General features: G+C 44.5%; 1 protein-coding gene across 1 annotated transcript; it reads left to right on the forward strand.

The window, feature by feature from the left end:
• Positions 1 to 14,272: 14,272 nt before the first annotated feature.
• LOC146194808 (short transient receptor potential channel 3-like) lies at positions 14,273 to 50,109 on the forward strand. The gene is made up of 12 exons (XM_084596129.1): positions 14,273 to 14,429; positions 14,738 to 15,000; positions 18,480 to 18,676; positions 21,658 to 21,791; positions 29,101 to 29,297; positions 33,313 to 33,486; positions 39,638 to 40,172; positions 43,395 to 43,650; positions 44,938 to 45,169; positions 46,609 to 46,791; positions 48,517 to 48,585; positions 49,757 to 50,109. Exons 2-12 carry the CDS (start codon positions 14,839 to 14,841, stop codon positions 49,946 to 49,948), a joined length of 2,331 nt encoding a protein of 776 aa, XP_084452255.1. The 5' UTR covers positions 14,273 to 14,429; positions 14,738 to 14,838; the 3' UTR covers positions 49,949 to 50,109.
• Positions 50,110 to 72,089: the final 21,980 nt, after the last annotated feature.

Below are 72,089 nucleotides of genomic sequence, written 5' to 3' on the forward strand. Positions count from 1 at the left end.
AGGGAGGGGGAAGGGTTCTACTGCTCCTTTAAGCGGGGAACTTGGTAGCCTACAAACTCTTAGCTATGAAGTGCAGCTTTGCAAATCGGATTCCGTGTTCATTCTTGTTTATTCGAATAAAAGTTAATTCCAGCCATTCTGTTGACCCCGGCAGGTAAGTTTTTGCAAAAGGCTTCTGTTAAAGGCCCACAGTTAGTGCCGAATAAAGCGGAGTACATACAAGGCTATGTTAGTGTATTGAATTTCTAGTACTCATTCTCCTATTCAGGTTTTGTTCGGCATATACAGCATGGTGTAACAATGGGTTGTTTTGTAATCGAAGATGTATTGCTATAAGCGGCAAGCGCAAAAGTACTTTTCTGAATGTTTTACGAAAACGAATTCACCGAAACCTTATATAAGTAATATTGCATTGCTAAACCATCTTATTCTATATCTCAATGTAATGCAATATTCAAGTTTCTTCCATCCTCTCTTAACAAGGAAAATAGGGGAAAGCGCTGAAAGCTGTGAAAACAACCTGATATTATTCTATCCCCCTTGAACTGTTGCCACAGAAGCAAAAAAAAAAAGAAAAAAATTCGGTCACATGTTCATAGCTATGTACGTGTATACATAAAAAAAATGGGGAAACCTGTGTAGAATTTTCTAGACTATTCTGTACTGAGAAATATACGTCATGCAATACAGGTCACAAAATGCAAAGATAAACGGAAGAAAATACTGCTGAAATGTATAAAACTCGCAAACAAAGAAGCAAAAAGGAGCTGCATATAAATGGTTTCTAATTATTAGCTTTTCCACAAGTTTGCACACTTACAAGTAAGTGAACATGATTTCAGAGAGGATATGGAGCAACGTTACGTGTAAATATGACCAGCAGGAAAGTTTGCCCAACGAGGTTTTAAAAGCGCATTTTTGTGTTTGGTATATTCAAGAAGATTGCCTATTTGGAGGTTTTTAAATATGGGTTCGCCTTCCATGTTGACAGCGTGAAACTGAATAATTTCCTCTTCGGCTTTAAACAAAACAAAAAAATAAATATGCAACAATGATATCGGCTGAGCTATAAATTTTTATTTGCGCTCTTACACACATGTAACGTGTGGCTTGCTGAACAATCTACCTAGAATGAACGCTACGATGTATTCTTATACATATTAAAATCATCTACAATTATACAGAAAATTGCACGTTAACAGAAAAGCACAAAACCGATATTGACCAATGCGAAATAAATTTTAGCGCATCAGGATGCCATTTTGGGGTTCCCCAAGTCTGTCAACGGCGGCCCAGTGATAACCAGAGGGTGAGCGCTGCGAAGACGAAATGGTTATTTAGCGAGATTATAGTTTCCGCTAATGATTGTACCTTTCAGAAATCGCCGAAAACATTTGCTTTTTGCACACACACACACACACACACACACACACACACACACACACACACACACACACACACACACACACACACACACACACACACACACACACACACACACACACACACACACACACACACACACACACACACACACACACACACACACACACACACACACACACACACACACACACACACACACACACACACACACACACACACACACACACACACACACACACACACACACACACACACACACACACACACACACACACACACACACACACACACACACACACACACACACACACACACACACACACACACACACACACACACACACACACACACACACACACACACACACACACACACACACACACACACACACACACACACACACACACACACACGCACACACGCACGCACACACGCACACACACACACACGCACACACGCACACACACACACACAGACACACACACACACACACACACAGAGACACACACACACACGCACGCACGCACGCACGCACACACACACACACACACACACACACACACACACACACACACACACACACACACACACACACACACACACACACACACACACACACACACACACACACACACACACACACACACACACACACACACACACACACACACACACACACACTGTATATGCCGAACAAAACACAAATAGGAGAATGAGTACTAGAAATAAAATACACTAACATAGCCTTATATTTACTCCACCCTACTGGGTGGAGTAGCGCTAGCAAGTTCCCCTATCAGCGAGGCAGTAGAACCCCCCCCCCCCTTCGCATACTTTCGGATTCAGCCAGACGATTTAAATCACTCGGTTGACTAAGTAGAGCGAGCACGACATACCCCTATTACCTTACCTTTCATGTCCTGTGATTCCTGGTTGATGGTTACGGATTGTCGCAACACTGTATATCATTCTAGATCTTTTAATATACATTTTACGTCAAAGATATTGCATTAAGCCCAAGTTATTAACATTGAGGGAATTGAGAACATTACGCTTTTGAAAACAAACAACCAGTATGCATTGCCATTGTTCCCCTACAGATTGCACATGTAGCATCTCTTCATTAAATACATACTGCACTTGATAAAGCTCATTATTTTCGCATCTAGTCATAAAACTACAATAAACTCCTAGAATATTTCTGAACAATGCAAAATTCTGCGTAGAACGACTGGGCTAGGCGACACTACCGGGTTGCGGCTCACTCAGGATTTCTTTTCTTTCATCACGCTGTGTCCGGTCCTTCTCCTGCTTTACGCCACGGCTAGGAGTACAGGCAGACTAAGGTATTTCGAATGGAGCGAGGGATGAACGACAAAGTTTTTCACGTCCCGAATCCCATCTTCCTCCCTCGACAAAAATTCCCACTCAGCAGAGGCACGCTGCGAAGCGTTATGGTTGTCTCAGCAAACAATAACACCACCGCTAGACGGGCCAATGTGCACAGTGGGACTGGGCAGCTGGACGCGCTCCTGCCCTCATCGTTCGCCGCGGAGTGTACCCCCCCCCCCCCTCTTTCTGCGAAGGCCCGGTTGCCGAAGCGCCGGCTCGAACTGACGTGGATGAAAGGGGGCGTAGCCGGTTACGAGGCCGACGCGAAACACAGGAACGGGCGCCAAAGAGCTGCTCTTTTTAGCACCTTAGGTACGTTGTAGACAGCAATTAAAATGCGAATCGAACAAATCCGAAGCGAAGAAATTCTTATTTTACTTTAGAGCGACATATTATGAATTTACTTTAAAAGTAGCTCTCAGGACTGGAAAACGAAAAACACACGTTTCAAAACATTTTAGCAAGATCCTCAAGATACCGAGAGTAAAATGACATTTCTTAGGCTGCCTTTTCCACATTACAAATAAATCATTGTACTATTCCTTATGGACGCGAAGAAAGAAAACTTTTCTTCATGTCGTACTGTGCATGAACTTCACTAGTAATTCCTTGCAATCGATGTCCACCAACGCCCAACGTGGTAGAGTCAGCTAAGGACATTTACCTTTTCAATCAATGTTTTTTTATTAGCCGCTTGAAAGCAGCACGTTCTTATGGGTAAAAAAAAAGAAGATTACTTAAACTCGCCTGCAATTGCGTGCACAAGTCCAATATCTCGAGATACAATGCCGCTCTTCGCAAAAAAATATTGCTGGCAGCTTTAAAATAAACTTGCATTTTACTTCGAGTGCCTTAAATTTTGCAATTTAACTTTCCACCCAAAAAAAAAAAAGAAATAATAGATTTTAATTAGTGTAGTTATTCATGATGTTATTTATTTATTTCTTGCCAGCGGCAAAACGCCCCTGCGGAAGCGAAACCAGAATATGCTTCAAGGATTTCATAATTAAAGTTTGAATCGAATAATTTAAAACAGCAATGCATTCAAAGTGAATTTCGTTGTCTTTGGGATTTGTAATATTGGCCATCTGCATAAAATACGGTGTCCCATCGACAGCTATTCGGCCCCACAGGTGTTAACTGCTGGAATTTGCGGACTTCATATCCAAACTTAGCTCTCTCTCACAGCCACCCTTGGAAGTCTGGTTATGCCATCAAAATGCATATAAATAAACTTCCTATACGCTTGCCTATACTCTTTCTATACTATTTACAATGTTCGCAAAGCAATGCGATAGCGCTGATAGTTAAGAAAGGCTTCACTGTTCGAGATTAAAGCCGCGACACATTGGTACAACTCCTGTAAGAAAACCAGCTCTCATAAAAAGTAAACATTTCTGCGCTAGCTTTTACGGCAAGTGAATCTTTGTGAATCTTTTAAGCATACTGAAAAATATAAAAAAAAGATCAGAATTTCTTACGACCACGACTTTGGGGAGAAGCTAAACTTGTAACTGAGCCACAAGGATTCACAATTTTCGTCGAGCTATATTTCCTGCAAGTCTGAAAAGGTACCGAGTCTGAAGCTGATTTTGCTGCGGTGTGGTCAGCTGCACCGTGGGTGACGCTAGCATTCAAAGCACGGTTGCTTGATATGCCGTTCAGCAAGCCGTCAATTTTTTTTTTCACTGGCTATCAGTTTTGCTCCCAGTACATCAATTATGTATTTCCTCTCGTCTTTCGCCGCATTTTTCGATACCGTGAGCGAAACGGACACTTACCCACTGTCCCAAAGTTTACTTTACTGGTTTCTTTTGCGCAGATTTAAGACGTACTAGTTTCGTGGGTGGCTGTTCCCTGAGACATTTCAACCGCACTAAAAGTTTTGATAAAATATACGGAAGCGGCAACATGATTATAGCTTAAACCGGGAGTTAATACTGAAGCTGAAGCGAGCACAGCCGCGTCAGTGGTAACTTTCCAGCCATAAGCGCCAAGCGACAACCTTGCCATTGAAAAATGGAGCATATGACCGAGGGCAGTGATTGCTTTGGACGAGCACAGCCATTCGTTCATATCCTCATCACTCCAAAGAATGAAGTAATTTTTCAATGGCGCGCCCCACCCTTTGAGGTCTATTGTTGAAGCTTCCGGTATATAGTATACAGTCGGTCGCAAGGCCAGAGAAACAAACTTGATTTTTTCATAATCAAAATAAGGTCATTTGTCTATTCAAATACAAAAGCAGCATCGATTGGCTGCAAAGGTCACTGGCCCTGCCGGGACTCAAATATCCCCTCTCGTCTCTCCGTCGAGCCCTGCTGCTATCACTGGCTGCGGTTAGGTGACTGGCGCCCCCACGGAAGTCGCCGGACCACTCATGCGTTCGACTGACATACGCGCGACGAAGCCGTTTAGAAGCCGCTAATTAAAGGCGCGGATGCGCGCTGTTGCGGCCGACCGCGGTTGGCGGTTGATTCGCGCGGCGCATATTTAGGTCAGTGCTCAAGCTCTGTACTGTATGTGTACGCTCTCTTTGCTACGCACTGGGATCCGCCTTGCCGTGATGCTGTCGATGGCAGCACATGTTGCAAAGCAGCAGCCGTGCTGATGACACGAGTCCTTCGGCGGCATCGATCGACAAGGTTGCGCACTGTCACAAGTTAGGTGAGTGTCCGCGCTGCCTTGAAAATATTGGTGGTGACGCGTAGAATGCAGTGATATTTCAATGCCTTGTGTATTGTAAACCTCTCACACGATCACTTTTAGCTGTGACTGCTCTGTGAGTAGTAGTCTGGAGAGAAGATGCCTGGGACATAACCTGTTGTAAGCGGAAATTTGGATGATAAACTTTGAACGTTCACCCAAACGGACTTAAAGAAGAAAGGCTGCCTCAGCTGACAGGCACTGTTTTTAACAAGTGTGTCAATATTTGTTGTGACATTCAAACTGGCATGCACCTTGAGTATTTGGAGTACAAGTATGATTGAACTTTAGTGGTTACGAGCTAAAACAACACTTTCGAAGAAAGAAAAATTGTTGCGTCTCATACTATCGTGTATCCGGTATAAAGTGACATGAGCCATTCATCTCGAGCATACGCAAGAATGTAAGGATGCAAAATCAAAAATTTCACACTGCACTAACATTGATAGAAAAAAAAAATACCTGCTATTAATGGAAATTTGAAAAATACTACAGAAGCAGAAAGGACATATTGGTTTTAATGTATATGAACGGATATAAGTGTCACGATTGGATACAAGTTTCGAGATAGGTAAATATTTGCACGCCCCAAAAAATGTCGGGAAAGCACGACTCAAAAGATAAGGCGTGAACTACGATCCACTAAATACTATGGCTTTAGTTTGTACAAACGATATGAATATAGTATGCCAAATATTGTTCACTGTTGACTGACGAGCCGTGTTGCTCATTGGTTTGGGGGGGTTAACGCGAAGAGTCCCTACTTCATAATAACGGCTTGAGAGGCTAGTTGGTGCATCATCGTATTCAGATATGTGGCGCAAACAAAGACAAACACAGGACTGTCTCCACAGGGTGTTGTGGATCTTCTCCTGTGTTTGTATTTGTTTGCGCCACATATCCCTACTTCATATTTTCATTCCACCCTTACTGCAGATATGTCGTGGTCGTTTTTAAGACAATTATATTGCAGTTTTAAACAATAGCTTCATCCCTCTAATGTACATGTTACAGATGCCAATTTACGTCTAATTGCTTAAGGAGTCTTCAGACACTCACGGTGCGCTGAGACGCTTGTATTTCTGAAGCTAGAGCTTTCTTTGCGAACCTAAGAGTCTGTTAATTGATTCATTCTTCGTTTCACAGAGAGATAACTGCGAATGTTTGTTCTGATTTTCGGATCTAGAAATCCAGTACGAAATGGTCGCTAAGAAATATCGCACCGCCGGATCGTCACTATTTTCTATAAGCGTAATTTATCTGTAAATATCGTTTGAAAACTATCCCTTGCACTACAACGCTACTATATTTAATAATTTAATTACATAACAATTTGAAGCACAGGTAAGCCGTTTTTCAGTATTGGCTAAACAACAACGATAAGGAAGAAAGCTAAATAATATAAATTGGTTGCTTTGCAAAGAAAACTATTACGAAATGAATTATTATAATTTCTGCTCTTGAAGGCCGAAATGATATAACTTTGAAGGAAAACGGCACAAGCTTTATAGCACCGGGTTTTGATATTTTGTTGGTGCTTTGTGTGTTTCGATTCGATTGTGTCACCTTTTCTGCAACGGACGAGAATGGTTTGCATCATTCTTTATATAAAAATATATCCGCATATTGGGGGCCTCTAGTAGATTAGGAAGTTTTGTGGGACGCAAACGAGAGCGGGTGAGAGCTGGGCTCTAAGAGAACGCACAATGCGACAGAGGAAACCCAAGTTCGGACTGGCTGACGATAATTCGTTTTCAGTGTTTGCGTCATAACGTAGAGTTGATGCTTAGTGCACTGCCATAAGCTGTTACTTTCAGTTCAGCTTTAGACAGCAAGAACGTTGGAGTGGTAGAATCCGTGCGTATGCATTTATAAGTATTTCTCTCTCAGTCTTCCGCGCAACACAGATGAATTTTATATCCAGGTCTTCTCAATGCATCTACCACCCTGATGCACTTTTCAAAGCCTATACGTTAAGCGGCCATCTGAAAAAAAAAAGGCTTTTCGTTGTGAGCAACCTTGAAGGCACGTTATTAAGAGAAAGAAATGTTAAGGGCTCCACTACACTTTCTTGAATAACGCCCGAGTGAAGCGCGAGAAATGCAGTTTTGAGTTTTCTAGAAAACAGAAATATTTTCCGAATAGGATAATTCTTCGCGCAAAATGTTTCATCGCCGATCATGACAATACGAGTGCGCAAAATGATTCACACATAGCAAACGGCACATTTCCGCGGCTTGCTGTCCTCAGCATCAGCCAAGAAACGAATAGTGATACCTCTACACCAACTGAACGGCTTCACACTTGTAGCATCCCTAGTCTCAAAATGTTCAAATTATGTTGGAGCTCTGTGTAGGTGGCCTGTTCGCGTATCATCGGAGTCCCTCCCTATATTTTCTCGAAGAATACCGTCAGACAGCATCGGATCCGGGTAGACTACGCTACAGCTTTCACGGCCGGAGATCCTACTTGTTTATTTATTGCTTCCAAAGCAGCTCTACTACTGCAGATTAGAGACAGCGCAACCAGATGCGACAGCTCCGCGCAGCAGGTGTCGCGTGTATCCTGGCTCCCTGATTGCACGCTTTGACTGCGAAATGCTACAAGAGCGAATCGCACTCGGCGCAAACCTTCCGTTCGCTTATTTTACCCGACTAACACTGACGCACACTTTTTAAAGGAAATAAACGTGCCAAGCAATGACAGAAGAGAAAACGAAAGGGGGGGGGGGGGGGGGGCTTAAGGAAGCTTTATCGGATAATTACAAAACTTGACTGCAAATATTTAAATCAACTGCTACTATATCTCGCTCGCAGGTGAAAGAGACCTAGTACCTTTATGGAATAAATTTCTATTGCTTGTATCTCTGTGGCTCTATGGATGATTTTTCGGCAGCTAAAGAGGCATAAATTACTCAGAAACGGGGACCCCGGGATGGAGTATTTCTGCCGCTAGCTTCAAACTGTTGCGGCGTCATCAACTATCGCTGGCTTCGATTAGACCACGGCGGGGTCAGGCTTTCCCTATAATCATGAAATTACAGTCCCAAACTTGTAGTCTGCTTTTTATGACGGGCAGAAGAAAGAATTTATCGTTTTGTAATTTTCTGATTTATGTAAAGTAAGTTTTGTATTAAACTTGCCTCCTGCTATAGAAACAATGTGATACAATGTGATCAGTCGTTATGGAGCAGCTTGACTTTAACATCGGTGCCGATTTAATATCGACATTAACTGTTAAAGTGATAGTCAAGACAAGTGTTTCGTAAGCTCTACCCTCCGATGCAGAGTTAACACAAGCTACAGAAACCGAGCTCACTACTTACGCAGAAAGAGAAAAAAAACACTATTTACTGCCTAAGCGTATCAGATCGGTATGTGAAGAATAAAGAAGGTGTCGTTCAATTAATGAAAAAAAAAAGTTTTTGTGATTTTATCAAGACCTGGAGTGAGCGACGATGTGGTCCCTATGTCCAGGTAATATATGAAGAAGGAGCGCATGTGGCGTATTTATAAGGTATTGAAACGTTTCTTTAAAGTGCCGTTGTAGAATGAGAGAAAGAAGATAGCTGCACGGCATCAAAGATCACTGAACTAGGGTAAAGAGGGGGGCCTCAATTCGCAAGTCCGACCAAAGTTTCCGCAAGAGGGGTTCTCTTCGTCTCCGGCTGAACGATTATCAGTGCAGGGGTTTAAGTACGCTTTTGCTTCCGGAAAAGCTAAAAAGAAGGGGGAGGGGGGGGAATAAAGTAGGTCCAGGAGTGAAAAAAAAAAGAATGTTTCTTGGGTATGCATTACGCAGACTTGAACAAGTGATCCTGTAGCCTGAAAAGGATAATAAAAAGCGGCAGTAGCAGGAAAAACTACAATGCAGTGCGGATGATGAGTCAGCGCCTAAAGCAGGTTCGATGCTGAGGCGCCTTTCTTCAAAGGGGACAGGCATTCAAAAAGAAAAAAAGATCCTGATAAAGAACACATCTGCAGGGGGACAGTTCTCAAACGCTTTTTACAAGGAGGGTAGCAGAACAAAGAAACAGAATAACAGATCAAGTGTGAACCCTACATTCCACGTCCAGAAAGAAAGGCCAGTTTCCGGGTGCTGAAGACCCTTAAAAGAACGCACGGACTGAAATCCCTGCCCAGCATGGGTGAGAGGAAGAGGAAGGTTGCAGTGGTACCGTATGTCCACAGAATTTCGCATGGCCTCAAAAATGTAGGCAAGAGGTATGGTGCTGACGTCGCATTGACCGCCCACTCAAGATGAAGAGGATCTGCCCGGCTATTCAAAGGGAAAGAGAAGCGAAGAAGCAAGAATGTGGGGTGAAACAAAGAAACCCATATGTTGGATGCACGACAGGTGTTGCGTACAGGCTTCCACTCTCTTGTGGAGCCAGTTATATAGAACAAACAGGACGGTGTATTAATAAGAGACTACAGGAACACCGGAACAACTTGGAAAGTGCAAAGGACAAAACGTTTCTGGTATCACATTGCCATTCATGTGAAATAATGAAGAAGGAGAAGAAGTGCATTCCTAAGTTTGACAAGGTTAGGATTTTGTATCGCCACAAAGAGAAGATGACGATAGAGATAGTGGAATCACATTTTATTTCAACGGACAATAAGTGTGTCAGCAAGACTTCTCTTGCTCTTTCAAGCAAAGAGGTGTCATTTTAAGTGATTTTTTGTGCAGCAGGTCAACCCAGGGGTTGTTTCACGTGACTGTTTCGTTTTCTTCATGTTTGTTTTTTCTGGGCCTTGGAGTAAATGGCTTAGGCTTAGTTGTGAGTCAGCGCTTGTACTGTGGCTTTCTTTTATCTTGTCCTTTGTCTTCGTGTTCGCGCTGTTTATATTAATAATGAATGAGTACCAACTCGCCCAACGGAGTATCTTGGTGTCTGTAGTAAACAATGCTTCACAGAGGAAACCTTGTGAATCTTGGGCAGTAGGTAAAATCAACCTGCATGACTGTTCCGTGGTTAAAAAAATTTGTAATCAATGTTGGTAATTAGTTCCAATAGAAATAGATCTCCTATTTTATTGGGAATGACTTCATTTAAGTGCTCTTTTGGATCAGTATTGCACTTTCTTAGTGGCAAGAGTTAAGCTGTCAATAGGCCTCGTTTTTGTAATTTTCAACAGCGAGAATGACTATGCTGCTACATTTGTCTGCAGGCTGGATAATTAAATCAGTTCTAGAAGCAAGGCTGTCAAGAGTGGCTTTTTCGCTTTTAGAAAGGTTTTTGGGCTGTCGAGCTAGCTTTCTTTTTTTAATAAATAAAATGTCGTGAAAAATGGTCCAATGTGGTCTGCTGAAGCGTCTTGGACTGCATTGAATGCATAGCGTCTGTTGCTGTAGGCATCTGAAAACTATTCGTGATAATGTACTATGCATTAATATGAGGTTTTTCGTTTTAGGGCACAACGTTGTTTTTTCGCCGAACGCGAGTTTCATAAGGTCATGATAAAAGTACGCCTATTTACCAATTTTGAAAGCCCCACACCCAACTCATGCTCTTCTTCACCTGTAGCATCCCACGAACGTGATCTTGCGTATCCTTTCAGAAGCAAAATAAAGTTGCCTTCCTCAGGTTTCCGGTTGCGAAAGGATAAAGGCCTGTAATCTCGTTCCTAACGTCAACAAGTCAGCTGTATTAGTATAAATTTCTCTGCGCGTGGTCACGGTTCTGTAGCGCAGCGTATTACCTATATACAGCAGGACGTATAAGACGAATAAATTATGTGCTTGAAAGGGTCAGCTTTTGTCCACAGATTGACAAATTCTAACCGGCGTTGGTGATAGTAAGGACGCTGTTTGATCCAGAGAAATTATCTTTATTTCTACTGCGCTCGTATCACTGTCATGGTGAGCGAATTCGCGTGCCTCACAGCAGTGAGGCACATGTGTTCCTTATACGCTTAAGAAAGGGAAAAAATCCAGAGAAAAACTCTTTATGTGGCGCGACTAGCGCACACGAATTTGACTTGGGAAGCGAGTACAGAACCTTGTATCCGGCCGCGCCACGGTAGAATAAGGATTAGTCTCGTTTGCGTGTGTTAGTGAATGTTAAAAAGACTATATCATACCATGGGAGGGTCATATGACGTCTCAACGAAATGATAAAATAAGCCTGCTTGGATAAGATGATGCACAATACATCGGTCAAGTGTTAGCAAATGTGGGAGAAGTCACAGCAGCACTGACGGCGAATTGTTCCATGCTGTCAGCGCTGGGAATGGAGTACATAAGAGGGCGCAGGCATGTCGCGGAGGGGTACCAATTGCTCGCTTATATAAAGGCTTTGCGTGCATTTCCATGAATGAAAAAAAAAAGGTTTTCGCAAGGGGTAAGAAAAGTTGTTTGCAGTAGTATAATTTATGTTCAAGATGGTCTTAATTGTGGTAAATTGCTTTCTGGTGCATTGTTAACTTTTTTTTTGTATGCGAATGCACTGTAATTTGTTTTTAAAATCTGAACCTGCTCGTCCAGCAACCATTGCGGTCATAGCCTTTCTTGCGAATCTTGCATGTACGTGTCAATATCGGCTGATTTCATTCGTAGAATTTTGCTTTCAACTCCGCGAAGCACATATCAGGTAAAATTAAAACCTTCTGACTAGATACAATTGTCAGTTCATTCTAGCCCCTATAAATGGTGTAAAACGAACAAACTTTTCAGCTGTTATTGACATCGCTCCCAGGAAGAAATAAACATGCTCACAGGTCCACACACTGATGTAACCATTTGTACATACCTCTTTGAAGCATCTTTAATGGTTTTGATGATATAAAAGAAGAATTATTTGTAGATATATATAAGTACTACACCAAGCAGTGTATCAGTAAAAAGTTATCAACGCGCACTAGGCCGAGGTTAAAGGGTCGCGCCGAGCGCCTGATAAAGTAACTAAGGATTGCCAACAGTAATCTGCGAGAAATGTGTTAAAAGTTTGTGTCTATTCTATCAACAATCAGTAAAACAGTCTGTGCGGCGAACCAATTGCATTATATTTTCCTGCAGACATTCCCTGATGTGATGGAGTTGTGGCGTAACTTTTATTGTATACTTTTATGGCTCACTTCTGCTTGGTCTCTTGTATTCTACAATAGTGTTAATAAGTAAATAAATAAATAAATGGATAAATATATATATATATATATATATATATATATATATATATATATATATATATATATATATATATATATATATATATATATATATATATATATATATATATATATATATATATATATGTACAGTGCTAGCTTCGTGTACCTGAATGACAGGCCTATAAGAGGGTGGAAGCATCATCGTCTATCCGCTTGACGCTGCTATTTGCCTGAAAGCGAGGGCATTTCTTCTCGAGGTGAACAACACAGACGCTGTTCATATAACCGCGGATCATGTGCCCATCGTTATGCAATGTGATATTTGCAATTCAGCGGCTAAGGCGAATCCACATGTAGATCCAACATGCGAACTCAGTGATCTAAAGGCATTGTAATGGACATACTTAAGCTGCTCCAAACACCGCAGGTGATTGTCCCGCATTAGATATTGCCACTTAGGTTCACTTTAGTCGTATTAGCCAACGGAATCCTGCATCACTCGCCTAGCTACAGTAACGCCAAACCCTTTCTGGGGCATCCCCTGAAACACGTATTAAACATCTGTGCATTACACTTTTCATCTGCTTGACATGACGGTATCTGTCCTGCAGTTATGCACCTTGTCCAAATATTAATCGCTTTCTCAATTGCTGATGAACCCTAAGGACTTAAAGAAAAGCAAAAATGCTTGAAAGCTTAAGCACGTATCCCAAGAAAACTTGTTATCGATGCACACTGTGCCGCCGTCTGTAATGTATGATTTGTCGGGAGCCTTTCATATTTACCAAACAATGACAAGGACATCGTTTGATAAAGATAACCAGGAAAGCGCTGCCCACTAGTGCGCGGTCAGATAATGGAGAAATTGTCGGCCACTTTAAAGTTTTTCGAAAGTTCTTGAACGGCGCGTTCTAAGTAGAACAAAGAAATGTTGTGAAATAGTTATAAATTTTTGAGTTTTAGAAATACAGATAGAATTAGTTTGAATATCATTCTTCATAGGATTGCTGTGCCTCAGATTAAGTTACAATAGAACATTGAAAAAGTTTTTGGTGCAATTCCGCGATCCAGCATACATTCCTCACCACACTTAAAAGCACCTAATAGAGCCATCAACCACTCCCGAATTTGTGACGTAACTGCAGTTTTCCAGAATGGGTTTGAGATAAATGCCTCTGAGCGCAGATATATTGTTTCTTAGCATTGCTTTCATGTGCACTCTCATTTTGATTCACATGAAATCTCATAAAAAGTTTAAAAATAAAACAATTGTAAGTGACCCAGGTTCTCACGTGTGGTCACCTGTTGGGCCTCCGAACGGGATATAAATTGAACAGGACCAGCCGAAACTAACCTGTGGAAACGGCAGCCATGACTCCAGTCGTGCCGCCCTGGGAAGGGATATCCACGATGACGCGTGCACAGCACACATGTGGCAAGCACCCGAGCCATATGCTCTCTTCCGCCAAGTGTTCGCGAACAGCTTTCACACAATCACCCGGGACGCGGTTGCCTCGCATGACTTGTCTCCATGCGACATCAAGAAGCGCTTCGCTTGATTCTACTTAATCGTTTACAAGAGCCAGGTATTTCACAAATTTATTTACACGTTCTCAACGAACAGTGATACATTGTTGTGCCGCAGGTCAATATGCGCAACTAAGAAGAAGCTGCCATATGCGGCGATGAATGACAGCTGTTCATGAGAGGGTCTACATGTGCTCCAGGCGCTCTAGACAGGAAGGTGTTAATATATTTGGTTTGATTTGCAGGTTCTCCTGGAGGCGGCGAAACCCCAAGTTGGTGTCACAGTGTCAGCTCTTCAGCATAGAGGTGAGAAAAAAGCGTTCCAGAATTTTCGCTACAGTTCTTGCCTTTATTTTTTCGCACAGTGTGACCATTCCTGACTCTATCGGTGAAAGCTGACCACCTTAAGAGAGCTCGCGTTCTCTGCAGCTCCGAATATTTATGGAATCAATTAAGGCACCAACTAGCTGCGAAAGGCACTGAAATTTTATAACGTTCAAAATATTGCTTAAACTATCATTATGCAGTAAAAATCATTCATAGGGTGGTCTCTCGACTATATCTTCACAGCGATGACTACTGTTGTATTCATCGTCTCTTGCTTTTATATCAAGTCTTCTTCTCGAAGAGGACCTACAGGGAACGAGGGCGGAAGTAATCGGAAGTCCAGCTGTCCTCTCCCGGAAGGCGGCTTGGACAGGGCAGACAAATAAGCATGGACAATGCTGCGTTCGAAGGGGGCGGTGCGCCTCTACATGAGCCCGTGGTGAGACGTCGAGCCTTGATTCAAAGGAGCCTGCGTCTTCAACCGGAAGAGCAGCGTTTTCTGGACGCCGTAAGGGATGGTGACATCCTTGGACTCAGGGCCGTACTTCAGGTAAAGTGTCGTTGTTAAACTGTGCCGCCACGAAATTACGGGCAATTTCGTTTTTCTAAAGGTCTCCGGCCAATTTTTCTAGTGCAGATGGCTACTTATGTTTGCGTACCATGCACTCACAGCCCCGGGCACAATTCCGTCTCTGATGCTTTCCATCACCTCCTTCGCGGCTACGCATGTAATTCAAGGACATGATTGAGCACGTTACTTTTCATATAGAGGTTTGCCTAACCAAGTGCACTTAGTCGGCATTAACTATCGGGAACACGATTTTGCAGGACTATTTCGTAACACCAGACCCGTTTTGTTCACTTAAGGATAGCTTAATTAGAGTGGTCTAAGTAAAACGCTTCAGAGTAACTCTTTGTATTTCGTACAAAGTAGGTTCTCATCGAAGAGTATATTAGAAAAACGGTCATTTGCAGTTGTTTAAAGGCATTGTACTTGACCTTCCATGGAAACTATAGTGTCAAAATACGATGATAAAGTGAATTCATTGCCTAGAGCGGAATACTGATTCTTCTACATTTTCTTCTACAGCTGAACTACACGTTTTTAGCTCTAACGGTTGGACGTCTTATTGCCGTTCGCGGAAATTTGTGCCACATGCTGGTGGAAGAGGTCAATGTGCCAGAGTTTCATGACGGGAAAAAAGGCACGTGAAAATAAAATGGTTTCATTTTTATGGCCTGATGAAGCTGTGAATTCAGCAACTGTTGTTTTTCCGATACAGTTGATAAAAACATTGAGCGAAGCGTGGCAGAAACGACGCATCCTAATTGGACCAGCTGTATCGAAAAGTATGTGGAAGAAAACACATCAAAATGAGAAATATTTAAGGTGCTTCCCGAACAAAAAAAAAAGCAATTAGCGAATTGCTTCGTGATCTGCCTTTCACTAGTGATGGTTCGACAAACCGCAGTGCGCGTTCCGCCAAGAATGCCCATGTGAGGTGTGGATGTCAAGTAGCTGAACGAAAATATTTTATACATCTCAATTTGTACAGTTTTCATTGCAGGGTGATCTTTCGATATTCATTTTATAAACGCGCGAGATTACCGGCTGTGCACGCATGTGTGTTGCCACTGTGTTGGAGCGAAGAGAATGCAAATAAGGATGACGCTAGGCGTGCACCACCTGAATTGTGGAGGAGTGACAAATATGCGAGGCATTTACAGCAGCGTTACATCTGCATCCGCATGCTGTATATTGCGGTGTTGTAAAATCACATCACACCAGTGAGACCGTCCACGTAACCTGTCAAGTTTATTTTTAGGAGAAGGTGAAACTAGGAGGAAAATGCAAAGACTCTATTAGGCATACACAATGTTTAACGAACTAAGGGGTAATCTAGCCTCAAAATCAAATTTGCGCCCAAAATTGTTCTTTCAGAGAGGTAATGAAAAAGGTCGCAATAGAACCAGTGGTATTTGACGGCGGAGGTGGTTTGGGGCTGCTGGACCACGTTACCTATCGTCGCATACTTTACAGTTGCATGCAAGTTTACAGTGCAAAATGTGCTTTTTTTTCTGTACAGTGCTTACCGACACAGGCATCATTTCGCACTCTGCCTTAGGATGTCGTTGGTTGGTTGGTTTGTGGGGTTTAACGTCCCAAAGCAACTCAGGCTATGAGAGACGCAGGATGTCGTTGGGAGATAAAGCAACGGCTACATTTATTCTAAGGTTCCTTAATGCAGAAAAATACAAGTTCTCTTCTTACTATTGCATGAACACAGAAGTTCTTCACTAAGACTATTTGACGGTAAAATGCAATTGAAATGGTAAAACCGATGGTACGTTGGGAGCAGACAATCAAAGGAATCGGCCAGAAGTCTAGTTTGATCCGATTTGTTAAGATTGTTTTTTACCTTGCTATTAGATAATGTGGTCGAGCTTTTATGGTTACTAGGGAAGAGTGAGTGTCACGGTTTAAAGAAATTACGGCTTTCAGAAAAATAAATGAGTATGTTGCACAGTCGAGTCTTGCGAAATACTCCGCTGCCCCAGATCAGATAGGACGTTTGTAGGAACGTTTGATAGGCACATATCAGCTGGTTCTTACTAGAGATATACCACTTTGCATAATGAATGCCTTCGAAAATATTTATTAGATATCAACCATCGCTAGCAATTGTCTACAATTTGAAGGGTATTATAACAAATTGTAGATTGGCTTCAAAATAGATACAGATGAAGGTTGTAGGAAATATTGAGAATGATTCGCTCAGCAATAACTGTATTCGCTCTGATCTTTCAGGCTGACTTCCGTGATATTATCGTCGCTAATAATATAGATATTCCTGTATATTCACAAATTTTTCTGCGTTTCCGAATATAATTTGGTGCACGGGACATGTCTTAGAAAACATCTAGTCAGAAAAAGAATCATATCAAATTATAAAAATCACTATTCTGCTACTTAATTTAAAATCGTGAAAAATGTCGAAGAACTAGTAGGAATAACAGCTTGAGGAGCGAGTTGTTTCTGCATAGTGTTGTGTTTTCTATTCACGTGATTGTATTCATTGCACGGCATTTCTAGGTACTAGTAGGAACTTGAGGTAGTTGCAAGGCAGCGTTGCTAACGTGAAAGTCGCTTCTGTTTAAAAAAAAGCGCATATTTGCTCTTGACAATTAAATATTATATTTTGTGAGATTACTTCCACACCTAAACGTACAAGCGTCTCTATGTAATATGACGAGACCTTTAATGCCTAAATTATACAGTAACACAGAGAAAAGAATGGTACTTCTAAAATAATTGAGGTAACGTCTGCGCCATGAAAGAGTAATGTAATTAATTTGTTAGTGCCGTCATGTTCGAGAAATAGGTATATCTAAGAAATAAATATCAACTTTGAAAGCTCTAAAACTGAGGAACGGTTTCAAGATAAGCAATTATCTCGAAATAAATATATTTAGCGCATTGTTCAAGGAGCTGCCCATTCAGTAATTAGGTCCTTTTAATTTACGACGAATAATCGCACCGTGCAGCGCTCGAAGCCAATGATGTCCACGGAGGCCTAACATTAGCCTAGATATTAACTCGAGGGAACCACCCTTTGCATAAAAGTGTGCTTGTATGCTTTGTGCACCATTGCTGCGAAACTGAAAACGGGGTTTCGGGACTCTAGGTGATAGTAGCAAAGTCACCTCCCCCCCTAGGATTCCCACAGCTTGCTATCTTACTCTAAAGACATTAAAGCATTCCCTGAGCGCAGTGAGAAGGCATCTTAGAACACTCTGACAAAATAAACTTTGTATTTAAGCTTCGTGCTTTAATTAGTACAAGACGTGCAATCGGTATGTCTTGAAGTAGCCACACAGGGCAGTAAACGGTCAGGTTAAGGAGGTGCTCGTGACGAATGCCAGTAATGGGGCTTTTCCTACTATAACCGCGAAAAGTATTTCGACTGGCAGGAATGTTTGATAACTGCGGTTGTTCTGCTCAACAATTTGGTTCTCAATGCCATGCAGGCCCACCCTTCACTGGATGTCAACTGCTGTGACATGCGCGGCCTGCGGGCACTCGAGGTGGCCGCGCAGAACGGGGACGTCGAGGTGAGCGTAGAGCTGCTGCGCCTACGCGCACTGGACGCCGACCACGTGCAAAGCGCCCTGCTAGTGGCCATACAGCGAGGAGACATACAACTCACGCGCATACTGCTCGACGGGTAAGTCAACGCTGTTTTAGCAAGTGAGACGTGGTTTCTGAGATTGTAAGGCAGGCTACAATGACAAGAAATAATTTGAATTCTTCAGCGCAAAAGCTGTTTGCTTGAATACAGTGCAATAATTGTTGAAGAGTAAAATAAAAATTCAACAAAACCAGTACTGCAGAGAAAAAAGGTGCGTTCTTCGTGGCGTAGAAGCACATCTCGAGAATTATTTGAAGAACAGGAAAACTAAATTAACAGAATCAGGACGACAGAGACAAAAGGTGCGCTCTTCATGACTTGGCTATGCTTCCGAGCGTTACGCCAAAAAGGTGCAGCCCGTGTTTAATGGCTTGAATTGCAGATCAGTCGCGCAATTCAAACAACTGATGAATGAAATGGGCACTGTATTTCTCAAGTGCGTAGCGGGAAACGGTGGACAGGCATTATATATATCGCTGCACTATCCGGGCTGCTCGTAGAAGCTTTGACTAAACAGGGTGCGCCTGACAGTTAAACAAGTTGACGCCTGCTGAATGAAAACAGGCAGACTCAGCAATTTGCCTTACGTGCATAATAACGGCGTAGTACAGAAAGTAATTCAGGGATATCCTATGTACTATCTGTCAAACTTTACTAGAACTTGGCCTTGAAGCACGATGGGTATTTTGTTTTATTTATTTACGTACATACTGCAAATCATTGATGATGTCCAAGCAGGAAGGGCAACAGCAGTGAAAAATTATATAAATTATAACTATGAAATACAACAAAAACAGACATGATTTCGCAATCCAATATAAACAGCGAAAATACATAATGAAATAACTTCAAACAAGACCAAAAAGGCCCAAAAACAAGGCCAAAAAGGCTACCCTAAACGTTGTTTAGGGTCACTTTGGTTCAGCTAGTGAGTTTCAATCTTTAATAGTGCTCGAAAAAAAAGGAACATTTGTACAAAGTGGGCCTTCAATATACGGTGTTAATTTAGACTGGGGATTCTGCCGTTTATTTGTTGCTGGCAACGGAGAAAGAAAGTGTCAAGCCTGAGGTGCGTGTTCGGAAGTACTGAAAGAAAATCTAAACGAACATTTTGTCGTCTTAGCTGTAGGGGTGACCTAGACAGGAAAAGTAGAAAGGTAGACGTGAAAATCAATATGCAGAAGACTAAGGTAAAGTTCAACAGCCTCGGGAAGCATTCATTATTAGAGCGCAAGGACGGCACAAAACAAGAGGAGGACACAACAGCGCTGTTGTTTCCTCCTCTAGTTTTGTGCCGTCCTTGCGCTGTAATAATGAATGTATGTAACCAACTCGCCCAAAATGTTGTAGTACTCGGGCAGCAATATCAGTTTACGTTAGATAGTGAAGCATTGGAAGTAGTAGGCGAATATGTCTACTTAGGACAGGCAGTAACCGCAGATTCGGACCATGTAAAGGAAATAACAAGAAGAATATGATTGGGATGGAGCGCATTTGGAAAGCACATTATCTCTAGCAGCTTACCGGTATCGATCAAGAGAAAAGTATACAATAGTTGCATCTTAACTGTACTCGCCTATGGGGCTGAAACGTGGAGGTTAACCAAGAGTTCTACTTAAGTTCAGGACAACGCAGAGGGCTATGGAACGAGAAATGGTAGGGGTAACATTGAGAGATAGGAAACGTGCAAAGTGGGTGAGAGAAATAACTAAAGTTACTGACATTCTAGGAGAAATCAACAAGACATGGGCATGGGCAGGACATGTAGGGCGAAGAGAGGATATCCGATGGTCGCTTAGGGTAACAAACTAGATTCCAAGGGAAGGAAAGCGTAGCAGGGGGCGGCAGAAAGTTAGGTGGTTGGATGAGGTTAAGACGTTCGCAGGTGTCAAGTGGATGCAGCTAGCACAGAACCGGGTTAATTGGAGAAATATGGGAGAGGCCTTCGCTCTGCAGTGGGTATAGTCAGGCTGATGATGATGATGATGACCTCTAGTGGTTCAATGCCCCTAATGATGGCCCATTAAAGGCCATAAACTACTGCCAAGCTAGAAAGAATAAATTACGATAAATCCAAAATAGTAGAGTGGAGTCGCACGAATTTGAAAGGAGCAAGTTAAAATCGCTTTTAGGCTATCAGTGAAAGAGTATAAACTGCCAAGCTCTGTACTACCAACACCGCGATAGCTATTCCCCGGGCACAGTGTTCTCATACTGAGTCTTACAGTACACTGAAAAGGCGCTATATGTCCACCGCTGACACACAGGCAAAAAGCGAGCTGACTTTTTTTTTCACGAACTGTTATTAACATGTCGGTTTCGGCTGTGTTACGTATTTAAAACGAAATGGGAGCAGTCCGTGAGCGTTTCATCTTTGGAAGTAAACCAAAAACACAACTGCTGATGAAATTCAAGCAATTGGAGCTTGAACTAATGTAAAGGTTAATACCTAAATACGTAGTTTCCTTTTTTCACTTATTCACAGTGAAGTATAGATGTGTACCATGTCGAGCTTGTAAGCGTGTCCTACACAATGGCCCTTGTTCGTTTTTTTCGCCGGGATCCAAGTTGTGAATGAAGGTCATTATACATATTTTGGGGTTTTCGAGGGCCCTCTCAGGATTATCAGATCGTGTGCAATATGATTGCTTTAGCGCTATGTTTCAGCGTTGTGCGCAAGAAGAAAATGCATAAATTGTGCTTATATCGCTTGAAAAGTAGACACAATCGCTCTCAAAAAAAAAACTTCCGAGCTGTCAGAGATATCTCTAAAGGACAGTGCGTGAGAGTGGAAAACGCACTTTCATACCACTTGTACTTAGCAAAAGGTCATTTTGGTATTAGGTGCTGCCGTATTTGGATGGTGTTTAATAAAACACACCGTTTGACTTAATGTGACAACCGCCTATGAGCATAGGCGCGAACACCCTAGGCACGTTTCAGGTGGTGGTAATAGTTGAGTGTATGTTAAATAATAAAAATGTGTTTAAGTTTGTTCCTGCATATCGCCATTTCAGCGCTCATGGCCCTTGCACGGTGCCCGTGGGGAACATGACTCCACTTATGGCGGCTGCTATCGCCGGCGATCTAGAGATCACCAAGATGCTCCTGGATCGTGGTCACACCATACAGAAGCCGCACGAACCCGGCTGTGAGTGCAATGAGTGTAACTACGCGGCTCCTGTTCAACCAGGGTATTCGTTGTATGAGGTAAAATCGCTCGTCTGTGGCCTTTGAAAATTCAAACCACACTGTCCGAATATATTTAGCAGTACGTTGAGTATAGGTTAGGAATGCGTTTGGTTGGTATGCGTATTAATAGGCTAGTATGGAGGCGCTTTGCAACATTTATGAAATATCCCCGTGGTTGAACTGATAGGACAAGAGTAAAAACTTAATTAAGGCATTTTAGTTATTTTAGTGAATATCATTTGCATATTCTCTTTGAGTCTATGTGGAAGCTTTATCTACAGCATCCAGCGCTTATATCGGTAAAAAATTATATTTAAGAATAGGTCCTGTCGTATTACGTGTGTTGTCACTACCGAATGGAGCTCGTATTTGCAACCAGGAGTTGAACGCTCTTTAAGAGATACGCAGAAAAATAAATATGTTGAGACGTTGTTTGAAAAACGATGAGACATACAACAATGCACTCTATGCAGGCGGGCTGAAAGCAAGGCGGACATCATGCACAGAGAGTAGGATAATTAGACGAATAATGAAATAAATTTACGTATTAACAATTTTATTTTCGAATTATGTAAGTAAATTATGCGTTGGTAATTTGAAGGCTGTTACCATTAAAAGTCAGCATCGTGTTGAAATTTTCTTACCCATTGAACCGCTCACCTTTATCACGTATGTGATGCCCGTTGGGCTGTAAAACCGCCGGCACTGAGCGCACAGACTTATCTCAGGTATTATTTTAAATGCAAGTCTTTTACTGGCTCAAATATCACTCCGTACAAATAAAGCAAACAGTGCGTTTCCCTAAAGAAGCTGCTGGCTGCTTTTGTTTCCAGTACCACGGAAGGTACCCCCTCCAGTTTCCACAAAAATGGCAGGGCGCGTACTGCCCTTCCAGACTTAGAGGCAATTTTAGAAATCAACACTTAGTGTTTTCCTAATAGTTATCATATTATCTTGCGCGTCCTACGCTTCTCCAGTGCCGGAAACCTAAGTGAAGAGCGCAAATCAGCTACCCTTTCTACAGCCTTGCCGGTTTTCAGTCGAGCGACATAATATTTGGGCTAGATGGCTCAGTAGGCGACACACGTGTTCATTGGGCAGCGCGTGTTATCAGGGATGCTTTGGAAACGCGCGTGAAACCCAAGCTTGGAGTGAGACTCGAATCTACCTTCGCGAGGTGTTTTACGAAAAATGTTGGATCGAGCATAAAGTTCCAAGGAACATTGTTCTGTAGAAAGAAGATATCGCTAGCCATCTGGAGTTCAAACCCTATCATATGATTTGGATGACTGCTCGGCTTGTTGGTATATTTAGAGATTCTACACATCCAGATGCAACTTGAATTTTTAAAGAACTTTTAGAGCATGATTAAGCTTCGCCTTTAGAAGTTCAAAGAGATAGCTTAGTCAGGACGGGTTTGCGTCGCCTTCTCATTTGCTTCTATACCCGTTTGAGCCTCACAATGACGTAGTTCTCAGCACACAACACTCGTGAATTTTTCCATTGTGCAGTACGGCAGTGCCTCGTACCGATAGATGGCACTGTATCTATCGCACATGTATCGATATTCAACAGCGTCTACGTGCAGTTAAAAATGGGAACAAGATAGATAGATAGATGTATTTATTGAAAGGAAAAGGCAGAGAGGTTAGCCGGAACAATTCAAATCTGGCCTGCTACTTTGCACTGGGGAAGGGGAAGGAGAGAAGAAAAAAAAGGTCATGATGGGTGACGATGTGGGAGAAGGCATATGAAATATATATACAGACACAGTAGCTTGTTTTACAAGCGCGAATCAAGTCCGCTGGCGCACAAAAAACGGCGAAGAGCACGCACTGCCTGGACACCCTTCCCCTTGTCCTGCCAAGCGCCCAGCAGCAGTTCCTCCGACAGAGGCCTCTTGTCTAAACGCTTCAAGGAAGCCGCTAGCACACTTCTTTCGCGCGCATACGCTGGGCACACCAATAATATATGGTCCACAGTCGCTGGGATGCCACAAGTTGAACATTCCGACGAGTCCATCTGTCCAATTAAATGTAAGCACTTGTGCGTGAAAGCCACGTTTAAACGAAGTCTATGTCGTAAGCATGCCTGATGACGCGGAATATCACGCGGAACATAAAATTTTATTGTTTGATCGAGCCTTCTTAGACGAATGTGTCGGGCGTGTGGCTGGGCCCAGTAAGCTGCAGTAGCATTATTCATACAACTCGTAAGAAGGCACGTCGTGTCACCTCTTGAAAAAGGCACAGCTGTTTGGAGGCCATTGATAAGTGCGATTTTCGCTTCAACATCGGCCTGTTAATTCCCATGGAGCCCGCAGTGGAGAGGGATCCATTGAAATATTATTCTGTGGCCTTGCAGCTGGGCAGATGTGAGGAGCTCCATAATGTTTAGTGCCAGGGACTGATAGGCAGTGTGGCGTAAGAAGTTTTCCAAAATTTGTAATGCAGTTTTTGAGTCCGTGAATATACACCGTTTATGAGGTGGTTCCCCACATATGTAGCGAATAGCTTCCCGAATGCCTACAAGTTCAGCAGCGGTTGATGTAGAGGTATTGCTAACACGCTACCTGTTGCGGTTGAGCTGCACGATCGCGGAACTTTCCACTCAGCGCTGAGCATGCTGGCGCTAAAATCTGCCGTAAGCAAAGCGCAGAATCAGGGGAAGTGTTTTTATTACAAAAGCATTTCTTGCTCTTGAGTTGCGTGGATAGGACTTATGGACAGGGTCTACAGAAATGATTTGTCTGCAGGATTAGTGGAGAGAAATTGTACGCACGAAACCGTGAATAAAGAAAACGCATTGCCGTTATTGAATTTCCAACCTGTTCCCGAACGAACAGATCAGCTTATCTCCTCCAGGCATGAGAGTACTAAAACATCGCCGGAGCTGATCACGCGTTCTGTAAGAGTATAGGGCAGTCTCGCACTGTGTATGGAAAATCATCTTTATTAAGTTCCATCTGCTCTTCTCCTTCAATTAAGCTAGGTAAATACACTATATACATATAAACCATTTCGCCGACCACTGCCGAGGTTTCGTAGCGTAGTGTAAGGCGAATCCAACAAACGGTGTTGCAGAACTCGCAATGCTTCCCAATAATGCACCCAGGACGACGTGTGTGCACCTCTAGAATGTTTGCTAATTGTTCAGCTATTTCGTAGTTGGTTTCTTTCTAATGACACACACATTCATTGACTGGCAGTCGTAAGGCGATGCATACAATAGGCCCACGTATAATTGGGAGAGAGGCAATGCGCTTCTTTGACCTATCCCAAAGTTATGTAAATATTCATTGAAATAGAGCATATTGCAATTATAATAAGTACCGTGCTTACAAAAAACGTTTGACAACGTGGTTGCCTCCTCGTCTCACAATTTGAATGAAACAATCTCGATTCCGAGCGTCTGCAAAAATATTTGCTTGCTTCCTGATAATTTTTGCGTTGCAACAGACACCTTTCTGCGACGCGGGGCACATAACGCTATCACCTTGAAAGACTACAATATCATGATGAAGCAAATGCCCAGTCTAGCGGTGCCAAAAGCGGCAAGGCAGTACTGGTGACTGCGCCCTCACTGCGTCTAAACGTTCTCAGCTATGTTTGTTGTTTAAGCACCTCGTTCTCGATACATTGATGAACCTATAAAATGTAGTAAGGCATTTTCCTGTGGCGTCAGATTTCTGATGATACTCTCAGTTTGGCGTAATACTGCGGATTATAAGGCTAGGGGAAACTAGTATCGTGCGGTTTCAAAACAGGTCATTTGCACCTTCAGTTAAATGCGATACTAAAATATATGCAGCATCCTGTATAGCTGGATATCATTGTCAGTGGAGCTGTCAGAGGCCCAGGGTTTTAAGCAGCGAGATTGGGCGCTCTGAGGGATGACTATTTCACATCTGCAGACATCCTGCTGCACGTGCGTCATAGAGCTGTTAGTTTCGCCTGGTGTCGCTTGAGCGCATTTAACGCATTGTCGTCGCCACCGTGCCACCAGCGCTAGTCATTCTTGTATGAGCAATCTGTGGCGACATCTTACCTCCGAGCTAATACCAAAAAAAAAAATGAACCATGCATCACAGTTGGTGTATATGGCTCATTGGTTTTAATGTCCATTGCGAAAATAGAGAAGACTGCATGTGGAGCTAAATTCACATATTGCTTTCCAGATAAGTAGCCTATTTGTTCAGGAGGCAAGAGATTTTGAACAATGAATACTTTTCTCCGTTCTCGGTAATCTTGTGCGAACTACGGTTCATACATAAATCTGAATCTGCCAGAAACACTGACAAATGTTTTTTGCCTGCGTTATAAGCGAATGAGAAAAGTCAAAGATAATTACACTCCGACCAGAGGCTCTTGTGCTTACACTAAACCTTTGCTGATTCCCGCTGTAGACTTGGCCATGTCTACTGATGTAAGCAGATTAAAACCTGAGCTGGAGCAACTAGAGAACTTGTTTTCCTTTGCATAGGAAAAGATTCTGTGGCCGCCATCACAGCCTTTTATGCCACTTATTGTAACTGATAGCCGCTTGAGCTGCGGGCTGTTAATCGACGTCCTTAAGCAGTTTTAAACAAAATTCAGAAGACGGCCAAAGTCACCGCGAAATTGAGAGATAGTGCTAAGGGATGTCAGACAGCGAAATATGTGCTAATACGAGCAGACAAAAAAGAATTGCGCAGAGAGAGATGGCCACCGACAGCCAGCACACCACGATCACACGGCGCGAGATCAAACTGTTAAAAGTGAAAGCTAGGACTGTCGGGCTACGAAGTGTCTCTCTCGGGTGTATTCTTCACTGATAGAAAGTATATTACAGAAAAAAAAAGAGACATCCGGCTTAACGCGGCTGCACACAAAAGAGCGAGAGCTGCAAGGAGTGCCGAATACTTATTCCTGTTAAGAGAAACGTCTGGCGACATGGGTTCCTCCACCGACAAAAATAGACGGGGAGGGGGAGAGGCCATGCGCCTTGCCCGACTCAGGAAAGAAACGCGGGCAGAGAGGGAGGCATGTACATTACACAGTAAAACTGGCCGATAGCTGATTGTAGCTAGCGTATTTTATGAGGTGCCCTGGAAAAAGCCAGGCGCGTTTATGAATAGTTAAGTAGTTGGAACAATACGCTCTGCCTGTACGCATTGTCCGCCGAATCACATGCACCGTCGATATTATGGATAGGCATCCTTTCCTACAGCGTGTTAGCCCGGATGTGTTGCATGCACATTCCCCCTCATGCGGCTTATATGCGTTCAATGGTGCATTCAGAATTCTGGCCATTCTAAATAATACGGCACAAACTGAAGGTAAGCATTGCGGGATTGTCGTTTAGGAAGAAAAAAAAAATAACCAAGGTAGTTTATCATGATCTGCAATTGGATGTCGTAGAGACTCCAAAGTTCAAAAAAAAAAGAGAAAAGAACATAAGTGTTGCCTCATCTAACCGGCTATAAATCAAAAGCTTCCTGGCCGTAAAGCCTTCAGAGTTCTGACGCACGTTTTAGTGCAGTTGTCGCAATAATGAATGACGCACAGCTGGGACGGATGCCGCAACAGGTAGCTTTTCCTCAACGATGGTCCAGGGCAGATCCGCTCTGGGTACGAGATATAGCGGTGTCAGGCAACTTCTTTTTTTTTTTCCGGCATCTACTTGCTAGTTTTTTTGTTGAAGCTTTAGCTTGCACGTTCCTATAAGAAACACTAGTTTAATCTTACAGAATTGTAGACTTTACGGCTGTTTTCCCAGGAAGTTAAGTCTGGTTTCCCGAGGCTCGACTAAAGCAACTGAGAATAGAGGTTTTGATGTTTATGTGTATCGCAATGTTCGAAGATGAGTCTTCCTTTCTTTAGCAACTGCACTCCGAGTTGACTTGATAAAGCTATTTCGAAGTACTATCACAACCAAATGAAATGTGACAAATAAAACGGAAACACGAACTAAAGTAATTAATAACCAGGAGATCGCTGGTACTTGAGCTGATTATAGACAGTTTGAGTGCACGAAGTCTATTTTCAAGCAATGATAATCCTTATATAACCAAGCTTCAACAGTAATAAAAATAGCACATTGTTTACTAAATACATCCTAATTTACTGTGTAACCCACTCGAAAAAAACTACAGAACTGTGTCAAAAACACGACAAAATATCCTGTAGTTCTGTCGTAACCATCAGACTTTTCTGTAGTTCTGTAGTTTTTCTGTAGTATATTTCTGTTGTTTGTAGTTCTGTAGCACTTTTCTGTTGTAACTACAGAAATTTCTGATGTTACTACAGAATGTTCTGTTACCACAACAGGTTTCCCGTCAAGAACTGAACAGATATTCTGTCGTAACATCAGAAAATGTTCTGTAGTTTTTTCGACTGGGAACTGTGAAACATTGTTTCATAAGTGGTAATATTTTTTTACAATAGTTTTTGAATTGGCCTTAAAGCGAATGCTGGGTGAATTCACGTCCTACTATATGCATAAAGCTTCAAACGTCTCACACACACTTTAAGTTCGCATTTATCTTCATGTGCCATGCTTTTGGGAAGCCTTCGTGCATACCTGCTTGCGTAATTTTCTTGCGAGTTTGCAATGTGGTGGATAACATCAAGTCTGGTGACTACTTGTTCAAGAGGGTGCAGCCAGCCCCGCACTATAAAATACTGAACACAAGCAAATCATCGCTTCTACTGATTATCATTCAGAGCCTTTCGAATAGGCGCGAGCGGACGCAAGGGTGAATTAATAATCGTTTAGAGTTGGTGCGTAAAATAGCATAGATTAGACACACGGAGGATGCGAGTTTTCAATGTCGTTTTTTTTTACTGGTTTGATTTGGTTTGTGGGGTTTAACGCAGTAAAGCGACTCAGGCTATGAGAGTGAGAGACGCCGTAGTTGAGGGCTCCGGAAATGTCGACCGCCTGGAGTTCTTTAACGTGCACTGATATCCACATCGCACGGGTGCCTTGCTTTACCCGTCCATAGAAAAGCGACCACAGCGGCCGCGTTGTTGCTGGTAGTGGACAAAGAGAACATGATCGGCACTGCTTTTGCTCTCGGAGGCTATAATCCAAACTGGTAATGAACAGGGTACAAAATATTACATCCCTGCTCTAAGAGATTGTGGTTCAATTGGTCTTGGAAATTCCTGCCACGTACAAGGATGGCGCCTCCGCTTAAATATCCATCGCGTCATGGAGTCCAGAACTGCGTGCATGTATTCCATGAACGTGTGCGTGTGCAAGAGCGGCTACTTGTGTACTCGCAGGTCGGTGCGCCGAGTCGTGCCGTGAGCAGGCCGCTCGTCACGGAGAGCGTCTGTCTCAGTCGCAACTTCGCCGCAACGCCTTCCGCGCCTTGAGCAGCCCTGTGCACATCCTGCTCACATCTGACGACCCGGTGTTGACCGCGTTCACGCTCAGCCGAGAGCTGCGTTCCCTGGCCCAGAGCGTGCCCGAGTTCCAGGTGGGTTTTCTCTGATAGATGGGTTCCCTGCGTGGCCTTAGTGTAATGGTAACAATCTGATTTATGAGAACCACTTGTACGATAGGTAATCTGTACTATGAGAGGAGAGTCCCAAACGGTAGCGTGGTGCCTCGTACTACAACTGCACGTTACAGTGGCTTCGTTGCGTTTGATTAGTGCGAGATCAGTAATCATGTAGTTCGAACCTAGCAAAACTTTGCAACGCTTGTAGCCTTGTCTTGATTGGCTGTCTAGTGAGGTCAGAACCACGTGGCCTCGCGTGAGTAATTTGAATCCGGTATTGCGGTTCCAACGAGCGACTCTCCCCGACGGGTCATTCAAGTACTCTTGCCCACAGAGAGAGTGATGGAGCACATGACTGACCAAACTTCTCTTGTAATGCTTTCGCACAAAAAAAGAGAAAAATATCGTACCAAGATCGAATCAGTCGGGCTTTAACCTGGGTACTTGGCATCACTAGATGATCGTCTTAATAAGGGAGTGACCTTTTTGAATATGTTGTTGCACTGAAAATATACTATATTTAGAGGAAGTAGGTACCGAGGTTTTATGAAAAGTTGCCCAATTCGCCTTCAAGTAAGAGGTGACGGAGGTCAGGAAGAGAATGCCATCAAGATTGAGTGCCACTGCATTTATAGTCGGCCTGTTGATACATTTCTCTAAGCTAAACATTAATTTCACGGGAATAATTTTTCCCAACCCACCTGGTTAGCAGTACTGATCAATCATTCTATTTTTCCATAAGCCATATAGACAAATTAGTAGAAACATAGCAAGAGGTGCATCAATATATTTCTCTGCTGTGAGTTATCGAATGAAATCTGATGTAAAGGTAGGTAAGTGAAAACTTTACTGATGATCCTTAAAAAGGCTGTTACATCCTCGGGTTGGTCTGGCTCTTGATCTTGAGTGGTAGAAAATAGTGCCTGCCTTGCAGCGATCATTCGAGCTCCGTCTACCAGCCGTGTTTGTGAAGTAGGGTTTGAGCTGGGGGGGGGGGGGACTATGCCAGAGAGGTTTCAACGAGATGCTAATGGAATTCTCGGCAGAGATATAAAATGCGGTCGAAGTTGGTTATCGGAGCCCCATACAGATAGTATTCGGATTTTAATGGACTGAGTAGAAGGGCTAACACAGCCATAGAAGGAAACGCGGGAGCATGGAGGCGTTTTTCGGTAGTTTGTTGTTCCTTCAGTAGCGTGGTGGTGGATAGACAAATCTTTGAACCATAGAGTGGAGTGTAATATTATGATTGGTGACGAGGCGGTCATTTGCGCTAGCATGGTCTAGGGTGTGCCCTACCTGGTTTACGCACGTTCGAGCAAGAGAGTGGGCAGCTTCGTGGCCGGGGTTACCCGAATAGGCTGGTACCTAAAATATTTTTTGGTCTGGGTTGTGTGGAGCGAGATTCGGATAATTTTTCAGGTGGAAGGAAGAATCTGTTCCTGTCCCATATTCGTGATTGCGGTTTTAGAGTCGCTCAGATGGTTGTGGCAGCGCAGGAGGAAATGGCTAAGGCTGCTCCTTTGGCTTCGAGTGAGGTTGATGTCTTGATCGAGCACGGGGCTATGTGTTAGTGGTCATGCGATGTTATATTGACGGCGTAAGTCGAACTGTGGCGGTACTCTGCTGAGTCCAAATAGACTGCGCCTTTGCCGTTTGCATGAGCTTTATATAAAGCCTTGGCCCGAGCATCACGTCTGGCCTGGTTGTGAACTGGTACAGGTTACTGGGCAGGGGATGAACTATGAGTTTGTCCCTGATATGTGTTGGTGTGGTGTGGGTGTTGCTGGGGGGTGGACCTGTTGGATGAATCTTTAGCGAGTCGAGAATGTGTCTACCTCTATTTGTGATAGAGAGTCTGTCTGTCTGAGCTGCGCGGTGAGCTTCGGTTACTTCTTGTAGTCTATTCTGTACTCTCATGAGGAGGAGACGGGCGGTGGGAGATTTTTCTTGGAGAATTAGGGCTGACTTCTATGCCTACCTTTGTTTATCTACGTTTTCCTCCTCCGCAATTGTAAGGTAGAGATAGGGAAGGGAATAAACCTTCCGACTAATCTCGAAAGCCTACACCAGCCGCCTAAGGTTACGTTCACGCATATATAGGTGCGTGTTGGTTATTCTTTTAATTCGTCGGATGGTTTCATATGCTGTGATTGTTTGTTTGAAGATGGTCTCCGTGTTGCATGTATTTTTCTGTAAGAACATGACTAAGATGCGTACCTTTTGCATCTATATCGCTGGTAGACCATTGTCTTCTACATGTATATGGTGGGCTTTGTTTCCTGCTGCGGTTCGGGGTCGGGTGGAGTAGCAAGAGTTCAGACTTAGCAGAGGAGCACACGAGGCCTATAGCGTCCACAGCTGCTTGAATAGTTTATTCCACATTGCCCATGGTTGTCCACAAGGCAATATCGTGTGCATAGGAGGAGTTGGAGTGGTTTGGGATGCCCTCTATCATGCGAGCCAGGGGGATGAGAGCGATGTTGAACAGTAGAGTAGATAAGATTGAAGCATGGCGTGTCCCCCTGCTGTCCAGAGAGAAGGAGGGGGACTCCATAAGGTCTAGGTTGATTTCAGCTGTGCGGGCTCGTAGGAAAGCTGCTTTGTAGACTTGTGTTCGCATACCGACTCCTAGACTGGATAAGGCATCCCCTATGGCGGTGTATTGAACATTGTCAAGTGCCCTGGAGATGTCTAATGCTAGCAGTGCTCGTGTGCATTTGCAATGTCTGGGATGTAGGATTTCTTCTTAGATTCGAAGCATACGTGTTGTGTGAATAGATGGCTTCGGATGCTAGAATCCTGTAGGGAAAGAGCTCTTGGGTAACATAATCCACTTTTTTCAAACCCGACCGCCGCCGGCTGCATTCCGATTGAGGCAAAACGAAAAGGCTTCCGTGTGCTATGCGATGATAGTGCAGGTTAAAGATTCCCAAGTGGTCGAACTTACCCCGCAGCCCTCCACTACTGGCTCGTCTTTCTCTCTTTCCACTTTCACTCCTACTATCCTCCCTTCCTTGACGGTGTGGTTCAGGTGTGCACTGAAAGAAGTGCAACAGATACTGTGCCTTCCCTTCACGTGAACCAATTATTAACAAAATATATCAGAAATTCGCGGAATGATACGGCAGTTCTAAACGCTCAGTCATGTTTATTCGGAAGAGGTATCTACTACGTCCTCCAAATTTTTGACGTTGGACTGTAGTTCGTGACGTGCTGTTTTGCGCTTTCGTGCGTTTTGTGTGTCGTCGTCGCAACGCAATATTTTGCATGTCCTCCTAGTGATTGCTGCTCGGCTCCGTACAGTTACTTGTTTTTCCAATTCTTCCTTTTTGACACAGGCCAGTGTTAGATGGAATCCAGCAAATTATAATAAAACAGTGGTCATTGATTACGTCAGAAATGTTGGTATACAAGCGTTTTTGACATGGTCGCTCACCAGTATGCAGAAGTATGCAAAGGCTTATATCCTTCTGTATTGACAGCGAATGCCTGAAGGTTCCGAAAGCGGGCGGGTGCCAGCTAAATATCTTTTTGCCGGAGATAGCGCTCATTCACCGCATTCTCCTCTCGCCGCTTCGACCGTCATTTTTGTATGTGGTCATTTTGTGTGTGTGGTTCAAAGCCATTCTAACCTAAACATAAGGAATTAGCGTCTTCAAGAAGGGCATTGAGAAATAAAACTTTACATTTTACCTGAGGCTATAGATAGCGTCATATTGTTGACGCAGAAAGTTGTAATTAAGCGGCATGCAGGCCTTAGATGAGCAGAGCAGAGAGGACACTTAGTTTTTCTCTGCCGATAATTAACAATTCGAGAGAGGCATTTATAGCACAGCCCAACGGAGCAGGGCGTGCAAAGGAAATGTTTTGTGTCTCAGGGTCTGATTCGATTTTGCACTTCAGCAGAACCAGTTAAGGTATCATGGACGTAGCACATCGCGCAAGCGGAAGGGTCTTGTTTTCTGTTTTTTTTTTTTTTACCCCGCAGAATGAGTACGAAGAGATGGCACAGCAGTGCTCGCAGTTCGCCGCCGCTGTACTCGGCGCTTGCAAGAACACAGAGGAAGTGGAGACAGTGCTCTCACAAACAGAGGGCTTCCCGGCGAACAGGCCTTTCCGGTTTCCCCGTCTCTCACTTGCCATCTTGCTTGACCAGAAGGGCGTAAGTAGCGCCGGCCACTCGTGGCTAATGTGATTTGAAAACTTTAAAAATCATGCGTCATGATACGGTTTTGTTCAAAGGTCCACAATGCGCACAAAAGCATGCTCGCCTGCACACCATCTTTAGAGCTTGGCACACATATTACTTTTCTATTTTTATCCATAGACACTGATTCTTTTTCAAAGTTTGCTAAACACAAGATTGAAGCCCGAGGGGTTTTTAATGAGTCAAACTGTGCATTTCTTAATTCCTCCACAATTTCGGAGACCTACTTAAAGAAGAGTTTTGAGCGTAGCTCCAATGAATAAAACTTACCCAAGTGTCCCGCTGCGTAGCTTAGAAGCAAACCTCCGGCCTATACAGTTCTTATTAATGGTGCACGCCGAAATGATAGCACTAATGACATCATTTCCTAAGCTAGTTACGAACTCAAAAGTAACCAAATCTTTATAGTTGCCTTTCTTATCAGAATTCCTGCTGCCGTGTTTATGTTTAGGTAGTCTCCGGAGGGTAGGAAATCTCCTGCCCTTCCCGAGCGGGTTCCCGTTCAGGTATCCCGAGCGTCATAGTACCAAAGAGTCAGTGCTTTTTTGTATTTTGGCCATATGGCCAAATAATAAAAAAAATGTTGACTTCTTTTTCAAGGAGGTTGCTCTCTACTTTCTTACTTTGTGTTTTTTTTAATGCCGATGTGTGCGTATCTATTCAAGCTCTTTGAAACCTACGAGAATCGACTTTACCATGTGCGCTGACATTGTCAAGGAGAGAGAGTGAGAGAGAGTCAGAATATCTCCTTTCTTACCACTCCTCATTCAAGTTACTACGCAAATTCCTGACGCACGCTAACCCCACCTTTGGGCGGGTTAGCGTGCATATATTGCACCTTTTGAGCAGGCTTGTCATTTGTGGGGTTTAACGTCCCAAAGTTACTCAGGCTATGAGAGACGCCGTAGTGGAGGACTCCGGAAATGTCGACTATCTGGGGTTCTTTAACGTTCACTGACATTGCACAGAACACGGGCGCCTTGCTTTTCGCCTTCATCGAAAAGCGGCCGCCGAGGCCGGGATTTGATCCCGCGTCCTTGGGAACAGCAGTTTAGCGCCGTAACCACTGCGCCACCCCGGCGGGGCGCACCATTTGAGAAAGAGTGCGCATCATGAATTTGCAGCTGAGCAAGAACCCATTGAATCAGGAGATTGGTAAAAAGCAAAAGATTTTTTTTTTTGCCCGCACACTGCCCGTAGAAAAGCTGAGTTCAGTTGTGTTTTTTTTTTCATATTTTTTTTTTGCTGGGAGGTCTTTTGCTTGCAGGCATCTCTCTGCGCTTTTTTGTTACCAGAGTCGTTGAATGCCGCTTTATGGTCGTGAAACTTCTCCGTCACTCTGTGTACGGTGATGACACTAACAGGCCGCGGAAACGAAGAGCACGCCCAGACTCTGTTCGCCCTCTCGTACATGCGCCGAACGCACGGCGAGGGGACGTTTTGTCACTATTCATTCGTTTGCGGAGCGGCGCTCGCAGCTAAGCGGCATGGCCGGCTTTCTATGCCGTTTTAGGCTATGTTTGTCAGCGTTTTGAGCTGCTAGATTGCCTCACAAGATGTGTAATTAGGTAATGAGTTTCCACTTTGTGGCAGGCTCGGTGCACGAACAAAGTCTGCTACAACTAGCTTTTTGCGTCGTGGTTTGGGGTCAGTTGTAGTGACCGTTGTGTAGGCTCACTTTTTGCCGCGGGCCGATGCCGCGGACGGTCGTCACTGCCTGTGTATTTGATGGGTGGGATCTGTTGGCTGTTGCTGTGGCACACTTTAGAAGTCTAGCGGTGTCCTGAAGTCGATCAGAGGTTATTATGGGTAAGTGGTACTTTCTAACCAATACAAGAACGGGCTGCCAGAGGTCTCCGGATCAAGTATAACTTTTTAAAGCTCCGTCGGAACCTGCTTGCCTAGAAATCTGGTGCTGGGAAATTCCTAAACCGGATAGGATATTGCTACCAAGCACTTTCCCGACCATATGATATCAATATCGTATTATGCCAAGTTTAATTACAATGTACTTTTAAATTTACTAAGAGAAAACCGCGCTCTAGTCGACGAATGCTGTGACCAGTGTTTTTTTCCATATTTCCAAATCCAAAATATCTTACTTAACAGCCAAATTCAAGCAAACGGCCGGCATCTGCCAGTGTCATACTAACCTACAGGCAATACTTGTAATACTTATGGGTACTGTATTAAAAATATAAATATATTATACTATAATGTAGAAACGCACTACAATTATGGGTATTGTAGCAAAAGGCTACGTAGAATAAATATGTTTGTTCCACAGGACGGCAGTTGGACAAAATATATAAATTTTGCTTTTTGAAGCACCGAAGAGGCACATGGACATTGATGAAGGCCGCAGTGAAGGGAATAAAATTAGCCCACATGGGATGTCTGAGTGATCAAGGGCACCTTTTGCATTGCTTCGCGGCAGCCTCAGCTGACACTAAAGCCGTGTTGTCCTACTAAGCAGTTAAGCTTCCTAATCTTCAAGCTATCCCTAGCCTGAAATTTGTGGAGGTCACGAGGTCAACGAAGTATACAATTGAAGCTGCTAATGGCGCTTTGGGTTCGGTGTTTCTATACGGATGAGACTATGTTTTGAAGAAGTATCGGCATAGACACACTAAGTGCGATGTGCCATGGAATCGGATGAGTTAATTTCGGGTGGCAATCTTGCATCGAGTTTGCACCTGCTGTATATTTAGTGCCACAAAAAGCGGTGGTATGAAAGGGAGAAGACCTGCCAGTAATGTTTATAACAATATGCAGCTGCGTAATATGCCGGACTCGAGAGCGCTCGATTGGGATTTTCGTGGCAAAATTATTTCGGTGAACAAGTAACTTTATCAGGCAACTGAAATTATTCTCAACTGGCATCCATTAATTCCAGTTGAGAGCCGCGCATTTCCCGCCGGTCTTTCCAAAGGCAGACTTCTCTCAGTGTCATGGGCGTCCTCGTGAACGTTGAACTTTACAGGAGAAACGCAGGTAAATTCGAGCAATGTTTTCCGCATCGCGTAGCTAATAGTGCACTGCACTAACTACTGAAGCATCGAAAATGCAAGCTTGGTTTTTTTTTTGGTCCCGGCACTCACGTGTAAAGCTGTGGAGGCGTATCGCAACATAGTAAAGCAACGGGTATTTTATTTCTGGCCGCCTAAGCAGTTTTTCTGAAACAGTTGAAATTCGGAAGGGTCCTTCAGGTTTCTCTGTACGTTATAGACCCCAGGTGACTTAAGTTAACCATATTCTCTATACGGCGGACATCAATTCACAGGATCGGCGCATTGCACTACTCAAGCAATGTCTGAATGTACACTTAGGCTCTTTGACCCAAACGTAGGAACATGCGCGCTAAGGCTCACCTTTCATATTGAAGGGGCAGTATAGTTAACCTATACCTTAGCGGCCGTGCGCATGAACAAAAAAAAATTGCTATGAATGCGTTTCGATAACGAGTTCGGAAACATCACGGGGCCGCGTTCGCGCTGAGCTGTTCCAGAAAAAAAATCACGAAGTGGCCGAACATTATTACGTGTCGGCAGCAGTTTAAATCCTTTTGAGCCCTTGCCGTACTTCACAAAGCACACGTACAGGCCGGGTCACCAAACGATCCCGCTAAATTCGCATTACGACCGCCGCAGCTCAGCGACTGGTATAGACCCCGTAGTGTGGCGCCATCTATCCACATTAAAAAAAAAGGTGCATGGAGCGGCAAACACACACTGGTCGCGCCGCCGGGTGCAGTGTCAGTACCTAAATATATTCTTACGCCATGCTTTATGGGAGAGCTTGGTACGCTGCTAAGAGCGGCCGCACATCAGCGCTGGCGTCCATCAAGGGGCATGTTTTTATGGGCGGAGCGGGCGGCCGTAGGATGTCTGTGTGGAAAGCAATGTAATTACGGTGTGTGGTCGTAACGTTTTCATTTCATGGTGTTTTTACTAGTGAATTGACGAAGTATCAGAATGTGGTTGTTTGCGTAAAGACATTGCGTTCTGTGAACGATGTTCTCAGCTTGTCGACTGAGGGACTACCGCTACGCGCTTCGGCTATGGGAGCAGTGAAGAAGAGGTGTCGCTTTGTTGCTTCCCTTATGATGCCGAAATACGTCAGGAGTAGAGATGCGCTATTACCGAATATAAATTGGTGGCCAGCCGATTTGACTCCAGAATGTGCTTGCTTCTAAGAAAAATTTAGGCTCCATGGACACCGTCCATTATAAGTTCGTAGTTAGGACGGAAAAATTGTGCTTTTGAAGAGCTGCGTTATCTGAAGCGTGTAGCTATTCCGAAAATATTCCAAGCCATTTACCGATGATATGGACAAGTCCTTGCGCCATCTTCAACATGACGTCGTATTTCATTCTTTCTGAAATGGGGGCTATATTTGTTACACTGGGGTGGAATTGAGAGTCTTGATAGGGATTCTGTATGTTAAATTCCCAGCCAGCGGAAGTAAAATATTGACAGCATATGTATTGTAATCCTCATTTGTACATTTTGTAGTGTATTGCAGCGCAGTTGCATTATTCATTCCCGATCAAATGCCACCAAAGTGAGGCTTCAGCAGTTTGCGACGTGAGACGTGACCTAATTCCAGAGATATCTTGACCTATCAAAGCAACGCCCCACTGCTTCAACATTGTTTCTGATTTCATAGTTGCTTTTGGCATCATGTCACAATTGGGCCTTGCCGATTTTAATTTGAGCGCACGGCCAAATAGCAGGGCTTCAGTACTTCGACGAACGCCAAACATTCAGTTGCTGGCGGGGCCGCCGATTGCATGTTTGGTTCTATTGTAAATTATTCGCTGTTGCCCTCAGTTCTGAACTATCATCATCATTACGGGACAGTATGTGAATAGTTGGCATTGTATGAGGTGCTCGCTTTTTTATTTGTGCATGTAGCCACCAATAATGGCGGCGGTTGAGTTAAACAGCGGAACTTACGTTGCTGTCGTAATGACTGCGGTGCAGTGCTTTAATGCGTTGCTAAGTACTTCCACATTCAGAACAGCGTCATTCAATCGTGGTCGGGAAAGTTAAAGGGACACCGTGTCGTATAGTAACCTTCACTTTACAAATCGCGCAACCATGTTTAAAACATAGCAAAACTATACTTTCCAAATGCACAATAATAACCGCAAAAGATCAACACGTGTAAATTATCTTTGGTGTGCAAATACTGCTAGCGAGATCAAATGCACTGTGCCTAAATTTCTACACACATTGGAATCAGCGCGACATTTTTGCTCTTTCGTCGGCATGAAATATTTAATTATGGGTTAAATCCAAACACTAAAATACCACGTCAAATAGTGCTCGATGTCTTGTAAGATTAAGCGAGGCCGGATTAAACCTGTGTACAGGTCGGGCGAACACACGAGCAAACTGGGCGAGCTACCTAAGCGCGGTGCGGGTAAAGGTAGTGCTGTCTGCTAACACCGAGCTACGACAACGCTGCTAACATTGCCTTTGCCTTAGCGTGCACTGCTCTGCGGTCACTCCTATGTTGTAGTTTAACGAGACCACCGCACGGTTTGCAAATTATTGATTACCTCACTAGAAATGTTACAGATCTCCACGTAGTGGCCGGAAGATCCCGATTTACAGATTGAGCTGTGGCTCTGCTTGCAGCGCCTTGTTCACATAAGCGTCATTCAGACTAGGATTACGGATCAGTCGCAAATGCAGGACGCCTGCTTCTATTTTATGCAAAGCAATACAAACAGGATAAAAACCAGCACGAGCATGAAAACAAGAGTTTTGGGTACAACCCGGCTGACCACTCCTGGAACTCCGATTTGGCACCAGCGCTGCCGCTTTTGTCCGCGAATCAAACTTTGGATCGAGTGTCATGGCCATTAGGTGTATTGAAGGACTCAAGTACTATGCATGTAAGGAAAAAATACTGCTTATTATTCTTATTATTCTTAGACCAGAACTTGATGTCCGCTTGCGGCCGCAAAAATCTGTTGAACTCTCAGATTGCTTAGCTGGCTAATTGCATGTTTTAGCAGACTGGTGAATTCGCATCATACGCACTTTGAATGTGACATACACTGTTTTTTTCTTTGGTCTGCATCTTTTCTTCGCAGTTTGTGGCTCACCCAAACTGTCAGCAGGTCATCCGTTCCTTGTGGTACAAGGGCCTGCCCGGTTGGCCAGCCTGGTCGCCCACCCGCAAAGCCATCCACGTCGCCGGCCAAGCCCTGGCGTCTCCCTTCCTAGGCGTCACGTACATATTCACACCGGACCCCATGCGAGTCCTCAAACCCCTGCGTGTACCGCTGAACCGCTTCGTCCACAGCTGCACGTCTTACGCGACATTTCTCGTCCTACTCACCATATCGCTCTTCTACGGTCGGCGGGACAGCTTCAAGCTTCGCGTGCTGTGGTCCGAAATTCTCGTTGGCGTTTGGATCGTTGGATACGTGTGGGAGCTGGCTGTGAGCGCCTGGGCGCTCGGGCCACGAGTGTTCCTTAGTTCTTGGTGGGCAGTGTATGACGTATGCATGTTCGGCCTGTTCCTGGTGGCCGAGATACTTTGGTTTATTGTTTTTGTCACTGCAAGGAATCTCCAAGAAAGCATCGACCGCTCCCAATGGCCGTGGTACCACCCGTACCTTATAGGTATGTGTTCAAAGCCACTTGTATATATAAGCGTTATTAACTGGACTTTTTAGATATTCGTACACTGCAGCCATGCCAAAAAGCCCTGAACACCACTTAAACATGCTGGGCTAGTTTCTGTCTGGATACACTATTAGAAAACGTTGTCGAGTTTGAAAACCCCAGGAAGCTAGGCCAATTCAAGATGGGAGAAACATCTGAGCGTTAAAGATCTGTTGTAATGTGGCAACGAATCCCGACGAGGTATAAGTGATAAATCGGTGCATTTTGGTGCAGGGAATTTTCAAGCGGGTTACGAGTTACACATGCAGTTTCAGATGCGCATGTCAGTTGTTTTAGCCGCTACATCTGCCAGCCTACTCGAGAATGTTATTCCTAGTAGAAAAAAGTCGAAACAGGGCATAGTCTGTTTTCAAACCCACCTGTCTCACCCTTTGATAAGACTTCTTTGCGCAGGCCATCGACTGGTAGCGAATGTGCAAATGATCAGAAGGTACTTATCGAGTCGATTACAGTCCCGGGTTGAAATGTTTGCCCTCTACATTGAAATATTCCTCCCCCAGCATGACGTAATATGCCTGTATATAATTATACGTGGTAATAACGACTTGAGCGCGAGGTTGAATTGCTTAACAATGACTAATTAACAACTGAAAAATACACATATTGAGTTGCGAACACGTAATTAAGCGATTTATATACCTAAGTCGTAAACAAAAGCCCGGCAAGGCACGCTTAAAGAATGAATGCTTGAGAATTGTCCCGATATTTTTGTCTTCATTCTTTCGGAACTTCGGATGTGCAGGTATGTCTAAGGACGTTCTTGGCAAAAGAAGGGTAGCGATTATTCAAGGTTGATGTTCAAAATATTGCCACGCAGAAAGCGTGCGATGAGGTTGAAGTGCTGCCGCTTGTCGTTAACCTCCGTTGAGCAATAAAGTGCTTAAAGGAGAGCCTCTGTTTAAGAAAGTACAATGCAGCCGGCTACTAGATAAAGATTATCTAAGCAAGAAGTTCTACCGCTGTTTTCTGGCTCTAATACATTATATTTTATTTGAAAATACACATATTATTTAAGTACTCTTTGAGAACTATCCATTGATGGGTTACATGCAAGCAATGTTGAATCTCTCATTTGTGCTTTGATGAATGTATTTTGCATTGTAGTCATCTTAGGTTCAAACTGCTGCTTTGTGCGCGTATGCTTGTGCGTTTATTCGAGAAGTGGGCACGTTTTGAAAGCATTCGACGATGGAAAAACAAAGCTTTGGATGGCTCGGCTTTCTTAAACATGCTGCAAACAGTACTATACGTTGTCCGCTAGAACACTGCGTAACCCAACAGGGATACATTGAACTTGAAATCTGATCGACATTAGAGTCCTGAGTAGTTTTACAGAAACGAGTTGGTTATCCTTGCCTTCTCTTCATATCGCTGAAACCTTGACCTCTAAGACACCTGCCGCACGCAATCCAACTATTTCATTGGCTATAAAATAAAGGTGTATTTAGGGTATGGCAAGCCCGTAGGAACAGAACATAATGGATTACAATAAGATTATTATTTTTAATATTAGGAGCGCACCAAGTGAGGGTGCTGCTGTCAGTGCCATTGTCCGCTTTTCCGTCTACCTCGTCCGTAACAGCCCGTAAATAACACTCAAATTTCTTTCACTTTTCACTTTTCAGCACGATCGGGCTTATAGTGGCACGATATAGCGCATGGGCGCTTTTCATTTTGCCTCCCATCGAAATTCCGCTGCCTCATCCGGGAAGCTACCTGGCAATTTGGGGCTTTGTTCAATTGCCACCCGGGCAACACAGGAGTTTTTTATTAAATGTTTGAAAACATGGTCGCTGAACAGATGGGGAATTCGTTGAGCCTAAACCAAGGCTTCTCATTTAGGTACTTTATTTTGTGTAAGTTACCCCCAGCTTTGACTCTACGGGCCATGATGATGCTCCAATGCGAATATAAAGACCGAGAGGCTCTATGATCAATGGCTACAATTTTGGCGGCGAGCCCAATGCACGTGAGAGTAGTGCTGCGCGTGAGTTTGTTCTTGTAGTAAAAAGATTCGTCACCGGAGGGTAGACTTTACCAACGGAAGGCAGGCGCCCGGTGCAGGGATTCACGGGCGAGCTGGTGTACCAACTAATTACGTCTTATCCCAGCATGCCCAGGTATCCATATAAATGTCTTTGGTGGGTCTAATTAAGAGGAGACGCCACAGGGTTCATTATGGGAAGCTGTGGGGACAGCACGTGATTGAATACCATTAACTGCAGCCATCGAGCTTGGGTATATTGTATACAAAGAGGAAGAATGAAGATGGGCGAATGAGATATTGTCATCAATAGGCTGAAGCCTGATGGCGGTGTTGGAAGTAGGAGTAATGTACGGACCCCAAGTATGGGTGATAGGAGAAAGGGAGTTAGGCTGGTAGATTATGTGCGCGGCTGCTTTGATTTTGCCGCTTGGTGACAGGCTGGTGTCCGCATAAGCAGTGATATGGGAGAAAGGAGGAGCCATGTTTTGTTTCGTTTCGTTGGGTGGGGTGAGGCGGAGGTGTAATGGAAGCAGGATGCTTGGAATATACTGAGAGGGGTCATGCATGGAATTGTAGATTTCTGTGGGAGCTATTGGCTTTGGTGAGCACATGAGCGCCGTCCAAGCTGGCATTCCTCGTGGTGTTAGATGAGGGCAGAAAGGAAAAGAGACAGACCTGCGGTTTGGGCTGGAGGAATGCTCTGGTAAATGACGCAGCCTTGCAAAGGGTGTAGAGGGCGGATGAGAGCTTGGTGTAATACTCTTGGGTTAAGAGTGTGGAATAGAGGATTAGATTGAAAGGTAGAGAATACGTGAACTGGCATGATTGCTTCTCGTACACGTTTCCTTGCCTCATCATCATTTTATGGTTAACGCGCTGTGGAATTGATGGTGCATGTATTGCATGGTCGCATGCAAAAGAAGGCGTTCAAAATGAGAGAGCAAAATCACATCCGATGCTAGCGTCGATGCTAATCAAGTGATGTGTACCGCAGTATGGCTTTGCGGTCACACAGGTAACCGTAAAAGCAAAGATTGAAGTGGCGACATATGTGTCTCTCATTTGAGTCAACTACAGAAGGCTAGACAAGAGAAGAGTAAAACTGGGGAAACACCGCTATGGCATAATATTAAACGTTTAGCCGAAATCCGCTGCGTTTTCATTGTACCCAGGTGAGTCCTTGTACGCAATAGCCACGGTGCTCGCCTTCTGCCGGCTGCTGCTGTGGTGCCAGATCCTGCAGATGTTCGGGCCTCTGACGGTGTCTTTACTCTACATGCTTCGAGACGTAGTTCGCTTCATGCTGTTGCTCGGTATCGTCTACTTCGGATTTGCCGTGGGAATCAGCTCCATCTACAAGAATTATGCTGGTAACCAGGCCACCCTCGCTAACGGAACCACAGAATACCAACCGCCAAATTTCACAAGGTACTGGTCATTGTGTACTACTACTGACTTGCGAATTTGGGGAGCGAAACTTTTGCTGGTTCTGAAACAAAGACAAGGCTGCTCTAATTACTTCGTGTTTTTTGGCCTCTAAACTCTGCACGAGAGACGTGTAGCATATTTTTGTGCCCAACTCATAGATTGGGAGTAAAATAAAGAAACGCTAATATGAAGACAACTAAGGTAATGCTCAGCAGCCTCAGTAAGAAATAGCAGTTTGCTATAGGTAGGGAAGCACCGGCGGTGTTAGGTGAATATGTCTACTTAGGATAGGTAACAACCGCAGATCTGGAATCACGAAAGGAAAATAACTAGTAAAATAAGACTGTGATAGAGTGAATTTGGCACGTACTCGAAGAATATGACTAGCAGCCTACTGTATTGCTCGAGAGGAAAGTATATTACAGTTGCATCTTACCTGTACTCACCTATGGAGCGGAAACGTGGAGGGTGACAAAAAGGGTTCTACTTAAGTTGACGAGAATGCAGAAGACTATGCAACTGAAAATGGTAAGTGTGACGGTAAGAGATAGGAAGCAGGAAGAGTGGATGTGAGAAATAACTCGAGTAGATGATAAATGGGCATGGACAGGGAATGAAGAGCGAGAAAACGATAACCAAAGGCCGCTGAGGGTAAGAATTTAGATTTCAAGATAAGCGAGGCATAGGAGAAGCTGCAAAAAATTAGATGGGTAGATTAGGTTAAGATATTTCTAGGGCTGAGCTGGATGCAGCTAGCACAGAACTGGAAAATTAGAGGAATATCGGAGAGGCCTTCGCCCTGCAGTGGGTAGAGTCCTACTAATTATGATGATGCTTCACCCCAAGAACGCAATGAAGTTCAGACGGGGCTTGCTACGTTTATGTAAATAAGAAGAAGATCAAGTATACAGTCTATACGCATGTATTAAAATGAGCAATCCGCTTTTGTTCGAGCTGAAGATGTCCACTCTTCGTTTTCGGCATTTGGCGGCGTCATTTGCGACCGCCTCATGTGAGTGACGACGATGGCTATACAGAATGCGAAACGCGGATTGTTTGGACGAGACCATTTACCATCGATGCAATACCTTCAGGGCGTTCTAGGGGTATACCTGAGTGAGTGAGTGAAATTGGGAAAACTAGGCTAAGGAATCGTAGCCCTGCAAAAAGGGAATCCAAACAAACATCGAATAAAATAAAAAAAATTAGGGCCATGTATAATGGAAAAAAAATATAAGCGTTTGTTGCACCAGATTCGCTCATTTCTCTATACCATATTTTTTGCAGCCTTGGCCGAGCGCTAAAGTACCTCTTTTGGGCACTGTACGAGCTGGGTACACCCGAGATTGCCAATATAGTTGTGTCGGGAGACGCTACTCGACCGGGAGGCAAGATCGTGACCCACGACTTCACCGAGTTCGTCGGATATGCGCTCTGGGGCATCTACCACATTGTGTCCGTCATCGTGCTGCTGAACGTTCTCATCGCCATGATGACCGACAGTTTCCAGAGAGTACAGGTGTGTTTGCCCACCGGTATCTGTGTTATATGTAGGCATCGTTCTGAGTTCACAACATGACAGATATCGCACAATAAAATGATCTTGTACTGTGCTAATGAGAAGAAAGAGGTTACTATGTCAGTGAGCAAGCTGACGTTAAATGAAAGATGCGCTGAAGCGACTCGCGGCTAGTCGCTACATGCTGACAAGCAAGGATGTCGGAGTATATATCATAGCCGGATGCATTTGTTAAAATACATAACCAAATGTTTATTTTCCAGTGTCATGTACTAAGAAGTAAATACAGAAGCTCTGCAAATAATTATTGGGCTACGCACGTCAATGTATAACATAGAAACAACCAGCCATTCTTAGCAACGCTACAGTATGCATGGAACAGGTCAGGCCTACTTTACTCCGCTTTGTAATCCAAAGGGCAATTTATGTATTCAGTGTGAGATCAAAAAATTGGCGCGAGATGGCTATATTTGTGTTTCCCGCAATTATTCTACAATTACATGCATGTGGTGTGATTGAAGAACGACTTGGTCGTAAATTTAGGGCGAAATTGCAAGGGTTGACCAAGTAACATTTTCTGTGCCAGAGATTGTCAACAATTGACCTCCTTAGTGTCCAAAATGGTAGTCAAACAACATCCGCAAACATTCAATACCGAATTTGCTTAAGGTTAAAAATTAAACGACATTTGTGTATGAAGCAGTACAATGTGTCGTTCAGCGTTACTTTTGTTTCTGTGGCTGCCCTACACTCTAACGTGATGGGATTTTTAGATGCATGTTTAAGTTATTCCCCAGCCGCGACTCCATTAAGGCGATGTTCTCACTATTATTGGAATCTGAATGGACGGATGAATAATGCTAGTATGCAACCGATGCAGCGCATGATTGTGAATGCCACATGAGGATTTACAAAGTGTTATAATGCCGTCTTTATTAAAGAGTAATGCTTAGCCGTTGCGTTTATTTTGAAATGTACTCGCAGTACCATTAATCGCAACCAGAGCTGTAAATTTTGAGCCTGTGGTGAGGCTTAACCTTGAGGTATGATTGAAAGTTAAAATAGCCAGACAAAAAAAAAAAAAAAAGGACATTCGAAGTGAGGAGTTTCGGACTTGAGGTTTATTTCATGGGAAATGGGTGCCGAACATTCCAAAGCTATCGCCGCCGTTGATCGCTTTGGGCGTTTTATTGTCACTATTCCACGTTGTGCGTTGGGTCTAGTAATCTTTCTTCCCTACGCACGCAATAAATTCAAGCGGATTTTGGCGCTTTAAAACTGCCTGATGGTTTGACTTATGTACTTGGCTTACCTGCAACTCTCCTTTGACCGGTTGCTTTTGCACGCAAGCCAATTACGTCCAGTCAAACCGACAACTTGTTTGGTGTGATTCAAATTATGCCTGATTTACAGCGATGCACATGGATGTACATTTACAGCGCGACGCGTACACAGAGTGGATCTTTGCCCGATCATCCCAATGGATTTCTTACCTGGACATCAATGCCGGTGCTCCGCCTCCCCTGAATCTGTTCCCGACCGCCAGGTGCCTGCGCCTCTGCTACAAAATGTACTTCGCAAAGAAGACCATGCGTAAAGGAATTCCAACCTCGAGAATCAGGGTAAGATTGGAAACTATATTTTTACACCGAGCACGAAGGGCTCTAGAATCATGGGCACATCGCTAAGCTTTTGAACGTGATATATTTCACCTAATTGAACAATCACCCTCCTTGTTAACCTTTAGGGAAAAAAAACATGAAATGTGCACTTTCTGGACCGTATATAATTACTGACTTTTTATTGTGTTCTTGGACGTAATGTATTTGAAACTGTTCTCTTAAGATACGCTTACGGTTGCTTTATGTGTAATTATTCCTTGTTTGCAAATTGTATTACATCCCGATCTGTGATCCATCGGCTTGCGCTGCATGCTCTCTTCATTCTGAGTTGTTTTGCACGTCAGCTGAGGTACCGAAGGCCAAGTCAGGGGTCTTGTATGTCAGCTTTATCCCCGGTGCAATGCAAAATTCTATTTTGCTACAGGTTTGAACGCGTAAATAAAGTAAACAATTACGGGCTGCGCAATCATTAGGATGGAAGAGAGAAAAACCTCTCAGTAAGCTGTCGTAGGACACAATATTCTGTCACAAAGCTTATCTGATCCGAAACAAATTGGCACTCTAATGGTTGTTAGGAATAAATATCAAGAAAAAATTAACTAAACTTAGCGCAATATCGGGAAGTGAACTCACATATTTTGATGTTCAAATAAAATAAATTGTTATTCGGGACAATGATTCATTAAGACAGTACTTGAGACAGCGCTCTGTGAGTGTTTTAATAGTGATTTAGACGAAGTAACGCATATGCATGAGCATTTTAGCGCAGCCAAAATATCACGAGGGCAAGCTTTCTTTACACCCGGTATTGTTTTCTAAGCAGTGAAGTCCGTACATTATTATGGTGCACTGCAAAATGAGAGCAAAGAAGACCACGGAGCGAAGCAATCTATTAGAAAACACACACTACCACCTTAGAGGAAAACGCTAGAATTGTATATCTCTTTTACTGCTCTCAGGTAATGCGCTGCTTTCTTGTCAGGACGAGAAAATTAGGTTCTTCCTTTATTAGCTGACTCTACTTGTGTTCCTGCGATGTTACATTTGAGTTTACTTGCGAGTCGCGCTTTTCACGGTTTGTACTAAATGTAACTATTAATGAGGATGTTGTGGGAAGTGTTCATATTTGCTCCTCTGTTTGAAGCGGAAGCTTCACTACGCCAGCCAGCTCGAGCCTTCAGCGTCAGCGTCGGTGGGCGCCTGAACGAGTGCCAATTCGGGCCTTTCCATTCATGAGGGAGGGCTATACTGCAATCAGCCTGCTATGACATTTGAATTCAAGTTACCCCTATGCGACAGAGTCACGTTCATAACAGGTATAAAAGTGGGTTTTGCAAAGAGCGCCGGTGAACTCTGATGCGTTAAACGGGATGCTCGTTGTGTTCGATGGTTGTTTTAGAACATGGCATGGGCAGTACCTGACATAGCCAAGTACCAACTGGCCGTAGGGTTGCCTGATATTATGTCTGGCAGGAGCCGCCCACTCGGGTCTCTGCTTTCGTATGGGAGGGGGATATCAGATCAACCTGCTAACGTTACGCTTAGGAAATGCAAGCAAGTCCATATGGCTTGGTTAAAGCGGGACTTTATATGTAGGCTTGTAGGGTGCGCTCTTTCGTCCTGCCCTTAGAGGCTGAGCTCTGCCACAAGCCTAGCCAGGCAAAAGAAGCTTCTGCTTCCATCCGGAGGTACCCAGAGCTAAGCCACTGCAATGTTTTTTTACAGAGTTCGTCTTGTCTTCAAGACTGGAACTTTGACGATGCTGGCGGCCGCGGTCGACACCTCTCGTATCAAGTAGGTGTTGCAGTCTTAAATTTCACATCTTATTCGCATTTAAACTACTTTTCATATTCGACCTAACTGCATCCACTGTGCGACAAATGTCTGTATGTAATATTATTTCTTTTTATTGATGACACCACGCTATTTTCGCTGACGTACCAATCTCTCCTGCCTTCGTTTCGGGCATTCCCAGCTACGTTTGCTCTCTCTTGAAATCCGACCGTTACCGATAACGACCATCGCATGTCTTGCCTTCACATTCCGTGCCCTGCCGTATTGATTTTCGTCTCCTCCTTTGAAGCTGGTACGTAATTAACTTAGGTTTGCTCTTTGGTTCACTCAGCACGGTTCCTTTCTCTGGACGTTGAACTATCGCCAATTCGCCGTCGTGTTGTGCACATTGTACTACCAATTGTTTACAGCTACAAGCTGCGGATAACGCCTTACATGTTTTCATTTCTCCCAGCAGATGTGAGCTGGTAAGCTAATTTCCCCTGCGTAACATTTAACAATTATGTAATACAGCTGTGGCCATTCGGGGCGTTATAGTGAGTAGCTCACGCTCAACTTAAAACAGCTTCATTTCATGACAGTAGGTGCAGTGCTAAATTTAAGGAGTATAGAGGCCCACCTTAAAACAATACTGAAAACCACTGAGGGGCTGCGTTAAAATCTTTTATCGCGCAAAGGTTCAGAGACTGTTCACCACAACGCGTGTATTGTCGTCCGTAGCCAGACTATGTACACTATTAGATTAGGGCGTTAGTACGAAGGCCCGATTGTAGTAGTGTAGTGCGCCTGGCGCGGCAAGCCTACACAGCATCACATTACCTCTTCTGGGGCCTCCGCGACTGTACCTCAGCTGCTTCTGGCTACCATTCCCTTCCCCTTTTTTGGCCGAGCAGTGCATGCCAATACTAACACTCTAATGAAACGTTCGATGAGTACTAACTTGTGAGAGCTCAAAGAAAGTCTATGGGGCACGCCGTAGAGAAATGCTTCGAAATAATTTCACCCACTAGTGGCTTTATACAATGCCCTGAGGTCGTATGTAACTTAAATTTTCTCCTTAAGTAAAATCTGGCATGGTGGCGGATTTAGAATCTACAACATCCAGCTCTTCAGCCACACTTTCACATCCTCTGAGCCACTGTGGTCACCTTCGACCTTTTTTCACCTGCAGGACCTGGTGGTGGCGCTTAGCCGACGCTATTTGCAGCTGCGTGACATCGCCGACCGCGAGCTGTTCGAGGTCAATCGGTCATCGTCGCGCACCAACAGTCGCATCGAGACTACACTATATGTTGATGGTGCGGCCGAGCTGCGCCGTCAGTCGGTGCTACTAAGGCACCCGCCCAGAGGGAGGCGTTCCTGAGAGGTCGACTGCGCGTTTTCTTTTTGCACCCATGGAAAGATGGAGTATTTATTAAAATGCTTGGGTGACTTATGATGACCACAGCGCCCATCTTTGGTAATAAACTGCCACGTTCCACAAATACGTAGAAGTGCTTGTTATATCCAAAAAGTTTTTCCTTTTCTCTGGTTTGAATGACCATGGGCACTCCTTAAAATTACTGGAGGCTTCATAAGTCCACTCTCAGTTGTTTTTCGTATGTAATTCGTCATTCACGTGCTTTGTTATCAAGTTTGCGAATACGTAGAAGCTGAAAGTGCCTTGATTCCCAGTAACATTGCAATTTGGGCGATTTAAGAAGTGACACGTTGACTTGGTCTCGGCAACGCATGGTCGTTGTCAAAAAGCGTCAGTGGCTCTTACCGTACATATATAAAAGAAGGGAAAAGGAGACAGCACAGAAAGTGGAAAGCGGGAGTACTGCTGCATGCGACGCAGTCAGTGGGACTAAAAGGCCGAGACAGTCTGATAACGAAAAAAGAAAGCAGTTTGCGAAGAACAGAAATGGGTATCAGGAACAAATGGGGACAAAAGCAGAGTTGTAGCCTATCAATCATCGGGGACATTTTCTGGCGATAAAAATAGAATTGCGAAAAATGACCCAATGACTGCATAAAACAGCTTAGAAGCAGCATTGATATTATTCCACTTGTTCTCTTGGGGATATAAATGGCCATAATAAGGATTTGGACGGATGCAGCTATATTCACAGGGGTCAAGTGGATGCAGCCAGCACAGAACCGTGTTAAGTGGAGAAATATGGGAGAGGCCTTCGCCCTGCAGTGGGTATAGTCAGGCTGCTGCTGCTGCTGCTGATGATGATGAGGATGTTAATGCTCTAAATCTATGAGGAGTGCAATCTAGTAATTGTAAACAGAAAAGCCTAAATGTAAGGACGGCCCTTATGTCAGTTCCTTAGCAAAGAGTCAATCATTTTGTACTATCCTAAGCGGCAGTGAATCAGCAGCAATCTTAAGAAAATAAAAATGTACAAATTTTTAAGGAATAAATTTCTGATCTGATAATCAATGTACTATATGCAGAAGGGGTACACATTCAAAGAGAAAACTCAAAAAACACAAAAAGAAACAACAATGTTAAAGGACGGACAAGTAACCCTAAATACGGTTGGCATTTATTGAGGATTAAAGAAGCTACTTACGAATACCAGAAACTAAAATCAGGACGGTTCATCCGAATAAAAATTAAGCAATGAGAGACCGCCAGAAATAAAGGACCAACTTGATAATCTAATGAAATAAAAAAATTAAGGAATGTATTGGAAAATTACATCAAGTTTAGAGAGAAGACGGAGAAGAAAGGAAACCACGTGTTTATTTTCTGAAAAGTACGTAGGCGAAAATCGGAATGTTACCGGTATAATAATCAGACCTATAAGTTCCTCGTCGAGGGAAAACTCAGCTCATTGATCACTCGTTGGCTTAAGTTCGCTATGTAAGGGCGCCAAAAAAAGTTCTAACTATTAAAGCTGTGCGGACAGAAGGAAAGAAAGATGGTTAGAAAATAAAATTATGCTCATTGCAACTGTTTAAAGGGGCCGATGAACAAAATACGTTTTTTTAGTTGTTGAGAAGCGACGATGGGGGCAATCTCCAAGAGTTGAGATCCATCACAGGCAAACGTGTTGGAAAGGAACTTGAACTTGAACATGAACTTGAAAGCGACGGAGGCAAATATACGTAAATGTAAAACCAGAAATACAGCCAAAGATCAATCAAACTGAATAAGGAAATCAGAGAGATCACCAAAGAACAATTATAAAAAAAAATCATCGTCCAGCGACATCATACCACGAAATACTGGAGGGCTGTCCGCAAAGCTGATTAGGTTTTGACTATAAATAGAAAAAGATTAAGGAGATTGAACTTATTCCTATTACACTAATGTCACTTACACAAAGGCTGAGAAAGCAAAAATGCGGAAAGTAACAACATATTAGTAGTTCAAAACGTAGTAGGCGTTTTTGGTCTAGTTTGGGCATTTGCACGAAGAAAAATAACCTGCTTAAACGATGTACGAAGAAAAAAAGAGAAGACAGGAAAGATGGAAAGACAGGAAGACAGGAAATGGAGTACTATTTATGCGCAAGTTCGGGCTCAAATATATGACGACCCTTTGTCACATGACCCTATCAAAATCATTATCACACAACCTGCCTTGAAAAAGATGACGCTTATCTGATAGCCTGGGGCTAAGCATTCATATTATAATAGTCCTGTACACTGGATGGAAAGCATGGCTTGGTTTCAACCTTCTTGAATATAAGCAGTGCGTGTGGCATCCTAATTTGGACGCCGTAAGGAATTCACTTAAATTTGAAGGTACCTGACTTTGCTTTGTAAAATCGCTTTAGAAAACCACTGCCACGGCAATAGATAACGTAAATGAAGGTAGTAAACAGACACTGATAGAATGGAAAACTTGAAGGCATTTTTTTCTTTTTGTTTCATAAATCGTAGTGAAATAATAATTTATTGTCCAGAAAATCGATTAGAAACTGGAAGATAAAATGTGAGAGCACTGCAGACCCTGCACTGAAGAAATGCGATAGCCTCAGCGTTGCTGCTGTGGTTCTGACACTAAACGCGTCGGCACCATTTCTTTATTTTTTTATCCTCTCAAGCTACCTGGTGGATTCAGCCGGCACTACGCTCGCGGACCTTGCCCGCACTCACGCAGATGGCGTACGATTGCGGCGTGTTTTCCTAGCCTCAATTAAGGAGTGGCGCAGATGGCAGTTCATGAATACGACGATGTTCACTACACCGCGCAGGTGTGTTTGCAATGAGAACTTGATGGATACAACGACAGAGGAAGTTGGAGTTTTAAATGAGCGGCGATTATATATTGCTCTCGTACACGGGCCAGGCAAGCTGACCTGTATGTTTTTATGGTGGTCGAATCAAAGTGGCGGCTGCGTTTCTTTTGTTTGCAAGTTAGTGCGGGTGCGCCCTGGCGACAGACTATCCAAAGGCTCTGTCTATGATGATAAAAACTTTTATTTTCCACCCACAATCTGCTGACGCCATTCATGAGACAAGAGAGGCTTTCGCCCTACATTAACTACATTTCACTAGTGGAACTGTGCGCTTGATTTTTCTCCCGCTTGCTTTTCTCTTACCTCCTCGATTGCATTATGATTTCACAATTCTCACCGCGTAGAAATAAAATCCACGTGCTTAAACGTGTGTGAGTAGCTCTTGTCGCTATTGGTATCTATCTCATAACGAAGCCGCTCTTTTTCCTTATGTATGTTTGCTGTTTATAAGAATCAGGTAGCCTTGGTATTCTATAGGTAACATCCGAAGGTTATCACACTTATCGCAAGGTTATCACAAGATCACGTTCCACGTTACACTCGCGGTGTCAAAGGACGTTCCACCAGAGCCGCTGCAAAGTAGGACGGCGTTGGGTGACACTCTTAAGTAGGGAGCCTCAAATGATGTTGGCAAAAGGCTCCCTGCTCTGAAGATGATGGTATAAGCAGCACAAATACCTAAGTAAATAGAAGACCGAAGTTGCCATAATCCGTTGTTTTTTCATTCTTCTTTAAAACGGGCATTACACCGGCACCCAAAGCATTCTTTTTCAGACTACATAGCGGAACTTTACTTGTTAAATCATGGTTGTAAGAGAAAGGACCAGGTAGTTCATTGTCTACAATTGAAAATGAATGAGACTACTGAGCGAGTGTTCTTGAACTGATGGACGTAGTTTTCTTCTGGGACGTCCTCCAAAGAACTCTTTAAAAGACATTTTTAGGTTAACCGTGACGGTATTAGGCTACTTATGTCCCTATTTAAAGTGAGGACGGTATCCTTTATAACCATGTACTGGCGCTGGGCCTGCATAGTATATCAAGAATTAGGATGGCGGTGCGTCATGCAGATCATGAGGCTCGGCCAGCCAGAGAATACCTTAAGGAAGTCTTTGTAAGATATTGTGAAATTACCAAAATATGTGGATCTAGCACTAGATAGGTTCCCGCACATTGAGACGTTAAAGACACAGAAATAATTTTTGCCAGGCTAATTCTGTCAAATACGGCCCAGGTTTCTGTCTATATTGTGAGAGCCATGGCGCCGGGGAGCACCGGACGAGAAATTTGGTGCTCGTCGGTTCGAAACTCACTGAAGGGATGTGCTCGTTTTTTATTTTCATTTGTATTCAGTTATCTCCATGATTAGAATATTATGTCACATTGATCAACGAATAGGCTGAAATTCCTTTTAAACTTCTTTGTGTCTGTGGTTTTGGTAATTGTGTCTCACGAATCATAACTTAGCACACCATGTTTCCTGCATTTATTTGCTGATGGCCTTGGGTAACAATTGCAACCGAAACTGGGGCTTATAAGGTATTGAAAGAAGGTTTTTTTTCGTGGCTTCCCCCGTTTGTTACAGCATGCTCAATTTTGTCCATGTTTTACTTCCTTATACCGGCCACCTTGCGCTTATTGATTAGCTTTGATATCTCGGCCAATTCTATCTGGTCTGCTTTATTCAAAACTTTCATACTCTGGCGTTTCTTAATCAAATCTTTCGCCTCCTTAGATAGCTTACCGGTATCCTCTCGAACTATACTACCGCCTACTTCTACAGGGCACTCAGTAATGATATCTCTGAAATTATTGTTCATTGCTTCTCGGGTAATGTCGCCATCCTAGGTTAGTGGTGAATATTTATTCTGTAGTGAGATCCTGAACTCTTCTGCCCTCCCCCTCACCGCTAATTCGTTGATAGGTTTCTTTCTTACTAATCTGTTGCATTCCTTCTTCAGATTCAGGCTAATTCGGGACCTCACCATCCTGTGGTCACTGCATCGCACTTTCCCGATTACCTCTACATCTTGCATAATGGCGGGGGTTGAACACATTATGAAGTCGATTTTATTTTTAGCCTCCCTGTTAGTACTTTTCCACGTCCATTTCCGGTTCTTCCCCTTGCTGAAGAAGGCCGGTATTCATGATTGTTAAGTTATTGCGCTCGGCAAACTCAACTAGTAACGCCCCCCTACTATTCCTAGTGTCAATGCCGTAGTCACCTACTGCCTGGTACCTACCTGCTCTACCTTCGCATTGAAGTCTGCCACTAGTACAGTATATTGCGTGTTTACTTTTCGCATTGCCGATTCTACATCTTCGTAGAAGCCTGGTGATCATAACTACGTGTGGGTGCATAGGCCTGTACAACCTTCAGTTTATACCGCTTATTAAGCCTAAATACGATGCGTGCTACCCTCTCATTAATACTATAGAATTCATCTATATTACCCGCAATGTACTTATTGACAAGGAAACCTACTCTTAGTTCTCGCCTCACCGGTAAACCTCGATAACACAGTACATGCCCATCCTTCAGTACAGTATAAGCATCATTCGGCCTCCTAACCTCACTAAGCCCTATGACATCCCATTCCATACGCTCTAGTTTCTCTAACAGCACTGCTAAACTAGCTTCACTAGCTAGGCGTCTAGCGTTAAACGTTGCCACCTTTCTGTCCTATTACGAGCTGAAAAATAAAGATAGCAAACAATGGGTTGTACGGCTACACCCAAATTCGCGGAAGAGATTTTTTACTAAGAGTAATATTTTCTTCTGCGCGCTTTGCTGAATATTTGCATTTTTAGTGGAATATTCGTGTTGTCCTGGAGAAAGTGATTGCTGGAGAAAGTGAAAGCACAAAAACTCAGGTGTGACACTTGAGTCTGCTTAGGGGTAGCAATGAGAAAGCATTCGAATTCTTTCGCACCGCCTGGTTGATTAGCCCTATACTATGCCAGCGGATATTGGCCGCACTGGCAGATGGCATATTTACCTAAATTCAATGAAGGAGCTGCAGGTGTAACTTCGTTAAGACGATGACGTTCACTGAACATCCTTAGCGTGTTTTGCAGTATTACACGAGGCGCGATCGGCTGAGACCATATTGTAGTGCTGTCATGCCTAGGGTAAAGCAGCTGATCTGTACCGATTGTTGCTCTATTCTCTATAGTGATACGAATTATTGTTGCAAAAGAAATACTACCCTAGGTTTTGAGCCTTCAGCACAGCGCGGCGGTAGCCACGCCTTACCCACCTGACGCTGTGACATCACATCCCCCATGACATAGGGTGAGAGCTGGGCTACCAACTCAAGCGGTCGGCGTAGCGCGGCGGTAACTACGTCTTACCCACGTGACGCTGTGACGTCCCACCCCACGTGACACACGGGCTGGAAGGCGCTGCCAACTTGGGTCTTTCGTTTCACATGGGATGATTATGTCGAACTCAGCCTGCTAGGACCCTGGCATTCACGTTGCCCCTATAGGCCACTAAAGCACGTTAATACGCGGCTTGGTTAAAGCGGCGCTTTATATGGGCGCTGAGGAAGAAAAAAAAAGAGAAGAAGAACGCTCGGTAACCCGCGGCTAATGTTATCGCTCAATATTTGGTTCAGCAGCGTTGAACGCTTGTAATTGTTTTTCTTGGTGTCAGTTCGGGTGGACGCGCTCTGATCGCAGGCTGTGACCATGCTACTCATGAGCCAAAAATGGTTTCATATTTAATAGCGCCAGGCAGCTGTTCCTGTGTTTTATTGAAATCGATGCCTCTTGGCACGCAGATAACGGTCAGCATGCCACGAAAGATGACCTTTTCAGGATTTGATCTACAATAACTTTACTGTGACAATGATTTTCACCGTCCTTTTCCTGGAAACACCTGCTATTGTTGCTGCCATTAAAACGTTTGTGACGTGACATGAACCGAGCTGTGAATTATCTGTGTGTGTCGGACGTGTTGTGTAACTTGAAGCTCCTAAACGCTACTGCATATCTTATTTCAGGAATGGTAAGAATAGATTCTCTCATGGTATAAAGCCTCGCACTCAGTTTTGGTAGCGCTACAAAAAAGCTTCCCTCGTAGAGTAGGCATTACTGGAATGTTCAGTAGAGATATTTTAGTTTAATGCGAATGTTCAGTAGAGATATTTTAATTTAATGCTTTCAATAGGAGTTGGCAACTAAGGAATGTTTAATCATGGCAGTTACGCATTACCTTCATTGCTCGTTTAACATGAATTTGGTTCGCGTTGAAGGAGTATATAAATTTGTGCTAAGGCTCTAAAACACATTTAGGTATATGTTTAAATTGATGTTGTTTTAACGTCATTGTTTTTCATTACCACTTCCTTAAGAAATGAATGGCTACCGATCACATTTTACGAGAAGCCTAAAAGTATCGGGATTTACGGAGTTGTGACGAAAAGAATATAAAATAGGCCCCAGATGAAGCCGTATGTGTTTACTGTGGTGCAGTAGTAATATGTCTTTCGGTACGCTATCATGCCATATAATTCAGAATGTACGGGACAATAAAAAGAAAAGCATGGAGCGCAGCGCCTTTACACTTCGCTGTTCACTGCTCTTACCTTCCAGGTAATATAACACAAACATTGAGCCTTGCATAATTGTATCACGAATGACTGTAGGGTGTTTTTACAACCAGTCTGCACACAAGCCTATTGATTAAAAAAAAACGCTATCTGTGGATTAGCGTCGTATCAACCTAGTGTTAAGCGATAGTTTCGGCTGAGGCGCGGAGTTCGCCTTTATATACACTCGAGATTGACGTCAGCGATCATGTAGCGCCTCGCAGCTACTCATGAGTTAGGCTATTTCCCATGTCTATTGATTTTTAACCTTCACTTTAGACCTTTAGTGGGAACATAGCTACCCAATGTGTTTGCGGCTGCACTTCCAATTTGACCTTGAAGCTGTTTGATGGTCATGGAAAGCACGCCGTGACTATCACCGTGAAGGGTAACGTGAAAAACCAGCCTCGGCAACCCCTTTTCGGTAAAGGTGAATCTAGGCGCCCACGGGCTGGGCGATGTCAGTGCGCGTTAAAGAACCCCAGGTAGTAGTAATTTCCGGAGCCCTCCACTACGGCATCTCTCATGGTCTGAGTCGCTTTGGGACATTAAGCTCCGTAAACCACCCAGACCAACAAGCATGATGACAAGAAATGCGAACGGTGGCGCTCGAGAAAAAGGACTGTTTACATTTTTTTTTGTGGCAGTATTGATGTATGCGCACTTTTTTTTTACCTAAACTCTTAGTGAAATCGAGCCTAAATCACGACTTATATACAGAAACTCGAAATCAAATTTTCGCCTCTTTTACCCAGTCCTTTTAGCCAGCTAACTAGGGATACTTTAGATATGGTTCGACAATAGCTGGAAATTGAGATCAAAATTTTATAAATAAAAAGACGCGCAAATAACACAGACACAGATTAACTGAGGATTTAATTGCAAGAAAGGAAGCATAAAAGCACTTGGTGGCACATGCGTACACTAGTCAAACCAATGATCAAAACCTGCAGTCAAAGCTTTCTGCTTTGACTGCATCAATATTTAACCGCTTAAAATGGCTAGTCTAATTGACTCACCACATCAATAGCCCGTCATAACTGCAGCTCGGAAGCTATACGGCGAACACATATGCTGCTCGGAAATTAAGCGACGGACTGTTCAAGAGGCTCGCACAGCAAGAAGCGCGTTCTGTATGAGCCTCAGAATCACTGGCCAATAATATAAGCAGCACATAGAATGCGCGGCTCGCCATTATGTCAGTCGTAAATTGCCCGGCTTGTACGGCAGTTCGAAAAAAGACTTTGTGCTTCATTTTTCCCCGCCGCTGCACCATGGCCGCACGTTGCAACCGCTCTACGACTGCACAACGAGAACCAACACCACAGAAGAACAGCAATTACAGAAATAATTCAGACCAGTCTGGAATCGAACCCGGAGTCACCGTGCGAAAGACAAACACTCTACCACTGCTTCCCATCACCTTTTTTTCCTTTAATGAATATGAAAACGTCCTTAAAAAAAAGTAAAAACTCCCCTACTAAAATATACATGTTTAAAGTTACCGGGCTACTTAATACGAGCATGCGATCTCTCTAGCCCGACGATGCACAACCATCAAATCATCTAAACTCTGGGAGGCAAACACATGCATCTAGATAAGGCATGCAGTTTGGTGGTTCTTTGCGTGCAGCATATACACTCCTCACCAAAGCACACTGCTCCCGAAACACGGATTTGGACGATCTTGGTGACTTGGCATGCCTGTCCATCATACGCTTTTTCCAAAGACTGAACAATTCCATACACAAATAGATCATAAGCACGAGTAAGTTTTTGTCACGAAGCAAAAATCTAACATTTTGTGGTGTAATTTCAATGCCTTTTTAAGAGATCTTTGTAGTATGTCCCAAAAGAATTTAGCATCACGGCATTGAATAAAGCATTGGTCAATTGTCTCAGGCACGTTACAGGGACGGCAGTTGACCGTCCAGTGCACACACATCTCCTTATCATGAAGAAATGCTTTGACAGGCAACGTTGCTGTGTGTAGCTTGAAAAAGAACGTTTTTGCAGCTGCCTGACTGCACTATTTCCATACATGCTTTAGAACAGTGGTGTCCAAAAACCCCAGATAAGGCTGTCGATACAACAATGTAGGAAACAAAGACTCAGTGAGAAACTGGATCATCTGCTGTATCGAGAGGCTATACAGGTAATCTACAGAGAAACGCACAGTGAGAAAATTGAAAGTGTCAGCAACCTCCTTAAGGAATCCCCGAGCCTCACGAGCCTGCCCAGTCGGTGCAAATAAATAAGGCAAATGAGGACTAAGACGCCTAATTAGCACAGCTACAAGAAATGGGTGGTTCGCTAATTTGTAAAACAAAAATCGCGAAACAAGTTGATGCACAAACAAGTGAACAAGGTCCACTCCACCAAACTCTAAAGGAAGGAACAAATTGTCATGCCGCATGGGCTCCCATTGAGAGCGCCACACAAATATGGCAAATATTTTGTGTATAACTTGTACCTTCCTCTTCGCATAATGTAGTACTTGAAGGACATACGCAAGCTTTGCAAACACAAATATGTTACAGACCTGTGCCCTCGCAAACACGGAAGGTTCTCTACCCATCCAAGCCTGTGTTTGTCGCCGCATAGGTACGATTTGTGAATTCCAGTAGGCTGCGCTGTTGCGAACTTGGTGCAGCGGAACGCCTAGGTACTGAAGAGGACCACAGTCCCAGCATATGCCTCCAAACTGGCTTGGTCTAGTGCCCCAATGGCACAACCAAAAGCCTTTGGATTTATCTAAATTAAGAGCCGCGCCTGATACATCGCAGAAATGTTCAGTCAACTGTAAAGCCTCAAGTACACTCTTTTTGTCAGAACAAATAAGGGAGATTTCGTTCACGTAGGCTACAATCATAGCTTCACATTGAGCCAGAGAGAAACCACGGTTGGTTGCACTATTCATTATACTGATACAGAGAGGTTCCAGATATAAGGCAAACAACGTGTGGCAGTGGACATCCTTGGCGAGAAAATAATTCCAGTGGTATTGATTTCGTTAGCTCCTGATTAACAGTTGGTCTTTTATACGCGTTCTTATAGCACCGCCTTATGCCTTTGAACAAAGCGTCACCAATGTTTTCATGCTCTAAGACCGCGTACAAGAAATCGTGCCGAACTTTATAAAACACCTTCGCAAGGTCAATTTGAATCACAGCTACTTGGACCGTCTCATCTGGTAATGTCTCAATTACTGAACTTGCAATAATGATGTGTGTTCGAATACTGCCTCCTCTGATACCATATACCTGATGCGAACCTATCGAGTCCATATTGACCAGCTGCAGACGATAATAAAGACCCTTGGCAAAACATTTGGAATCAACATTACGCAGGAAAATTGGACAATATCCTTCAACAGTTTTCAACCGATTAATGTCTTTGTTTTTGGGAATTATATTGTGTAGCCTGAATAGAAAGTGTTAGGCAGAAAACCCACATTTCAGATGCTTGGAAAACTTCCATCAAAACAGGCGTTAGGCAAGGAGAAATGTTTTATAGAATTCGCTAGTAATACCATCTGGGCCAGGCGCTTTTTGGCTTGGAAGCCCTGAAATGGCTGACTTATCTTCATCTAAACTGATGGGTCCCTCTACTGCAGTACCCTTGTTATCGTCTAGTTAAGGAAAGTTATCAAATAAGGAATTATAATCGGAACCCTGATTTGGATCTTCACAACTGCCGAGAAGCTTTCGGTGATGGTCATAGAAAGCAACATCAATACTAGAAACATCACTGTATGTGCGATTACTATACTGAATTTCCAATATTTCCTCCGTAAGAGCATTCCTTTCAACACGCAGGGCGCGACGTGAAAGCTGCTCGATAAGAAACCTCATGGTCCTAGATCTTATCAGGGCCCCCTTGTTAATTTCCGTCGCAAATTTTTAAAACTCTGCCTTCACCCTATTAATTTCTACAACATAGGCACCCGGCCTTACCCTCTCTAGCTCATCTAGCTCAGTTAGAGTGCGTCCAAGCTCACGAAGGTGGTGCCTCTTCAGGAACGCGATTGTTGCAGAGGCTTCAGTTGCTAATTTTTTCGTCTCTCGTTTAAACAAGTTCTATTTTTGAAAAACTGACAGATCATGGCGAGACCACTTGTTTTTCAAACAAGTAGGTACAACACGCTTAAAGATTTCATCTGAGAGCAGATAGTTATTCCTGTCCACAGTTTCCACCGAGGGTGAAGTATTTGCCGACTGTACCTCCCTACCTAAAGTGCTCTACACAGTGGTCATTGAAGAAGAGGGGCCGCACCCAGTAACCAAACACATTTGATAACGTGCCTGCAGAAACATAAATTCTGTCAAAGCGGGCATTAGAGGAAAATTGAAAATGAGTGAAATGAATACTGTCGCCTTTTCCTGCCCCACATCCACAATATTATATTCACAACCGAAGTCGTTAAGTAATGCAGAACTAGGGTCCTAATTCTTACATACCACTGATCGGTCTTCATACCTACAAACGTAAATAAATCTCGCAATAATGTAGTTTTGCAATTTGTCCACAAATGGTTGACTAATGATAGAAAAAACCCTTCTATCTCACTGCTTTATGGGGCGTAGACAGATATAATGTGCCATTGCTCACCTAATATTGTGAGGTAAAAGCATATAATTCACCCCTCGGCATCTATACAATAAGACCCGGCTGTCATCTCTAGCGTTATGGCCAGGAATAGTATACATCTTCCTGACAAGCCTCATGCATGGCTAACAATAGTGTTATATTCCGGCAAAAACGGCTCGAGAGCAGCTTTCGTCTTTTCATCGAAGGACAACTTTGTTTCCTGAATTGCTGCTCCAGACACGCTGCGTTTCTTTAACAGATGCCTTAACTGCTGCTGCCTCCGAAGATTACACATACCCTTGACGTTAAAGGTAGCGGCTTGATATGCTGCGAAGCTAGCCATTTTTGGTACCAGTCCTATTAAACTTCATCCCCTGGAATGGGGTGGCCCGCCTTGAAATTGGCGGCCTTTCAGGCAGATCGCCCTCCTCTTTGAAGTCATTCTTTCCGTAGCCTCTACACAGTGCGTCTTCTGGCCAGCACCATCGATACACACCTCATCATCGGCGGGACGCTCCAACGGTGCTGTGTTATTCATGTCCTCCTCTTAGAAACCCAAGGCTTCGGCCCACGACCCTGAATGAAGCGCATCACTCGCGGCCACACTGACAGCCGACAGATAACCGGACTCGCCAGAGGTTGGCGCCACACACGGTTCACCGTTACCCTCCAACTACGAAAGAGAATCAACGACAAATGAAGATAGGCGAGCGTCCACTGGCAGTATCTTCTCCACTGGTTCCACAAGAGGCCTATCCAGACATCCTTCAGTGACAGGTGGTTCCTAAGCAGCAAGCACAGCACTGAGTGGCACTCACAGGCGGGCATGGGTCCGGCAGTTTTGCCCTGGAGACGCTAATTCTAGATGACCAGTCGCTGCAGATTCTTCTGTGTTGGAAGGAGGTGCAGAAGGCCTCTGGTCCCCATCAATTTGGGGTTCACGACCTAGCTCACCGGTCACATTGACAACCTCTGACACATCCATAATATTGCTACGAAGATGACAAAGCGGGCAGTGGCGCGGGGCGGAGCGCTCGCGCCAGGCCCGCTGGCCATTAATGCATATTTCATCGTCATGTCATCACGTCGTCCTGTTTCTGTTGTGTCGCCGTGTTCCATCGCTTGTTATGCCACCACGTAACAATATGTTTTGGCGCCACGTCATCTTCTCGTGACCACTGGTCTTGACGCAGCCTATCAGCATACCTCAAGTCAATGTTCTCCACAGTATGGCCAAAGCGCCGGCACTGGGTTCATCGAGGTGTCCGGCACTGACGGTGTACATGTCCCACCCGGCTGCATTGAAGACACTGTGGAGGTCTCTTTGGGATATAAGCTAATGCCTGCACCCCATAAACATTAAGAGTGTGAGTAATTATGCTTGCTGATACTCCGCCCTTGCGCGTGAGGGAGATTTAACGGTTCGCTGTTTTCATATGCTGCATCCCTGGGCACCAACACTTTTTCACGCTCCACAGATTGAATAGTTTCATAAGGGTCTAAAGCTTCCACAAGCCTCCGGTGCTCCATATAGCGGGGAAGCCAAGTGGGCTTAACCTTGACATTCTGTGTATCCGGGTCGAACACCATGCACCTAAGTCCTTCCACAGGAAACTCTGCTTTGTTAACTAGCTTGTGCTTTGAAGAACCACTCCAGCAGGTAACGATTCACACGTGGCTCATTTGGTATTGACCAATGCACAAAATTTCCCGGTGGTCCAGACTCTTTGCGAGTGCGTCTCGAAAATGAGGTGCTCGGTACTGGTAACCCTTATGGTCGGCATACATGCAAACGGTATGGCAGGCGGTGGGCAGGCGTGGAAGGACAACTTTGCATGTGTCTGTAGTATCCTGAGAAGTCGGAAGACCTCGGTCAAAGGGGCGATGCGCTGTTTCCAGCAAGTAATATTTTCAGGCACAGCCGCCCAGAATAGCTTCTTTTTATTCACCATCGCCTTACCGGTGGGGCATGGGCAGGAAGGCTACAAAAAAGCAATTTTTTCGCGTCACATTTGTATCGTACCTCACTCCTGGTAAACGCTGCGCTAGTGGTAATGTCCAGTACTTTACAGCTTATAACGTGAGCGTTTTGCGCTAAGCGTACACTGCTCGTTTAGTCGAACAGCGTACCGAAGTTTCGGCTCGGGTGTTGACGGGAGATGTCGGAAGTGTTCTAAATGTGGCAGCAAATATGAACACCTGCAGTTGATAATCGCTAGTAATGTGCGGGAAGTATGTTTATTGATTGGCGGATAATACCGAAGCAGTTGTTTGTTGATTACTTACTGATAAATAACAAGATTTTAGGATGCCAATAATTAAAAGTAAAAAAATAAATCGCATACATAAAGAAAGATGAAAATCATAAAAATAAAAAATGCCTAGTAAATGAGTTGCAGTACGTCGTATCAACAAAACTGAAAGTGACAAGTCATCGTGTCGATGCCCTTCATAAAAAAAATGAAAGCGATTAGTCTTAGTCGGTCATGCTAAATATTTTTAAGGAAAGAACACAGTGGTAAACGCTAGTTCACTGGTAGACGCACACCACACACCGCACACCACACAACGAAGTTAGCTAGGCCTGAGCGTCGTCTTCACTACGTTACATCAGCACGTCGTCGTCGTCTCGTTATACTGTGCTCCGTAACAGTTTTCCCCGCGCAGAAGAGGCACCGTCCCGATGCGTCCTACACAGGATAACTCGAATGATATGGTTTTAGACAGGCGAGCACGAGTTCAGGATGAGGGGTTGTGGAAGGATTCTTGGGCTGTTAAGGGGCGATCTCATAGGTCACATCGGTGACTTGGCGCAAGACGGAGTAGGGGTCCACGTAACGAGGCAAAGGTTTCTCACACATACCTACACGGCGAGCCGGGTGCCAAAGAAGTACGAGGGAACCAGAAGGGTAGTGGACGTCTCGGTGATGAAGGTCGTAAAGACGTTTTTGAGAGCGCTGAGACGCTCCAAGACACTCTCGAGCAATGTAGCGGGCATCATCAGCGCGGACGATGGCATCCGAAGCGTAGCTGCAGGAAGAGGCGTCAAGAGGCAGCAAGGTGTCGAATGGGAGTAAAGGATCACGGCCGAAGAGTAGATAAAAGGGAGAGTATCCGGCGGTGTCATGGCGTGAGGAGTTATAGGCGAACGTGACGAAAGGTAAGGAGACATCCCAGTCACGATGGTGATCGGACACATACATAGACAGCATTTTGGTCAGAGTACGATTGAGGCGCTCAGTAAGACCATTCGTTTGCGGATGGTAGGCCGTGGTGAACTGATGACGAGTAGCGCATGAGCGGAGAAGGTCATGAACCATTTGAGAGAGGGAACAGTGGCCACGATCTGTGAGCAGTTGACATGGAGCGCCATGAATCAAGATGAAATCATGCAGAAGAAAGTCGGCAACGTCGGAGGCGCAGCTGGTAGGGATAGCCCTGGTTACAGCATATCGGGTGGTATAACCAGTCGCCACAGCAATCCACTTGTTTCCAAAGGTGTCGGAAAAGGCCCAAGAAGATCGAGGCCGACCCCGCCGGGGTGGTGCAGTGGTAAGACGCCCGACTACTGTGCCGGAGTTCCCGGGTTCGAACCCGACCGCGGCGGCTGCGTTTCGATGGAGGCGAAACGAAGAGGCGTCGTGTGCTGTGCGATGTCAGCGCACGTTAAAGATCCCCAGGTGGTCGAAATTACTCCGTAGCCCTCCACTACGGCTCCTCTTTCTCTCTTTCCACTTTCATTCCCACCCTCCTCCCTTCCCTTAAGGCGCGGTTCGGGTGTCCACAGAGCAAGTGTGACAGTTACTGCGCCTTTCCCTTCCTGTGAACCAATTTAACTTTAAGATCGAGGCCCACAGGAGAAAACGGCTCTGTTGGCACTGCAATTGGTTGCAGGGGCGCACTAGGTTGAAGCGAGGGTGTCCTACGGCGCTGACACAGCTCACAAGCGGCGACGTAGCGACGGACAGAGCGGTAGAGACCAGACTAGAAAAATCTGCGTCGCACACTGTCTTACGTGCGTGTGACTCCCAAGTGTCCTGCTGTAGGAACGTCGTGAAGTTGGGCGAGGACACTAGGGCGCAGATGAGCCGGAACGACCAGTAAAAGGTCCGCGCCATCTAGACGCATATTGCGTCTGTATAATGTCTCGTTATGGTGTACAAACATGCTGGCGGAAGAATCGGGGATGTTGCGCAGCTGGTGAATAATTGGTTGCAAGGCAGGATCACGACGCTGTCCAGAGCCGATATTGATAAAGTCCGAGATGGACAAAACATAGTCGTCAGCAGTATGGTCGGACAAATCGGGAGGATCTACGGGATGGCGGGACAAGCAGTCAGCGTCTTGGTGTAAGTGGACGGCCTTGTACACCACAGTAAATTCATACTCTTGTATTCGTAAGGCCCAGCGACCTAAGCGGCCAGTGGGATCCTTAAGTGAAGACCGCCAACACAAAGCATGATGATCGGTCACTACACAGAAGGACCGGCCAAACAAATAAGGGCGGAATTTCGTCAGCGCCCAAACAAGTGCAAGGCATTCCCGCTCTGTGATTGAATAATTGCGCTCAGAGGACGAAAGCAGGCGGCTAGCGTAAGCAATGACGCGGGAGGAAACATGCTGGGACTGGGCAAGGATAGCACCAATACCATGTCCGCTAGCGTCGGTGTGCAATTTGGTAGGTGCGGAAGGATCGAAGTGCGCCAGAACATGTTGGGTGGTGAGGGCGGAAATAAGTGTCGTGAAGGCATAGGCTTGGTCACAACCCCATGTGAAAGGCACGTTTCCTTGCACGCGAGCGATGTCTGCGAAGTTCCGAATGAAGCGGCGGAAGTAATAACAAAGGCCAAGGAAGCTTCGCACGTCATTTGAGCTACGTGGGGTAGGGAAGTCGCGCACGGCTCGAACTTTGTCAGGGTCGGGCTGCACATTATTTGCGTCAACCAAATGACCCAAGACTTTGATTTGGCGCCGGCCGAAGGTGCATTTTTTGGCGTTCAGTTGAAGACCGGCGCGGCGGAAAACGTCCAGGACCGTAGAAAGTCGATCAAAGTGGGTTGCGAACGTGGAAGAGAAAACGACGACTTCATCCTGTAGTATAAACATATTGTCCATTTAAAGCCACGGGGGAGTGAGTCCATCATGCGCTCGAATGTCGCAGGAGCGTTACAGACTCCAAATGGCATCACCTTGAATTGATAGAGTCCGTCGGGGGTGACAAATGCGGTTTTCTCGCGATCCCGTTCGTCGACAGCAATTTGCCAGTAGCCTGAACGCATGTCGATGGAAGAAAAATAGCTGGCACCATGCAAGCAGTCAAGCGCGTCATCAATTCGCGGAAGAGTGTAAACATCCTTCTTTGTTATTTGATTAAGGTGGCGATAGTCGACACAAAATCTCCAACTTCGGTCGTTCTTTTTGACCAATATCATTTTGTCCACTTCTTTCTGTATAACATGCCGCTCAGTAAAGGAAACACGATAAGGCCCTCTCTGGATGGGGTTGGCGTCACCCGTATTGATTCGATGGGTCACGACGAATGTTTGGCCCAATGGTCGGTCACCGAAATCAAATATATCACTGTACGACAGCAAAAGATCGGAGAGAGCTCAGGCTTGGTCATCTGGCAGATCCGCGGCTATCATGCCTGAAAAGAGGTTCGAATGAGAAGAAGCCGATATATGCTGCATCGACAGATACTGAGGGGTTAGAGCCGCACCTTCGCAGTCCGCCAAAGGAAACAGATCAGCGAGTGCGATACCATGGGGTAAAACTTGAGTCGAACGGCTGAAGTTCAATACGGGAAGATAGGTGCGGTTAGCAGTGACAGCCACGACGATATGGGGGAGCATGACGTGACGGAGAACAACATCGGTAATTGGGCAAGTGACGCATGTGCCGTCAGAAACTGCGGGGATCGGGTCCAGCGGGACATAAATAGCAGCTTCGGGTGGTAGACGAACAAATTCGGCGGATCGAAGGCGCGGCTTGATATCGGTGTTTTCGAAGCAGTAGGGCAGGTCTAAGCGAAAAATACCAGTTGAGCAATCGATCAGAGCAGAATGGGCCGTTAAAAAGTCGATGCCGGAAATACTCACGCGCAGTGCACAGTCCCACGATGGCAGCGACGCTTCCATCGGCAACACGAACGGCGTATGAAGCGGCGGGTGTGACCTTTTTGAGACGGCGGCGAAAGGATGAGCTGACGACTGAAATTTGGGTACCAGTGTCAATGAGGGCAGTAACAGGGGCACCATCCACATAGATGTCTAGCAGGTTGCGGCGATGAGCGAGGGTCAGCAGAGGATTTTCGGGCCGGGTCGTCAATGCAGCGTCACCTGCGGGAGCTGCATTGGTTAGTTTTCCGGATGAGAAGTGGGGAGATGAGGAACGACGAGATTGGGGCGAGCGGGACCTTCGGGGCTGAGGAGTCGGCGAGCGGCTGGGCATGCGCGGGGCTGGCGAGTTGAAGTCACGAGTGCGCGTATCACGGACATAGGTTGGGTGTGGAACATAGTCGGCGCTACGATCAGAATAGTAGCGAGGTCGAGGTGGCGGAACCCAACGGCTGCGGCAATGGCGAGAAATGTGGCCGACACGTGAGCAGTTGAAGCAGATTGGTCGGTCATCCGAGGTTCGTCGTTCGTCCGGGTTGTGGTAGCGGTAGCGGTACCGCGTCTGAAAAGGCGTGGTAGGAGCCGCAGCAGCTACGACTGGAACATTAGGTTGGAGCGAGGGCTGTGCGGAAGGTTGGCCGGAGCTGAAGCCTACGTTCGCGTTGAGGCCCACGTTTTGCGAACTCCTGGCGAACGACAGATTGGATTAAGGCTATAGTATCATCCCCTGGCTGAGGAGCGAACACAACGGGTGCTATAGCCTCTCTCTCTTGACGAACAATCCTGGTCAAGTTGGAGGGATGAGATGGCTGCTGTAAGGTTGGACTATCTTCTCACGAGGACGTATTAGCTGTGTTTGGCAAGCGTTCAAAGCGGTGAGTAATACGGCGGTGTTTTGCTTGTTCAAACTGGCGGCAAACTTGGATAACTGAGTCGACCGTCGGACAATCTTTGCAAAGCAGCAGATTATAAACATCGTCTGCAATTCCCTTTAGTATGTGGCCCACCTTGTCATGGCGCTGTCCACCTTGACATGGCGCTGTCCACTTTTCGGCATAGGGCTAGAATGTCTTGAATATAAGACAAGTACGATTCCGTCGAACACTGGGCACGGGATGCAAGGTCTTTTTGTGCGCCGAGCTTGCGTCCGATCGGCTTGCCAAATAGGTCTCTAAGCATCTCCTTGCACATCTCCCACGATGTGATATCGTCTTCATGCGTCTAGAACCAGACGCGCGCCGTACCTGCCATATAGAAGATTACGTTGGCGAGAATGAGGGTCGCGTCCCAACGGTTGTGCTTGCTGACCCGCTCGTACATGGCGAGCCAGTCTTCTACGTCGACGTGGTCGGTGCCGCAAAAGGTGCCTGGATCGCGAGGCTGCGTCATGACGACGGTGGGAGCTGATGGTGCCGCTGAAGAAGGTGTCGCGTCGGATTGCATAGTGATGGTACCAATCTGGCGGCCACTACGGAGATCCAGGTTTGGCGACTTACGTATTTCCAGCAATCCTTCACCAAATGTTAAGGAAAGAACACAGTGGTAAACGCTAGTTCACTGTTAGACGCCCACCACACACCGCACACCACAGAACGAAGTTAACTAGGCCTGAGAGTCGTCTTTTTCACTACTTCACATCAGCACGTCATCGTCGTCTCGATATACTGTGCTCCGTAAAAATATGTTGAGTCATTTCGCTTTAGTCCGTAGCTAAAAACGTAGATGAAAGAAATGAACGCACGTTATCGTGTCTACTCTTAGTGCGAAGCTTAAGTGTCATTGTATTTTTTATATTTCAGTTCGTTTAGCATATCAATCGCAAGTTGCATGAAAAGACGCATTTTCAAAGTTTGTGTTTATAGACAAGACGTTAATTGTACAAAGGAAGTAAATTTTATTGTGGAGGTTTCTTACCTGTTTAGAGCGCTTCAAAAACATTCTAATTCATGTTTCGATTCTCTGCGTTTGCTCTTTGTGCGCTTATATTTCATGCGCTGTGCTACGCGTAGTTTTGTGAGCAAACTGGATATGCAGTTATGTCTGCGGAATGGACGAACTTGTGTAGTTGCATCGAGGAACGTGAGTCATTGTGCTGCTGTTATTTTCAAGAAGCAGGTATTTTATTTACTGCTGAAATCATGCAGGTGTATTTTGCATACCGCTTTCGAAAGGTAGCTTAAATATATTTTTATTTAGTTTACAATGCTTATAAGCTACTACCGCGGAAACTCAACACTGTTCACAGCGCTTTGCTTGAGCTCTAAAGTTTGAGCAAAAGCGCTTCGATATGTGAGATCCTTGATATTGTCACGTAGTGGTTAAAAACCCAGTAGCCACAAATACACTTTCGATGCACTTGAACTAAACTTTTTATTGGGCTGACTTGCGCCCGCAAAGGAACTAAGAGAATAGAAGGTTTACAAAAGTAAGTCTGGCAACCATGAGCGGTACTTTGATCCCGCGCGGGCAGCCATATTTTGATCACTCCATCCGTTCGCTTCGTGTCCGTCCGTCAGCGCCCTACTTTCTGTTCGCGCTTTTCACATTTTAACCGAGTGTGCTGTGTTTGGACCTCTTTTATGTCCCTGGCGGTTTCTGTTAGCGACGCCTAGAAGCTTATTTTGACAGCCGAGACGTGACGGGGCCCACCAGCCGCGCTGCCGAGCGCCATTACAAATTGCTCTACGAGTCGTGCATTGGCACCTAGTCAATCCGTGTAGCGTCATCCCTGTCCAGGTACAGTATCCAAAAGTTCGTAATGGGGTTTGTTTTTGTCTGTGGGCCTTTGCTGTAATTTGAATGCCTATGAGAGACGATCGCGACTGTGTTTGCTTGGTTTGTACATTACCGTCGCTCGTCCCACTGGAAGATACTTGGTTGGTGAAATGAGCAGGACGCATTTTATTTTATGATGGAAGTATCGTGCGTAATTTGACGTAAGTTAGAATGGCGCTTAGCACATTCCTGCCCATGCCGTCAGGAATGTGTTATGGCACCTTGGAGAAAACATCTTCCTATGCATGGCATGCTTTCCTGAGGCACTTTTTATGCCACACACGCCCAACAAAGCACCATCGTAGAAACCTTTTGTACCAGCAACTCTGCCTAGCCACAAGTTTTAAGAACTGCTGTGTTCCCTTCCTTGTATACACTGTAGCTAAAACAGTCCCACCTTCAGGTAAAAGCTTGCTCAATGTAACCATGTTTTTAATGAATAGGTTTCCAAAGTCATTTATCTCAGCGCAGAATGCTTATGACAAAGTGTCTCAGGATGCACTTAGCAGATAGATAGATAGATTGTCCACGTTACTGGTATGAAGATACTACTAAGTGAGTGACCTCTCCCGACTGATAGCTGCTGTGAAGGCTGGGCGCCAATTTGTGAGAGTGAAACCAACTCTGCCTTTTTGTGGACACTTCCTTTGGGCTTGTTGTGCGCGGTCGCACCGTCAAATTGGGCGAAACTTTCGGTCTCATTTGTCGCAGTGCTGTCGATCACATTAGAGGTCAAGATTTGCCTCATCGTCATTTTGAAGGCGGCTTCTGCAAGCAGATTCCTTTCCTTTGTTTTGAGTGCCCTTTTCGGTACTAGACACTTCGGATAGAGTTTCGGACACTTCGGATATCGAATTGAGTGCTTTTTGGCACGAATATCTCTTTGCTAATTCTTGAAGGATTGCCTGTTGGATTACATTGTCGAATGCTTTGCGCATATCAACCGCGAGGATGTAATCTGGTGTCTGTTTGCGAAACCTGCGGTTGGTTATCCTGCGGAGCAGCCAAATGCAATCATGTGTGCCCATATTCGGCCTGAAGCCTGCCTGAGCTGGATGCAATCCAGGCTGTACGCATTCGGTGTAATGGTGTGTTCGTGCGGCTATCATTTGCACAGTCAGTTTGCAGATGGTTGACGTGGGAGCTATTGGCCGTAGGTTCTCTGGTTTTGTGTGGTCCTTCCCATA

Source organism: Amblyomma maculatum, chromosome 3, assembly GCF_055883805.1.
Source record: "Amblyomma maculatum isolate TAMU_Amacu chromosome 3, ASM5588380v1, whole genome shotgun sequence".
NCBI classification, from domain to species: domain Eukaryota; kingdom Metazoa; phylum Arthropoda; class Arachnida; order Ixodida; family Ixodidae; genus Amblyomma; species Amblyomma maculatum.

Coding starts and splice junctions, on each gene's coding strand:
- LOC146194808 (XM_084596129.1), top strand. CDS start 14,839: ATGGACAATGCTGCGTTCGAAGGGGGCGGTGCGCCTCTACATGAGCCC. Junction 45,170..46,608: donor ACAGTTTCCAGAGAGTACAG/GTGTGTTTGCCC, acceptor GTACATTTACAG/CGCGACGCGTACACAGAGTG. Junction 48,586..49,756: donor GTCGACACCTCTCGTATCAA/GTAGGTGTTGCA, acceptor TTTCACCTGCAG/GACCTGGTGGTGGCGCTTAG.